This window comes from Hibiscus syriacus, unplaced genomic scaffold (assembly GCF_006381635.1).
Source record: "Hibiscus syriacus cultivar Baekdansim isolate YM2019G1 unplaced genomic scaffold, ASM638163v2 tig00014444_pilon, whole genome shotgun sequence".
In the NCBI taxonomy this organism is placed as follows: domain Eukaryota; kingdom Viridiplantae; phylum Streptophyta; class Magnoliopsida; order Malvales; family Malvaceae; genus Hibiscus; species Hibiscus syriacus.
The window spans coordinates 391,778-463,866 of record NW_024062326.1 but is presented as its reverse complement, the minus strand read 5'-3'; positions in this window follow the sequence as shown (position 1 = coordinate 463,866).

Below are 72,089 nucleotides of genomic sequence, written 5' to 3'. Positions count from 1 at the left end.
TTTATTGATGAGGCTGATGTAATCGTTTCCTTCCTCATTCTTCTCCCGTAAATCTTGAAGTATGGATTCAAGTGTTTGAGGTAGTAGTTCGTAACCTGAGCATAAAATGTAGAACTTACTAACTTTGTTTCTATAAAAAATGAAAATAATTTAAGGAAAAAAAACTACATGAGTTTCACTTACTCATGCGCATAAGTAATTGGAGCTCATCATTCTTCTTGAACCTTCCATGGTAATTCGTTGCAATGTTTCGGATAAAATACCTATGTTGGACAAAGGGTGGTTGCCACATTGGACCCAAAGACTCTATTGCTGCTTTGATCCCAGCTCCACGATCTGAAATGACAGATTTTTTCCCTTGTGATAACATGTGAACATAAGTTTTGGAGGAAAAAAATCCAAGAATCTATATCTTCTCCTTTAATAAGGGTAAAAGAAACTGGAAGAATGTTGTGATTACCATCTTGGACAACTGCCAATAGTAAAACTTGTTTGTATTTTCCATACAATAAAGTCCCATCAATCTGGACCATAGGCTTGTAGTATTTCACAGCATTAATGCACTGTGGGTAAGTCCAAAAAACCCGGTAGAATTGGCATCGATCTCGAAGAACTCGATCATTATGGTATGCATGGCAAGTTTCAAAGTCCACAATTGTCCAAGGATTCAACCTCTGCACCACCCTAAACCAACTTTGATGTTCGTTATAAGATGAATCCCATTTGCTGTGAAGTTTTTTAATCACACTCTGCTTTGCCGACCATGCTTTTATGTATGAGGCGGAATACTCATACAGGGATTGTATAGTTGAAAGCAACACAACAATAGCTATATGGGAGCTTGCTTTTACCATGGGCATGATGGCTTGGCAGATCACTTTATAGTCCAAATTGGAATGATCTTGGTTGATCCCTCCAGCACAACATGTCTGAGGACTTATGTATACAGTTAGTTTCAATCTATTGTTTTTCCTCTTCCTCTTCGATACGTGAACCATCCAATTGTATCCGTTTTCAAGTCGGACACAGTGGAAGACATACTTTTCTGGCGTAGAGCAGTCGACTCTGGACTGAACAGAATTACGGATATTATAATTTTTTATAGCCGTCATCATTTATTCTTTGCTTGAAAACTTCATGCCTAAATATAACTCACCTTTAATTATTGATGAGTTAAATCCATAGTCACTGAGATTAGGCATATCCGCAAATTCAGGCCCGTACATTGCACCATAGTCAGCTTCATACATGTGTGTTGGAGGTTCAATTTGTACCACATTTTTGGGAACTTCATCTACATCATCATCATCGAAGTTGAACTGCAGTGATTTTGGGTGAACGAATAGTATAATCTCAACACCATCAGAACCTGGCTCACGAAGCAATTCTTCTGGTGGAGATGATGGTTTCTCCATGCTCTCCACATTTAGGTCGAATAACCTACGACTTTCATGCCTTCCCCTTGAACTAAAAGGCATCTTGACATTGAGATTGAAAAAGCTTGCAGTAGAATGCCTCCCTCTGGAGCTTAAAGCCATCGTGTCAAATGGAAATTGCATAGATTGTTGCGTCGAGGGCATCTCCATATTTAGGTCAAAGAAATTGGTAGATGAATGCCTTCTCCTTGAAATGGATTCGATGTTGCCATATGGATTGTTTGTATCATCGTCAATAATGATTTTAAGAATCCCATCATTTCAACATCATCATTGTTCGATAGTTCAAATGATGTATCAGTTAACGGAAACAATGATGTTAGAAATATGTACTGAACCAATGATATTCTTCTAGTACTTCTAACATGAACCTTCCTTAAAATCTTCGTTATCAGCTCCTCAAGAGTTATGTTTCTCTTGAAGGATATTTTAACATAATGATTTGATACAAAAACAACGCCGATTTCATTTTCTTGAATTTCTCCATCATAATAAACAATAGCTGAAATTCGTATCATTCTTAGAGTTTGAAAGGGAGACAATCTTATATTTGCAAAAAAACCTAAACAAGCCTAATTAAATAAATAATATATGATATAATATATAACGCAATAAATTTTTTACACATAAACGTAAATAATTTAAATAATATAATTTTATATTATCACCGTATCGAAAAAATATTTCGACGTATGCTCCCGCTTTCCAATTTTATAACCAAAAAAATTAATTGAAAATAATTAGTACAAATTTTTTTTCAACTAATCATATATAATTATAAAAAAATATATATTAAAAAAATTACCTTACAACGAAGGATCGAACGAACTTCTGAATCAAAGACAAGATGATTGGCGGGTGATGTTTACGGGTTGAAAGGTTTGTTATGTGATTTTTCGAGTTGAGAGGATTGATGTGAATGTTTACGGGTTGAGAGCGTATTTATAGCCGAGAGAAAAGTTTAAAAGCTGAGAAATACGGAAATAATTATACAAGCCGCGGCCCATGCACCGCGCCTATCTGGCACGTATGTCAGACGACAGTAAGGTGTGGCCCATGCACCGCTCCTTACGCTAATGTGGCTTCAGCTGGCGTAATGCGTAACCCATGCACCACACCTTACCCTGTGTGGCACCACATAAGCGTAAGGCACGGTGCATGGGTCGTGTCTTACCCCACGTGGCGCTATATCAGCGTAAGGCGCGATGCATGGGCCGCGCCTTTCTGCAAAGGCTGTTAAATCTGTAATATTATCTCCAAGGGTGTTTGACACGTAAATATTTAAGGAAAAGATGATTTTTTGAGAAAATCGCCTACTTTTTCACTTTCTTTTTCCTCTTGTCTTATTTACTCACTCATTCTTCTTCCTTGAACCGGTGAGAAAAGAACCCTAACTTCATCTCTTCTTCCTCCACGATTTCATATATCAAGTAAGTGAACAACGCATCTTCTTCATCTCAAAAGCCTTAGCAAGTTCGAATCAAAAAAATTTTGAGATGACGCAGCCAAGCATCGATTTCAAACCATAAAATACCACCGAGTTTATTTTAAGCAGGGATAAATCTTCCCAACCAGCGAAGAAGCAAGCTTTGGAAAGGAATTTATGGAAGTTGTTGAGGCACAATAGTGGATAAAGTTTTTAAAGCATTCTGATCTAGTGGTTATCATGTTAGTGAAGGAGTTCTACGCCCACCTTATCGATCCTCCCCAATCCACAGTCTTCGCGAGATGAGAGAAAATTCAACTTACCACCTCGGCTATAAATCACTTCTTCATGTTAAAAACGTGGTAGATTAACATACCTTTTTGTTGCACATACTGACGATGAAACATACCAAGGAGTTCTTCAAAACTTATGCTTTTAAGATAGCAAGTGGAAAAGCTCCACCATCAGCAAGCTCACCATCAAACGGAGTTGCCTCAACCCTAAAGCCAAATTAATGAATCATTTTTTTAAAGATTATATTGATGCTCACCACGCACCACACTATTATCTCTCTCCAATGCATGTTTCTCCTTCATTCCATCATTGCAAGTCGTCCCATTAATATTGGGAAAATTATTGTTGAAGAGGTTGACACATGCCTCAAGTGAAAATCAAGCACTTTGATTGTTTTTGAGCTTGATCACTGCGTTGTGTCGCAAAAATAAAGTTTATGAAGATTCGTTTGATGAAGTAGTGCTCGGGAAGTGTAGATTAACCAAGGACAAGATTCCTTGCATAATGGGATTTAATGAAGATGCACCAAAGGAGACACTTGAATGAGGTGCCAAGACAATTACTGCATCATGACTGGCAGCAGTCGTGGAATCCACTCACAAAATAAAGGAGCGGATGGAAAACTAATAAACAAGTTGTGAATTTTCTTCACTTATATAAAGGAAAGAGACGCAATCCTATCATCATAATTAAAGGACATGCTCCTCTTCCCTTCATTGTAGTTGAGTTCCCTCCTTTTCCTGATTCCCTATTGGTCAAACTGAATAATGCTACAACATCAACAGAAAGTGCACGAGATAACAACGACACTCTAGTTGAGGATATGTCGACCTCATCGCCTATTCCAACCGAGTTTGGTACTATATATGCTTCCTCAAGAGAGATAAAAGAAAAACACCAACTGGAGAACAAATAAATCAAGATCTTGATCCTGACCAAGAGCACACAACACATGTTGAGACTGAGCTCGATGACCCAACTGATGAAATTCCCTCACCAACAAGAATGTCATACTGAAACACCACCCGACTGACTAGGAGTCATCTAAAGAGGTCAATCGGTTGTGATTGGATTCCCCCTATCAAGGAGTCCAAGGAAGATGCACCATCACCTGTCATACCAAAATTGGAGTAGCCCAGCCCCAAACTGAAAAAAGTGTCAAGTTCACGGTAAATAAATCAACACCACCAAAGTAGGACGTTACTGAGGTGCCTCCTTTTGCATTGCATTTCATGTAGTTTTTTTTAATTTAGTTTTCATGCATTGAGGACATTGTATCCTTCAAGTTTGGGAGAGATAGTGTTCATAGTTAGTCATTTGCACTTGTAGTTGTTAACAATACTTTGCTATAGCATATTTTATTCGGGGATAGTTTATTGGAATAATTTGATGATGCCCAAAGATGATAATTTTTTATGGCTAAGATCCATTGAATGTATATGATTGTTAAGATGGATAGGATTTACTCTATGACTTGGTTACTTGCGCCTAAATTGATACACGAATGTATGCTGTCTATGCTTAGAAGTGTTAGTAATTTTTTTATGAAAGAAGTCTTGAATGCCTTAGTATAAATCTATAGTAATGAGCGGTTAATGCTAATTGTTAGCATGAAAGGCTTTAATTAAACTCCTTTATTCTTAATGGAAATTTTGAATTGTGAATAAATGTTTCGGTATAACTATAGAGGGACACTTCTCTTTGTTATAGCATTGCATGGAAACCCTTTTAATAAATGGAAACAAAAGGATATGAGTAAATGAAAGTAGTCATGTGATGACTCAACTCAATAGGCTAGGGAATGGGGTGTTTGTTCCACTTCATTTTTAAGTCTAGGAAAGTAGTTGTGATAGGCTGACTCCCCTCGTAACAGTGGAAAAGTTTTAAGGAAATGGGAGTAACTTTTGCTTAAAGGTTAAATAAACACTACGGCATAATAGTGAAATCCTTTAGAATTTTTCTAACTCTAGTAAGCATAGATTGGATACAATTACACACACACATGCAAAGGATCTTGTCCTAGGGTAAAATTCTTAAACTCTCTACTTATTTAGCATGTTGAAGCCTATACTTTTGAGGGTTGAATTTTATACCATGAAACTATCTTGAATTTAACTTTGCTATAGCATTCTTAATATTAGCTATTACTCATTGCTTGAGGACAAGCAATAGCTCAAGTTTGGGTGTGTGTTAACCTCGTAAAAAGGGTATATTTCATTCCTTTTTTACTTTGGGTTATTGATAATTTAAAAGCCTATTTAGTTCCACTTAATTGTATTTATCTCATGTAGTTTCATTTGGTGGTGTGTTCTTGTTTCTTTTTATTTCTTTATGAATTTGGTGATGCTTAAAGAGAAATGTGGTTTTTTATGATATTATGTGCAGGTGAATGTAGCTGAGGGAGAATTGGAGAAATGTCGTAGCATACGACATTAGAGAAATGCTACATCATTTCTTTACAACTTTCATGGGCGCACAAAAAAATCTAAAGCTATTTTATTCTTGTTGTCAGTAGAACCCTCTTCTAGTTGTCCACGTAACCTTTGTAAAGCCAGTTGTCCAGCCTTCACATGTGAAGGGAATATTCCCTTAGGGAACACAAAGAATTAGGGCATAAAACCCTAGGAGTACCCCACTATAAATAGTTAAGGATACCCTCATTTAAGGGGAGAATTTTGGAAAGTATGAGATAAGAGAGAGGAAAGGCAGTTTCTTACAAAACTCTTTTTTCTTTCTTTTCTCTTTTTCCTTCGAGGGTTCCTCCATTAACAAGCTTTAAGGGCATATCAAGCTATCCCTTTGAGAGAAGCTAGCGAGCTAAGGGTGGTTCTCAGTAATTCACGACAGCTCACGACATTGGGAGTTTTCCTTTCTCTTTGCTTATTTTTAGCTTTATTTATTCTTGTTGGATTATAATGAAACAAATGTTGATCATGGATGATGTGTACCCCACCATAAACTAACCTTATTTGGCAGGGGTTTATTTGGATGATTATATTTTGTTGAATGAATGGTTTTAATGTTTTCCATGTTTAAATACTTGATTTGTTCATTGTTTTAAAATTCCTATATTTAAGAGCTTTCGAGAGCTATCCATTATCTATTATTGTTGCTTGATATCGAGAGAGTTAGGCTTAGATCATCGTGAATAATGAGGTTAAGTTGAGATGCAAAACCTCAACTCGTCTTAGAGATAAAGATAAAGTTTCAATGACTAAAAGGACTAGGGCTTAATTGATAGTATTTTGTTACTATTTGCATTGAGAGGTATTGTTGTAGTATTTCTACTATTAAGGCTTCTTATTAGAGATAGCCTAGAAACACTTTAGAAAACTTTGTTAAGCAATGTACTAATGGAAAATGTTAATCATTCTAGAAACAAGGCATATGATTCTATAATAGATCCAACCTTTTATCCCTATTGAAAGCTTATTGTATGAGGACTATCTTGTTGTCTTATCTTAGAACCCAATTCTCAACCCTATTTTGCTACAGCATTCTTTTTATTTACATTTCTTTTACAACACTATACACTTCTCATTTTACACATCATTCTCACCATCTGTTCATATCATTTTAAACTTTATTTTTTTATAATTTTAATGCATACATTTACTTGAACTCCCTCCAATCTCTGTGGAGACGATACCCACTCATCATTTTATTACTTGTTCGATGTGTATACTTGTATAGTTTGCATGCCATAATATAGTACACTCACACACGTAATAGTTGTATGATCTGGGGGAGCTAGTCACGTTCTTCTTTTGATCGTGAGTACACAAGTATATCATATATGAATGTCATCAAAAATTGGTTGAGATAAGGGTGAAAGACTCGATTAATCAAGCCCATAAATGCTAATGGGGATTGGTGAGTCCAAACAACATTACTAAAAATTCATAGTGTCTATATCGAGTCCTAAATTTTTTTTTCACTACATCTGTATCTTTAACTTTCAACTAATAGTATATTGATCTCATGTCAATCTTGGAGAACATGCATGCGCCCTTAAGTTGGTAAAAATGATTATCAATCCTATGAAGGGCATAACGATTATTTATGGTTAACTTGTTTAATTGTCGGGAGTCGATGCACAACCTCATCAACTTGTATTTTTTCTTAATGAATAAGATCGGTGCTCTCCACAGAGATATACTTGATCATATGAAACCCTTTTGTAGCAACTCTTGGATTTGGGTCTTCAACTCTTTTAACTCTATCAATGTCATACTGTATGGAGCAATAAACAACAGAGCGAAACCTAGTAACACTTCAATGCTAAACTTTAACTCCCGTTCGGGTGGTAGCCCTGATAACTCTGTCAAGAATACGTCAAGAAATTCTCGTATGGTATGAATATCCTCAAGTGTTAAAACTAAAATTATAGTATCAACTACATGAGTTTAGAAGGTCTCACAATCTCAATCGATTGTTCTCTTAGTTCTTGTGGATGAAGTAATCCTTGATGCACACCCTGACCTCTCGTTAGTCATAACTATTTTAGTACTATAAATCTTTCTAATTTTGAGTCATCTTGCCTTGTATTTGAAGCTAGCATTGCACTCAGATAACCAATCCATACTCAAAATCATGTCAAATTCCCGTAACGATAGCTTTATTAAGTTAGATAAGAAGGTCTAACCTTAAATCTTTACTAAGCATCAACAATGAACCTTGTCCCTTAGAACGTCTAATCTTAAACGGTTAGATACTCAGACTCCAATCTCTATGCCCTTTGCTGAGATGTTTTTCTCCTAAATCAGATAATAACATATATAAAAGTGGGTGGAGCCTAAATCTACTAAGGTAGTAGCTGAAATAGAGAATACAATAAATGTACTTGAGATCACATCTATAACATGACACTCATCCTAAGCTCTCACAACATACTGTCTCAAAGTCACTCATAGAAAAACCAACTACTGATTTAGTTGTCCCTCTATTGTAATGTTCGGATACAGTGCCACCACATCTCGATGACCTTTAACGTGGCTGAACAGATGGTGCTGACCTCTAGGTCGACACATAAGCTACACTCTGAGCCTCTAAGCAACCCTTGATGAAGTTGTCTAATGAGCTACAAATGTGACAACCCTTCGACCCATACTGAAATGTCTTAGGGTGCCTCCCTTTACAGTGCACGCAGATCAAATAAGAAAATTCCTCTTTTATCCATTGGTGCTCACCCAAAAAATTGATAACAAGGGTCTCTTAATAGGCTTAGATATATCCCCACAATCTGAACTCTACTATGACCTCTTAGGTTGGCCTGTTGGAGACCTCCATAATACCTTAGAGTTTCTAGCCTTCTTGGCTAATGTCTTCGAAGAACTTACTGGCTCTAAAGCTCTCTAGGCATGCCCTATAAATTTTCTCGTATACATAGTTCTCATGCTCTAGACCCTCTCAATCATCTTCTTCTGAAGGGTCAACTTAGAAAAGACCCTAGAAGTGTTGGTTGCTAGATGAGTGAGGATATTGAGGTGTAGGCCCTCTTAAACCTCCAAGATTAGTGTTCATCAATCACCACTAGATTATGTAAATATAGACTCAAGTAAAGAAACTCTCACTCGTACTCATACACATACTAGTTGCATTGAACCAGATGTAGAAGTTGATCCCTTAACTTATTGGTGTGAGCCTCTTTGTTGTACTTCTGTCAGAATTAAGATAAGAAATACTATCATGTTAGTCTTTCTGGCTCCAACGCCATATCTATTATCTCTCACCAGTCTATGTTATCACCCTTCAGTATAGCGGTGACACATTTAAGCTTACCTTCAAGGGTAAGGTACAATTGATGAAGTGTACGGAGGTTCTCTCTAAGCCATTGGTTTGCGATGATGTCATCCCTAGAACCAAAGAAATCTATAGTCTTATACCTACAAATATCTTTAGAGACTCCTACGATGCTACAATAGGTGGGGCTGGGTATATTGGTAGGGCAGGTGAAGCAACTGATGCCCTAGGGATAGCATGAACAATATGCTTAAGTGCTAAGTTCATTCCATAAAGAAAGTCACCTTATCAACCTCTACATCTCTTGGAATCTTATATTCCTCTTAATTTAGGACAAACTCATTATCGATAACACTAACTAAAGAGGCACAACTCTCATCTCTACCATCCTGACTACGAAAATGATTATCAAACGTATACTTTTTTTAGATTCAAAAGAAAAAAGAGGTTATTATCATTATTATAGATAATAATTACTCTTAACAATCGAATGGCATTATATACACAAACACTTACTAACTCTAACTCGATGGTCTTAAGAATGATTGACCTTAAGCTCTGATACCATTAAATGTAATACCCTATTCTGATTTGACTCAGAGATCAAAAGATTAAAGCATTACACAGGATCACCAAAGCAAATAACCTAAATTTTTTTGTCAAAACAACATTGTAGTCATCATTAAAAGAGCCATCAATTGAAAATATGAAGGAAAACATAAGTATCCAAGTTTGAAAAGTGGGAAACTCCCCATATATCTCAAAATAATATCATAGTATTTGTATAAAAAAAACATACTTAAGATATACTCTTATGCCTCGGTGAATATAGAACTCAAACCGATGATAAGCTCATCGAGAGATCTCCTAAGAACCTACACATAGAAAAAAATTATGAATGTTGATCTCACAAGCTCAAAGCCACACAAATAACTCTACTATTCTATGTTCATTTACTATATGGGCATCCTAGCAGGTATAGACATAAGAATACAAGAACACTAAATACACAAAGTATTCTCAAGCGTCATACTTGCTAAAGTAACTCTAATGTTCTCGTTGTTTCCAAAGCGTCATTCAAGGGCATAAGTTTTATGTCATTTTATTTCATAAGATTCTCAAGCTTTTGTAGTATTCATTGGGTGTTCACTTGTAAGCTTATTAAATAAGTATTGGCGGTCCTAGACTCTTCCCCGAACCCTTAGTCCCAAGATAGGCTTATTGCCCAAATTAGTATGGTAGTACATATACTAAGCCTCTTAGTAATGATATCCTCCCTTGGTACTGATACTAGATTTACACTCGATGTTCTAAGAATACCTTATAGTATCGATATCCTTAGGTGGAGTATCGATACTTCTTTATTGGGGTACCGATATCATTATAGGTACCGATACCATTTTTGGATTTGATGTTTGGAAAAATAAATTAGTATTGATACCTTTACTTAGGGTATCTTTACTTTTCTCTATATAGTATCGATACTCTCAAGTATTTATATCTAATTTGGCTATTGGAATTTGTAACACAATGATGGTATCGATACTCCACCTAAGGATATCAATACCCTATGAAAATGGTATAAATACTACCTAGCCAAGAACCTCTTGTTTTGGTTATTTGAAGAACAATATAGGTACTATTCATTCATTTCTCATACCAACACCCAGAAATACTTTGTTTTTCCAAGAAAATGACACTCAACTTCAGTCTTTGACCTCTCTAAGGACCTTAATCATTGTTAAAAGCTTATGTAAGATTAAAGGGGTCATAATAAGTTATTTTTTTGTGTTGAATAACATCTTAAAACACAATACCATGAATCCACTTCCAGGCACTATGAACCCATACAAGTTAACCGACATACATAATGAATTACAGGTGGTATACATGAGTTATAATTGTGTTACCTTAGTCCTAAGTTATTGGAAAAAACCACAAATTAATCAAGCACAAGCTTATTTTTGTCTTTACTCTTGAAGCTTTTTCTAACCTCTTTCCTAGGTAAGAATCAAGGAAATTAGTTAGTAACTATTTTAAGGACTTGAAAGGAAGTTAGGGTAGTTTTCTACAATATAAATTCTATCAAAATTGAGTTGGTTTAATAAGGGCTTCTAAACTCCCATTAAACCCCCACTTATGGCCACCATGGCCAAATTTTGACATTGTGCATTTAAATGGTAGCTATAGGGATTCTAATTAAGGATCTTACCTTCTATGTTTCGAATTAGTGATGCTGGTAGATAAAGCTAACATTTTTTAGGAAGTTACAAGGGAGAAGAAGAGTGTTTTGAGATGAATGAGAGGACAAGTTTTTGGGAAAAATGAGGGAGTGAAAAAAATTGCATGGTTACATCATCATTCTTAATGTTTTTGTCTTTCAAAATCTGAATGGTATATTTAGTTCCTTAGTCCCTCAACATTTGGTCTCAAATCAGAAATATCCTGTTTATTTCCAGTTAGACTCTCCTCAAGCCTAACTAAACTCAAACTTGAACCAAAGCTTCCTAAAAGGCTAATGGGTTAATCTAAAACCCTATTAGGTTAGCCTAAACTACTTATAATACCCCAAAGTTTGGGTTAGTAGTTTCAGGTTTACCCGATAGGTAAATGGACCCTGTGAATTTTATATTTTAAGTCTTTGGGCTGAGTTGAGCTTAATTGTGTTGGTTTAGATCCCAATTAGCCATAAAAAATAGGATTTTTGTTTAGTAAAAAGGTGAGAAGGACTAAAAGCATAAATTGCCCAATTTTAAAAGAAGAAGGCTTTATATTTCTCTCATATTCTTCTTTTCTTCATTTCTTTTTTCGTTTTCATTTTTCTTTCTTTTTCCTCTCCAACTTCCTTAAGTCAAAGGTAAGTCCCTTGAGCCATTTTATATTTCTTTTAAGCTTCAATTTAGTTCCTAATCCCTCTAGTAACATTGTTTTAGTGTTTTAAAGCTTTGGGTTATTTGGTTGTAATACAATTTTGGGGTTTTACATCTAAGACTTGGTATTGGGTGTTTTCTAGCTAAAGGAGCTTCATTTCAGGATTCTTTAACTAAGGTAGTGCAATTTTAATCCTTTTTTGTATCATGATTCCCATAAACCAAACTGCTTGTTGAAGATTTGAGTAATTGGGTATATTAGGGTTTGTATTTGATTCTTGCCATAGATGATGTTTTTGTTAAAAAACTAGTGTTTTTATAGTGCTAGATTACCCTAAATAACCTCCTTAAGCTCTATTAAACATTTGGGGACCTTCGAAGAGTTTTTAGAGTATTTTTGGGAGCTTTCTCGTAAGAAACAATGCAATCAGCAATAGAGGTTTCAAAACCCCCTGAGTTGGTTTCAAAACCCCTTGAGTTGGTTTCAAAACCCCTTGCCATAATGCAAAATTTTACAGAGGTTTCAAAACCCCCTAAGGTGGTTTTGAAAACCCTTCCCAAAATGTTCACAATGGCCTAAAATGTTTCTTGGGAGGCCCTAGACCCATAGTATAACCATAAATGGGATCAAATATACGTAAAACACTAGAATAATTGTTAAGGAATGTGTTTAAAGACAGGTTACAGTGGATGCAACCATGCTAAGTGAAATACGTTAAAATATCTTCAGTCAAACACATATATCAATAGTTGAGAACGAGGATTATTGTAAGGGGATGTAACGACTTGTAGTGCAATGAGCAAGTCAGATTCAGAAGTAGCAGAAATCATGGGCTTCGAGAATGTCAGTAAGCCTAGGAGGTGAAACCATACTTTCAATTCGAGGGGTATTTAAAGAAAGTTCAATGAGGGCGACCAGAGTATCGTTACTCAGTGTTGAACCCGAGTCAGATATCGGGCTAGTTGATAGTTCAGTTAGTGAGCAACAACCATGAAAGTCATTGTAAAACCCTAAAAATGTGTAGAGACTTCGCTAGAGATAGAGAACGATTAACATACCCTTAAGTAACAAGAGACTAGAATGGAGCAGCATATTCAATAACAGTAGTAGCATATCAGTAAGCCTTCGTGTAATGCTTTAGATAGAGAACGAATGAGATATCATCTAGAGAGAGGATGACCTGACCTTAGTGAGTCCAATTATTCTAGGGTATACCCAGGTTACCTTAGTTGGACTAGTAGGGCATTATTAGTGTGCAAGGCACTTCAGGAGTCGGTGAGGGCTCGAGCCCTGAACACTCACGAGGAGTCAGTTAGCGATATCAGTGTCGTGTGGCCTCTAGGCTTTCGGTATGCATGTATAGTTGCATTTGTCCAATTTTGAAAGTGACGATCGTCTAGTGGTATTAGATATCCAAGAACACCTAAAGCAAGTGTGCGAGGCATTTTTGCGGTTGACTAAATGGGCGCAAGGGGTGGGTTGGAAGGTGTAATGTCCTTACCCTGATACACCACAATAAGTGTGCGAGGCATTCTGATGGCTAATTTAGGCACAAGGCCTTACACTCGTGAGGGGTGGGTTAGCCGAACTTGATATCTGCAGTCGCTAGTGTCTGATGGCTTTGTGAGACCATATACTAGTCAGCATTGCATATAAATAGTACACAGTCGAGTTAGAGGGGCAATTGGTCTGAGTAGAGACTTGATAAAGGCGTGCTCATGGTGAGGCCCTTGTCCAAGGATTAAGGGAAACGTGAGACCGCTATTTTAGTGAAAAATCAGTTAAGCCTTAAGTAGGTAGCACGCTTATGATTGTGAGACTCTTAATGTTGCTCTAGATTAGTGATTATACTGTTGGGCTTTGTAAGCTCAACCTTCATATGTTTTCCGTTAGCAGGTTAGTAGCTGGAGTAGTTCTTGGAACACCGTTGCAACATGACTTCCAACATCTCCTTTAGAGTATCTTAGTGTAGCTTGAGTGGGCATATGTATTCATAGAACATTACTTACGTATTTGAGTTGTAAACCTCAAGATGTATTATTTTGCTTTCAATTATGTGCCATGGAGCTCCGTTTTATAAAATGTTTTTATATCAATTTTGTATGATTTTAATTATGATACCATTGAGTATATTTTTAAAAGAGAACAAGCAGGTTTTAAAAACTAGGGGTTGCCCTGGTAGCCCAATATGGCACTTTAGGCCCAATCGGGTGTAGGTTGTTACACTACTAACTCAGAATTCTAGGTGTTACATCATGTATGGTCCTTATATGATTTAAAGTGGTTAGTTTCAATGTTATAGGAAAATATTCAAATTACATATTTAGTTTGTGATGATAGTTATAAACTCTTATTGTAATTTTAGATATTTTCACCTTTTAGATATTTAGTTTGTGGTTATCTTTTAAAATTGGTTTTCACCTTTGATTATTATATAATTTTCCAAAACATAATATCATTCTTATTTATTATATAAAATATAAAATTTTGAGTTAGACTTAAAATGATATATGGATTTAAATCCATGCATGGTTGATATACCTAAGAAATATGCTCTTCCAAGACTTTCCCCATGTGTATCCAAATACTCACAAGTGAACTAGGGCAAGCAATTGAAAAATTATTTATTTTTTTGACATATATATATATATATATATATATATATATATATATATATATATATATATATATATATATATATATATATAAGTAAGTAGTATAAATAAAACTTCAAAGTAAATACTAGGAATGCATACGAGTCTCAAACTCGATGAGTTTGACCTGATCTAATTTTATTGGATCAATTCTTTAAAATGTTTCGAGTTTGAGGTGGGATAGGGTGGATTCTAGTTTAGGGTACAAATAGTTGAAACAAAAAAATAATGTAATTATATTTTATGTATTAAGGGGTAATTACAATATTAGCCTTATATATTGTTTTTCAATTATATCGCTATTTTATCAAATAAAATTAAGAATTATATATATATATATATGTCAAGTTGAGTCGAGTCGAGTCATGTCGAGTGCATATTTTATCTGAAAGGTGAATTGAGTTTCGAATCGAAGGAAGTCATCCTACACTCAGACCGGGTCGAATTTCATGTGGAAGTTGTATTTTTATCGAGTCATACCGGCTTGATCAATAACTCAACCCATGCCATCCCTAGCAAACAAAACTAATAAAATAAAAAATTAATATAAAAAATTAGATTTTAGTGTTCATCTTAAACATGTACATCCGTTACTGATATAGACAAACACACGTTACAGGTGAGAATTGCAATTACCCCAAACTTTGATGGTCTAATTATATTTAAAGCCAGTGATAGTTTTGAAATCATTACGATTAAATCTTTCTCAATTTTTTTGGTACAATTGTTTTTTGGACATTATTTATTTTAAATTTTGGTCTTATATTTATTTGATTTAATTATTTTAAGACTTTTTAACTTTTTAAAATTAGTGAAATTAAACTATTATTATTTTTTTATAAATTAATTACATTTTACTATCTTATTTATTTTAAAATTAAACAATTTACTTTTTTTATAGTTGAATTGTAACTTGGTCACGGACTACTAAAACGAGGGATTATCGCGATGCATATTGCATTTATGTCACGGGTTGATGTAACTCAGCATTTTCGTTTCAATACAGAAAAATCTTTTGGTTTTTAAGCGTTATATGCAAAACAACCGTGGAAGATATATTTGTCAAACCTGTCACGAGCAGTTTCCAAATCCCAATTCTCTCGAAATGTGTTGTCCAATAATGTTTTTAGCTGTTTGAAATTAAAGTGATGAAGGCCCACACCAAGTTACCTTTTCCCTATAAATATCTAAAACCAAGAAGGAAAACAAAAAAGGCTTCTTTAAGATATCTGGAATCATCTCATACGCAGTTTATTTCCTAATTGTTAATTAAAATTATTACGGCAAAATAATATGACTAGTATTCATTGGAAAATAATAAATCATATCAAGTGAAATAGATATAATAATTTATTATATCTTATTATTTATTATTCTAGAAGTAATTCTGTTTGAATTGATATAGTTTTAAATTAGGTATTATTTGCACGAACTAATCTATCTCAATGGTTAAAGAGATGATTGTTATCCTATGCAAATAGACATGTAAAATCATGTAATCGTTTAGGTTTTAGTTGAATCCTATCAGGTCGGGTAAAATCAGATACATGTCATGTCAGGTTAATTTGATGGATCAACTCGGATCAGGTCAAATCAATCTGGGTCATTTTCAAGTTGATTTAACATCAGGTCGGGTTAATTTCAGTTCGGATCGATGTCAGTTCAGGTAAAAACGGTTTAGGTCCAAGGCAATTAAATACCAGATTAATTCAGGTTCGGATGGACTTCAGTCTGATATCGTTTAGATCAGGTCACATCATTGACAGAAAAAATTTAGGTCGGATCTTATTGTATACATATTGACTTCAGGTCATATCATAAGTATATAAGTATGATGTATGTACATAAGTGTGTATATATATATATATATAAGTATATATATGTTATATATATATATATAAAAGTATATAATTAAACATGGGTGACTAAAATAAAAGATTCTTAAATTAACATTTACATTTAATAATTATGCACATTAAAGAAAGAAGGGAAAATTAAAAGCAATTAGAATGTATACATGATTAAATTACATCGAATTGAAAATTCAAGAAGAGATTTATAATTAAACTATGACTAAAATGAAAGAAATCAAAAATCAATTTACAAAGTGGAAAATGACGATTGTTAGAGGAGCACGGCCTAATTAACCCAAAATATCTTGTTGGACACTATCCTTGACCCAACTTCCCCAATTTCTCTATTCCCTCTAAATTCTCAATTTTTCAATTTCCCTCTAAATTCGCAAATAAAATCAAAATTTTCAACACAAAAAAAAATTAAAAGTTTTCTCCTAGATTCACTTTGAATAATATATATATATATATATAATCTCAAATAATTTCATCTTATATGATATTTTAAAATTTTTTGTTAAATTATATTTAAATTATTAATTAATTATTACATGAAAAATAAATTAAACTTATAAATATTTATATTAATTTTATATAATCTAATAAAATTATGTTCAATAAATAAATTGTTTAATGAAATTAATTAATGATTATAATTAAGATTTATAATATAAGGATTATAATTAATATAGAAAATAAATTTATTAATTTAATTATCATAACTAAAATTTTTTTAACTTTTAAAAGTAATCATATTAATTATCATAGTTTATTATAAATTCAAAATCTCACAACTTCATCGATTGTAACTTATAAGTCAGGTAAATATCAAGTTAGATAAATATCACATAATGTCAATAACGAGTCGTATTATTTACAGGTTAAGTCAATTACATGCTAGGTTCATATCAAGTTATGTTGATAACATGTCGGGTAATACCAATTATTTACCAGGTTAATCTCGAGTTCGGATTCATATCAGACGGATACCTGTTGGGTTTGATTATCATATTATCGGTTCAATTCGAGTTCAGGTCATTCTCAGGTCAGATGTAAGTTGGGTTCAGATCCATAATTTCTAGGTCCAACTCGGGTTCAGGTCAACACCAGTTCGGACTCGAGTCGGTTTCAAATCACCATCGCTTATGTCACAAATAGTTTTGACTCAAATTGGTTTTAGTCAGTTTTACAGGTCGAGTTAACTTTTTAAATCCCAATATGCAAACAGTGTTTGAGCGCATTTCATATTCAAATGATTTAGAAATTTGATTTAAGTGAAAGATTTTACATTTTTAGAGTCGTACTGATTATATGAGTTAGGTTGGTTCTGATACATTAACAATACTTTTTATCAGATCTATATCTTACCATATATTCAATTGAAAAAGTTCAAAAGTTGATTAAGCGTAAGAAGGATGAGTACGCAGAATGCCCAAAATTAAAACTAACACAGTTATAGGTTGACTTAATAGCATAAAATTAAAAAAAAACCTAAAATCTAAAAAAATTATCTATATATTTATTTTTTTTCCGGTTTACTATAGAAAACAAATAAAGTAAGTCAGAGCATCATTACAAAAATATGGGCTAAAGTTAGGGTTAGTGTGGTACAATATAAAATAAAAAAGGGTAAATTAAATCGTTCTTTATTGAACTACACTATCTCTTATTATGCTCAATGTACTTTCAATTTTTTTTATTTTGCTCACTGAACTTTACAGATTGAATCATTTTACTCACTCTACCATTAACTATTTAATTGCGTTATGATGTGGCATAAGAATTAAAACGACGTCATTTTGAAAAACTCAAATATACTCCAAAACGACGTCGTTTTGGTGAGTAAAATATGAGAGAGAGTAAAGTTCAATGACTCATGGTGTAATTTATCCTTTTTCATTATCTTCTTCATTTTTTCTCTCCGCCGGCCACCACATCATTTTCATTCCAACCACCGTCGACCGCCATAGATGGTAGTCGTTCGATCTTAAATTCCATGGGTCGGTTCGTCTCAACCTCTGAATCTAAATATGGTGATTGTTTCATCGAAAAATATCCCAAAACCCGTGAATTTGGGTTGAAATATTTCGGTTTTCTCACTTTCAATATCAAATTTGTGGACTTTAGAACAAGTTCTGACAAAATGAAGGTCAGATTCAGACTCAAGGTGTCGAGGTGAAGCGACACATCCCATCTTGGGACCAAATGACCACCATCTATGGCAGTCGACGATGGCCGGCGGTGGCATCCGACCACCTTATGTTTTTATTTTATTTTTTAATTCTTTTATATTAAATAATATTGAAATAACCAAATTGAAATAAATATAGGAAATGACAAAATTGATAATAAAATAGAATTAAGAATAAAATAGAATTGTAGAGCTAATTTGAAATAAAAGGAAAATAACAAAAATAAAAGAGATTGTGGATTGAATTGAAAGAGAACTAATATAGAAAACTAAATCTAAAATAAGCAAATGAAATTAAAAAAGGGAATCAAATTTAAATAAAAATAAATATTTAATTAAAATGTAAAAATAATAAAATAAAAGGAGAAATAACCAAATTAAACAACATTCAATTTCAGATTTAAAGTAAAATAAAATAAAAGGAAATAAAGACAAATTGGATAAATTAAAAAAAAAAGAGTTAGGGGATTCAATTAGGATTTAAAAAAATCGAAAGGGTTAAATTGATATAAAATAAAATAAAAAAATCTCATATAAAAGAATTTAAAATCGAAATTATAAGAATATGATCAAATAGAGTTTTTCATGAAAAATAGAGGGACCGTGACAGAAATTTTATGCTACCTGCTCTAAAACATATGAATTCTTTAAGAGCTATGGGTCGGGTCATCGAGCTATACCCAAAAACCAGAAATTTAAAGGTAGGTTTGATTTTAGAAAATATTTTTTTATTTTCATTTTTTTGTTTTTATTTTTAGAAAATAATTTTATTTTCAACTTTTTTAAATTAAAAAATATATGTTTGATTAATATAGATAAAAACTTTAATTCAAAAGTAAAATAGTAAAAATATATGTTGTATCAAATTTTTAAAAATAGAAATAAACAAATAGTTATTAAATAATTAAATTAAACTATAATTATAAAAAATTCATTACATAAATTTAACATATAAATTATGTAAATATAAAATAATAAAATTGATAAGAAATTTCATAACAAAAAATTTATTTTAGTTTATAATAAAAATATATTGTTAATGCATATTGGACATCAATTAAATTTTAAAAAAAAAACACAAAATTTTGTTATAAGTAATAGCATAAAAAAGTGTCATTAACATAAAAAATATGTTTAGTGGTAATTGAGACCCTCAAACTTTTGAGAAAAAATAATTAATATATTCATGAGTTTTTTTCTGTACCAAATATAATCCTTAAACTTAGAAAAAAATTAATTTAACCTTTAAAATAGGGGAATCAAACATTGATAGTCACAACGCTTACATGATATTTCATAAATTTACATGACAATCTACAATTTTGATGTGACAGTTTACGATACTATTATGGTATTACTCGATGAACGATGAAGTAGTAGATGAAATTAATTAATTATTAAAAAGTTTGAGGACTTATTAAATTAAAAAATTTAAAATGTATTTATATCAAAAATATAAAATATAAAAAATTATTAATATATTCACTACATTAAGTATAAAAATACTACATAATTAAATTATTAAAAAATTTAATTTAAAAATTACATTGAGTGTAAAAAAAGGTTTAGGGGTTATTTAATTTTTTTCATAAAAGCTTGAGGGTTTCAAATATCCTTAACTCAAAACAAATATTGTTAGAATGATTTAAACTTGTGTAAGTTAAGATAAAAATCTAGATATCATGTTTTTTTATTTTAAATTTTTAAAACAATTTAAATGAAAATACTAAAAACATGTTTTTTATATTTTTATATTTTCACTTATTTTTGTTTTTATTTTTCAGAATTCATTTTTTAATTTTACAACCAAATACGTTTTCTTCAATATTTTTATTTTTTAAGAAAATAAAAAAATATTTGATATTTTCTAAAACCAAACATACCCTAAATCTCCATTTTTTCATTTTGCTTAGATGTTATTGTTTAATAATACTTTATTGTTATCATCTTAATGAATTAAAAAATATACTTTTTTAAATAATTTAAAATAATTATAAGATAATATATGTTTATATTTTTTAATTATTAATAATGCACACACTTTATAAATAAAATTACTGAAACAAATCTCAAGAAAAAATAATATTTCCTTTAATAATAGACAATTTATTAACTGTGAAAGAAAATCTAATCTACATTTTTTAACTCCTCTCGTAATTAGAATCAACCTCTGTTTTGAAAATCGGACTAGACTGGTCGGTTCAATCGGTTCAACCGGAAACCGTTGCTTAGTCCGGTTCAATCTAAACCGGTTGAACCGCTATTAGTGAACCGACCAGAACCGCTATTAGTGAACCGACCAGAACCGCTGAACCGTTCGAACAGGACCGGCTGAAAACCGGAAAAAACCGGGATTTTTGTTTTTTTTTTAAAAAATTAAACCAAACAACGTCGTTTGTTAAACGAGCCAAGTCGAACTCGAGTATTGTTGAGCTCGACTCGAACTTGAAAACTTTAAAAGTAAGCTCAACTCAACTCAAACTCACAAGCTAAAAATTATCAAGTTCAACTCAAACTCGAAATATAATATTGAAACTTGAACTCAAAAAGGCTTGAACTCAAAAAAAATTAGAAGCTCGATTGAAGCCTAAAATTCGAGCTTGATTGAAGTGAAAGAATAGTTCACTCAATGCTCACCAAAAGGCTCCATGATTTTGAATGCCAAATTACCTCTATTATTTATAGAAGTTAGTTGTGATGCGCTTCTATGTTTCTTAGTAATGTGAGATTGTTTTGTTCTCATATTTTTACTCTTTAGACTTTTGGGATGCTCTTCTATGTTTCTTAGCCATGTGGGATTGTTTAAAAAAGTTAAACTAAACAATATCATTTTGTTATGATTTTTTAACCCTAAATTTATTTTTTAATTATAGTTATATAATTATATTTATTATTTAATATGTTTTACCTTAAATATTATGTTGTAGTTAATTTGAATTATTTTGTTTCACTTGATTTTATGGTTTTTAACTTATATATGTTATGATTTGCTTTGAATATGACTTGTGATATAAAAAATTATTTTTTATTAAATATTTTTGGTATTTTTATTTAATTTTTTAAATAATTATGATGTCATCCGGTTCTTCCGATCGATCAGACTGGTTCAACCAGTTGAACCAATGAACCGATAAAATAACCGATTCGCTAACCGATAATATGATCGGTTCGCTAACCGGTCTGTTGAGTTAATCGATCGACGGAATCGGCCAAGAGGGGGGTGAATTGGCAATTAAAAATTTCGTGGAAGCTTTTGCAGAAAAATTGAAAGTAATTGCACAGCGATTTACAATAGTTCGACTTTCTCAAACAAAGTCTACGTCCACTACCTTAGCTATCCACACTAAGGATTTTCCAACAAATTCACTAATTTGTTCTTTCTTTTGAGGCCAAAGAGATAACCTTACAAATCCCTCAAGAGTATACCCCAACTCTTGAGAACACTCTTTTTCCCAAAGAGAAGATTACAAATTTGCAAACTTACAAGAAAACCTCACAAGGTAAGATGTTTGCACAATTCTAGAACAAGAAAACAACACTCAAAGATAATTACAAATGAGCACAAATGGTGTTCTTGAAAGAAAAATGAATATTGAAAGGAAAATTGGCTTGATTTGCACAAACTTGGTGTTTGATGCTTTCTCTCTTGTTTCTCTATGATTTCTTATTGATCAAGGGCTTCAGAACTTGTTTAAATATACCTTGAATCTCTTCTGAACGTTGGGGATGATTAGTGAAGATCATATAGCCGTTTTAGTGTGAAAACAATTAATAAAACAGTTTGGAGCGTGGGGGGAATCGGTACCCCCTATGGGGAATCGGTTCCCTAAGTGTAAAATTCAAATATTTTGACCGTTGAACAGGGGGGAATCGGTACCCTCTATGGGGGAATCGGTTCCCTCCGAGCATTTTGGAAATCTCGGAGCCAAACCATTAAGGGGGAATCGGTACCCCCTTGGGGGGGAATCAGTTCCCTCTGAGCAATCTGGAATTTTTGGCTTTGAAATGGTTCGAAATACTTTGAAAGATTATTTTGAAATTGTTTTTAAGATTAAAACTTAATTTTACACTAAAGTAAGGATTAAAAATGATTTTTGAAATATTTTGAGTAATGTTTTGATATTCGAATAATTATATCGAATATACTTAGAAAATCATTTTGGAAAATCTTAAAATTCATTTAACTTAATTTGTTATATCGAAATATCAAAATGTTTTCAACAATCTCCCCCTTTTTGATATAACAAAACATTTTAGTAATTTTAAGATTTTGAAATCAAAGTTTTGAAATTACTCCCCCTTACTTTAACACTTCTCCCATTTATCATTTTAAAAACACACTTAAAACACACTTCTCCCCCTTTTTGTTAAATCAAAAAGATTCAAATAAACGTGAAAAATATTAAGCCAATTGATTAGGTATATGTATGCATAAGCTGCTAAGATCACAATTTAGAGAAACGTTAGCCATTAGTTCCGTAATCAATATTCATAAATAATGTGATATGGCAAAATTGGTCATATTGCTAATAATGATGTAAATGATGCAATAATAAATAAATCACACCAAACATATAAGTTCAAACCATCCATAAATCCAAACAAATTCACAATCCTCAAATTCAAACATCAAAATATTCAAAATGTTAAAACAATAAGTTTGGAAAACAAAGTAAAACATTTAATCATATATCCGGATTAGGCGGAGGAAAACGAGCTCGCATAGCGGCCATTTCGTTAGTGAGGTCATTAATACGTGCGTTGGTTGCTTCATTATTTGCACGCATTTCCCAAAGAATTTCTAATTGTTGAGCTCCCATTGTGGATAAATGGGACTCTATAGAAATAAAGCGCGAATCCATGGTCGCATATCGGTAATCAAATGTCTCCATAAAAGATTGAAAATATGGAGGCATTTGAGTCGATTGTTGTGCTTGCTCTTCGGGCTGCTCCTCGGCCTGCTCAGGTTCAGGTTCAGCTTCATCGATGTCTCGCATTAGTTGTTCAAGCTCGAGATCTTCGTCAGCTTCGGGTGGAGCTTGTGAAGAACTAGCTCCCGGAGTAGTTGAAGAAGATCGAACCCATTCCCCGGTTTCCTTATCCTTAATCCATCCCGCTCTCGTTAAGGAAAGAAGGTTAATTTATTTCTTAAGAGGAAAAACGGCATCTAGACCGACTCTAAGCCCAGCTTTGGAAAACAGATTACTCAAAATACAACCGTAAACAAGAGATGAACAGAGTTTTTTTATTAGGAACAAGATTTACGGTTTCAACAATTTCAGAAAAAATAATCTGAGGTAGGTTGATTTTAATATTGTTTTCGAAACAATGTAACCACCAAAGATCTAAGGCTCTAAGAGTAGAATAACGACCTCCAGATGGTCGAAACCACCAAGAAATCATTAGATGAAGAAAACGTTCATGAAGGTCTAGGACACTTGCACTATCCCTTCTTTTTATAACGAGATCCTAAAACTTGTTTTTCATTTGAAATCCCTTCATTATCTAATCCGAATGTATTGGCTATGTAAGCCGAGTCAATATATAAGAATTGTCCTAGAAGGTAGGACCGAATTCCTATAGTTTCGGTTTCAGTTTGGTCTTTAACACAAACGGCATTAGAATAGAAAATACGAACAAGTTGATGGTAAACGATGGGTTCAAGGTCAAAGAGTTTATCAAATTTCCACTCTTGTAAAAGAGGAAGATATTTAAAATTGATAGCTAACATAGCTTGACGAGAAGGAATACGTTCTTTCCGGATTTTGTAAGAGTCGAAATATTGATAATACCAAAAACGATGATTTCTAGGACCAGGATGATTGAAACACGAATTTTGGATAGTCAAATTAGGATCAATAGGATTAGGATTAGAAATTGGAATAGGTGGAGGATTTGGAGGTGGATTTGGTTGTCGGTGTGAACGACTAGATGAAGACCTAGCACGTTTAGGATTAGACATGGTGAAGGAAATCGGAATATATTGGATAACCTGCAATTTTAAAAACAAATGTATGCAATTCAATTAATCCCAAAACTCAATTGAGTCCTCAATATTTCAAGGTTCTCTAAATCAATCCTAATGGGCAAAGTTTTTGAAAAAACTTTTAAAATATATGGTTTTGAGAAACAATATATGTATAGTTTTCATAACAATAACATAATTTAATCAAAACACAATGATTTGAAAAACAACAATATATTTTTTTTTAATTTCGAAAATTTAAAATTTTTGAAAAAATTTTGTGTTTTTGATGAAATTAGTTGTAACATCTAGTTTCTAATCACTAAACAATCAATGCCCGATCACTATTTCAACCTAGAACTAATTAAAACTAATCCTATGTTCAAAATCAATGAAATAGAGAGTTTAGAAAAATTTACCTTGAAAGATAAAGATTGAGGGGATTTAGATGTTGTTTGCACGATTTTAATGATGATTGCAAGTTTAGGAGATGATATTTGAAGTGATTTCCGATTAAAATCAATGATTTGAGGCAAGAATGGAGATTTGAGTGTTTGAGGGAGAGAAATGATGGAATAGGTTTTGGGGTTTTAGGGTTTTGGGTGTTCTTTCCCGATTTTAACAGAACCCCAGGGGGGTATCGATTCCCCTATAGGGGGAATCGGTTCCCCTTCAAAGGGGGAATCGGTTCCCTCATGGGGGGATCGATTCCCTCTGCACCAAAATGCTAAAATCAGACTTTTAAGCACATAAAATGCTAAATTAATCTTCTCTAGTGGTATAGGCAACTCATATATTGAAAAATAATTATGTTCAAACAATTAAATTAATCTTTAAACATTATTTGAACATAAAATTAATTTTCACTAAGAATCATAAACTCCCCCTAACTAATAGCAAGAATGCAATCAAAAATTATTATTATAAGCATTTTTCAGTATTTATTAAAAGTGCTAAATTATTTTAAACACTAAGTGAAGATAGGTTAGTTAAACCTAATTCTCTTCTAAGTGTCCAAAACCTTTCCTTGTCTAAGGGTTTTGTAAAGATATCCGCTAATTGATGCAAAGTATCAACATATTCTAGAACTACATCTTCCTTAGTGACATGGTCTCTAATGAAGTGATGTCTTATTTCAATGTGCTTAGTTCTAGAGTGTTGGATGGGATTTTTAGTGAGACAAATAGCACTAGTATTGTCACACTTGATAGGAATGGTACCTACTTCAATTCCATAATCAAAAAGTTGTTGTTTCATCCATAAAACTTGTGCACAACAACTACCGGCTGAAATGTATTCCGCTTCAGTGGTAGATAATGCAACACAATTTTGTTTCTTTGAAAACCAAGAAATCAGCATATTTCCAAGGAATTGGCAAGTACCGGAGGTGCTTTTCCTATCTAATTTGCATCCTCCATAATCCGCATCAGAAAAGGCATGCAAGCTAAAGCTAGAGTCTCTAGGATACCAAAGTCCTAAACTAGGAGTGTCCTTAAGGTATCTAAAGATTCTCTTAACAGCTAGTAAATATGATTCTTTAGGACATGATTGAAACATAGCACACAAGCAAACACTAAACATAATATCCGGTCTACTTGCGGTTAGATAAAGCAAAGAGCCAATCATTGACCTATATAATTTAACATCTACACATTTACCTCCTTCATCTAAGTCAAGCTTTGTTGAAGAGCTCATTGGAGTGTCATGAGGTTTCCCATTTTCCAGTCCAAACTTCTTGAGCATATCTTTGACGTACTTAGCTTGATTAATGAAGATGCCATCTTTTCTTTGCTTGATTTGGAGTCCCAAGAAAAATGAGAGCTCCCCCATCATGCTCATCTCGAACTCACTTTGCATTAGCTTAGAAAATTCTTGGCAAAGAACATCATTAGTAGAACCAAATATTATATCATCAACATAAATTTGAACTACTAATAAATCTTTACATTTTCTCTTTAAAAACAATGCAGTGTCAACCTTTCCTTTTGAAAAACCTTTTTCAATTAAAAAATTTGACAATCTTTCATACCAAGCTCTAGGAGCTTGTTTTAAACCATAAAGAGCTTTTGTCAATTTTAAAACATGATCCGGAAAATTTGAATCTTCAAAACCTGGAGGTTGTTCCATGTACACTTCTTCCTTTATAAAACCATTTAAAAATACACTTTTAACATCCATTTGATATAATTTAAATTCATTGAAACATGCAAATGCTAATAACATTCTAATTGCTTCCATCCTAGCTACGGGAGCGTATGTTTCATCATAGTCTATGCCTTCTTCTTGAGTGTAGCCTTGAGCAACAAGTCTAGCCTTGTTCCTCACTATATTACCACTTTCATCAAGTTTATTTCTAAAAACCCATCTAGTACCTACAGTAGATTTATTACTAGGCCTTTCAACTAATGTCCATACTTTACTTCTCTCAAATTGATTTAATTCTTCTTGCATAGCCATAATCCAATGTTCATCTTTTAATGCTTCTTTGATGTTCTTAGGCTCTATGCATGAAATAAATGTAACATAATTACAGATATTTCTAAGAGAAGATCGAGTAGTTACCCCTTTTGATGGATCACCTATAATTTCATCATCCTTGACATAGTTGTACTCTCTTGGAAAAGATACTTCCCTTTCTTCAATGGTTGGATTCTCGAGGGGATCATGAGTTTCCTCATATTTTGTTTCTTCCTTTGATGATGATTCTCCAACGTCATGTCTAACGTCATTTGCTTGTACAATACCTACATCATCATTAACAGAAGAATCCTTCCTCGAAAGGGGATTATCATCGAAAACAACATGTATAGACTCTTCTACAACTAAAGTTCTTTTATTAAATACACGATAAGCTTTAGAATTTAAGGAATAACCCAGAAAAATTCCTTCATCACTTTTAGCATCAAATTTGCCAAGGTTTTCTTTACCGTTGTTTAAAACAAAACATTTACATCCAAAAGGATGAAAATAGCTAATGTTAGGCTTTTTATTTTTGAGAATTTCATATGGAGTTTTCTTTAAAATTGGCCTAATCATTACTCGATTTACAACATAACAAGCGGTATTTGTGGCTTCCGCCCAAAAATATTTTGGCAAATTATTTTCACAAAGCATGGTTCTAGCCATTTCTTCTAAAGTTCGATTTTTCCTCTCAACAACTCCATTTTGTTGAGGGGTTCTAGGTGCTGAAAAATTATGGCTAATACCATTAGAATTACAAAACTCAATAAATCCAAGATTTTCAAATTCAGTTCCATGATCACTCTTAACACTAGTTATAGAGTAACCTTTTTCATTTTTGATTATTTTTGAAAATGTGATGAAATGTTCTAATGCTTCATCTTTAGTACATAAGAATAGAACCCAAGTGTATCTAGAATAGTCATCTACCAAGACAAATGCATATTGTTTTCCTCCCAAGCTAGTAGTTCTAGTTGGCCCAAAAAGATCTAAACGGATAAGTTGTAATACTCTACTAGTTGATACATCATTAATAGATTTAAAAGAAACTCGTTTTTGTTTTCCTTTAGCACAAGCATCGCAGATTTTATCATTATCAAATTTAAGCTTAGGCAACCCTCTTACTAAGTCTCCTTGAATTAACCGTTGCAAAACACTCATACTAGCATGACCTAGTCTCCTATGCCATAACCAACTATCATGCTCATCCTTAGCAACTAGGCATAAATTAGTCATATCAATAGAATCTAAATGCACCATGTAAATGTTTCCTATTCTATGACCAACAAGCATAATCCGATTAGATGCAATGTCAATGACTTTACAACCATTAATTTCAAATAAGACATTGAATCCTTTATCGCATAATTGACTAATACTCAATAGATTATGCTTTAATCCATTCACATATAAAATATTCTTAATTTGTATGGAAGAGGTATTACCTATTGTACCAATACCTTCAATGTGACCTTTTGAATTGTCTCCAAAAGTCACTTCTCCTCCATTTTTGGCTTTAAGCTCAATGAACCGGCTTTTGTCTCCGGTCATATGTCTTGAGCATCCACTATCAAGGTACCATGAATTTGAATTTGTTTCCCGTGCCTTGTAGCAATGCTCCTTTCCCTACAAACATAGATTAATTTTTGATTTTTGGCTTCAATCTGGAATTTTTGGCTTTGAAATGGTTCGAAATACTTTGAAAGATTATTTTGAAATTGTTTTTAAGATTAAAACTTAATTTTACACTTAAGTAAGGATTAAAAATGATTTTTGAAATATTTTGAGTAATGTTTTGATATTCGAATAATTATATCGAATATACTTAAAAAATCATTTTAGAAAATCTTAAAATTTATTTAACTTAATTTGTTATATCGAAATATCAAAATGTTTTCAACACGGTCCGATTCTAAAAACCATGAAATCAACAATAACAATTTTCCGTGTTCTTTTCTCTCTTTTCTATGAATCCACCCAAATTTTCTAGTTTCTAAGGGCCCTACCTAACTTTATCGTTATATTAAAAAAAACCCTGAACCATGAAAATTGAAATAAACAAATAAAATAATTTTCTATTTTCTTTATAGTTTGTTTATTATTTTTCTTTTATTTTTTCACCCTCTCTCTGATCATTCTTCTTAAAAGAACATAATAAATTCTCACTCTTTCTCGCTCAATCTTTTATTTTCTTCTACAGAAGAAAAATGCTTAATATAAAAATAAGTAATTAAAGAATATATCAAAAATTATTTTAGTATTTAAAGAATTTTTCGTTAAAAATAGGTATATTAAGTTTTTTCTGTTATATTTTTAGGTGCCTACAGTTAAAAAAATCTTTAAGTGACATGTGTCACGACCATATTTTTTTATAAAAAATAAAATATTATTTAAATAAATATATATATATTAAAAAAATCTGGACGTGATACGTGTCCATTAACATTTTTTTAACGATGGATACCTAAAAGTGTAATAGAAAAAACTTTAAACACTTATTTTTAATGAAAAATTTATTAGGCACCAAAATATTTTTTGAGATATTTTTAAGTACTTATTTTTATATTAAGCTGAAGAAAAATGGAGAGCCAAACAACTGTAAACAAAAAAACCTGAAAGATTGAAAAAAATAAATTTGAATAAAAATATAAAAAGTATTTAAAAATATAAATTTGGAAATTTTAGAGAAAAACCATTTATCTCAATTGTCCCCTCTAGTTTATCAATGGTTCCAATCCTATCTCGCTCCGCAGATGAAATTTATTAAGAAGTTGCTGGATGACTACAAAAGAAGAAAATCTTTTATATTTGATGAGGAAGTATGGCCATTTGATTGTGAATTTTAAATATTATTTGTTTTGTTTTTATTTATTTTAAATTATAATTTTAAAAATATTTTTATATTTTAAAAAATAAATTATAAATTATTTATATTTTAAAAGTTTTCTGGGGTTTTTTATATATTTTTAGAATTATTATGTGAAGACATTAAAAATATTAATAAATTAAATAAGATATTTCCTATTAATTTGATGTATTATATTATTGTTTATGATGATTAATGTTGTGATATCATTATGCAACTAAATCAATAATTTATTGATTGCTTTATAATTTTTAAAGTTTAATAATTTAAAAATAATTTAATATTTTTTAATAAGAATAAACTACAAGATTAGTCATTTTTGTTTTGATTTTATATATTTTTCCTTACTAAAGATAAACTGGCTTTAAATTTTTAATAGATTGTTGATGTGGCATATTGAATATATAAAATTAAAAAAGGTAAGTTATACAAATGATCACTAATATTTAGTTAAGTTTTTTGCTTCCCCACAAAAGTTTGAAAAATAATAAATTTTAATTTATCCAAAACAAGTTTGAGTTTTTTATAAACCCAAAATAGTTTAGGGATAAAGTTTTAATTTACCTATTTCTTTAATATGCTTTTCTTCTAACCTCACTTGCCCGTTAATATTCTCCGTCAGTACTGAGAGAAATCGCTTAAGATTTTAAGACTGGTTTGAGGTTTCAAAGCAGAGCTTTCGTTGTACTTCAATCCTAGCCCCCATGGACTGATTGGTAGGATTTTCTCACAGCAAGCCTTAAAATCCTGGCCCTTCTGGACTGCAACCCATCAATGTCTCTTCTACCTCTAATCTACCTGCACGAGCCAACATATCCACCATACAAGAATAATGCTTTAAATGTTTTTAAATCCTAAAATTTAAATGTTTAAATGTTTCCATTTTGTTTGTTTTGGTATTTGCGGGAACTAACTCATCATTTGGTAGGGTGAATGAATGCCCATTCTCTTGATGCAAGGAAAATATAAGAATCTGGTAGAGTGAAAGGAACTTATGTTCCGGTGAAAGATGAGAATCTACAACACCCAAACAGTTAGATGCGATAGAGAAGATGAGCAGTTTTTACGTGCCCATTTCTCGTCTATATTTCTCTGTAACTTAGTAGATTCCGTTTCTGGTCAAGTCGGGTATAACTTGTTGTTATCCGAGGAAGAAGATGTGGTTGATGAGGATTGTAACCGAATGGGTGAAGTAATGGCTAAAAAGAGTGGAAAAATTCCATTGCCTATTGAGGTTTGTGCTTTGGAAGCTTTGAGGGAATTTACAAAGAGTTTTAAAAAGGGGAAATCTGGCATCTTGGATGGTGATCTGGCTGGGTTGACTGTGATATCGATTGAAAATGAGATTCATGAGTTTGCTAACGATGGAAATGAGAAAAAATCGGGGTAAAGTTGAAGGAAGCGGAAGCTATCTTGGAGAAATGGTTCTGGAGGGGCATTTGTTTTGTCGGTGACGGAAAAGATTAACGGGCAAGTGAGGTTGGAAGAAAAGCATAATAAAGAAATGGATAAATTAAACTTTATCCCTAAACTATTTTGGGTTTATGAAAAACTCAAACTTGTTTTGGATAAATTAAAATTTGTTACTTTTAAAACTTTAGTGGAAAAAATGAAAACTTAACCAAATATTAGTGACTATTTGTGTAGATTACATTTTTTTAATTTTATATATTGACTGTGCTATGTCACCAATCTGTTAAAAGTCTAACAACAATTACTCTTAGTGACCAAATCTTAATTAAATAAAAATGAAAGTGCATAAATATTATGTTTTTTTTTTAAATTTAGTGAGAAAAATTATACAAAATCAAAACGAAAAGGACTAATGTTGTGGTTTACCCTTTTAATAATTATTTGTATAATTTATTTTAATATTATTTAAAAATTAAAATAAAAGATTTGTATTATATGAAAAAGGCATGGCCTGGCTAAAGCCAACGGCTTGAGTTGGTAAGTAAAATAAAATGGAACAGTAGGATTCTCACGTGTTGAATGACAAGTAGGCACGAGATAGATTGTTTGGAACGGTTCATTTCCCTTCTGTTTGTTGCTGCCAATTGTTACGCTTACCTTACTATTACTCAAAGATTTCCTTTCTTTCCGGGCTTAATACCAAAATAAGTGCTTAAACTATATCTTAATTCTCGAATAGGAGCTTAAACTATTTTTTTGACTCATTTAGGTGTATAATGTTACAAACGTTACCATCTTAAGTGCCAGGTAGTCAACGACGTTAATTTCCCCTATTAATTGACACGTGTCACAATCTAGTGCATTTAAAAATTATTAAAAATAAAAAAATAAAATTATATATATATATTTTTAAAGAAAAACATAAATATTTTGAAATAACCCAAAAACTTTAAAAAACTCAATTTCAACCCCTAAACCCACACGGATTGTCACCCTTTGCCGTCGAAAAAGCTCCACCTGACCTTATCTCCCCCGACGACCAAAACCCCTATGAAATCGTGACTGATCAACAACCGATCGATAGGGAATAAACGCTTTATATGCCACAAACCCTAGGATGAAAATCGTGATCCCATGCGATCTCGATGGCTAATCGACGACAACTACGACGACATATGACTAAGAGGATGGTTGGGACTACGTCGGTGGCGGTGGTTATGGTCAGAAAGGGCGGCGACGACGGATTAAGGATTGGATTTGGGGATTTTTGGTATTTTGGGGCTTTTTTTATAATTCAAGAAAAATTAGGGTTTTTTTTTATAAATACAATAATATATTTTTTAAAATTAAATTTCAAATCACCAAATTGTAACATGTGTCACTTAATGGGAAAATAAATGCCGTTAACATCCTAAACACCTAAAATTATAACGTTTGACACCTGTATGGGTCAAAAAATAGTTTAGGAACCTATTCGAGAATTAATGTATAGTTTGAACACTTATTTTGTTATTAAGCCTTCTTTTTAATAGAACCTGCTAGACGCTAGTATTACTAAAAAGTGAATTTATCCAAAATTATAATAAGGGTTACTACTATCATTGTAAACTATAAGTTTGTAGTAGGAGACCAGGTGTTCCTCGAGGTTTTCCCCTGGAAGAAAGTACTTCGCCGTGGGCACAAAGAAAAGTTGATTTCACGCTTTATAGGGTCTTATGAGGTGCTAGAGAGAGTTGGATCAGTAGCGTACCGCTTAACCTTACGCCTAGAGTTTTGGCATATTCATAATGTATTCCATGTATCCATACTCAGGAGATACCATTTTGATCCTTCCCACGTCATACCCCTAGAGCATATTGAAGTTAGCCCAGACAGGACTTATGCAGAAGAACCAATCAGAATATTAGCAAAGGACGTGAAAGAGTTAAGGAACAAAAGGATTCCTCTAGTAAATGTGCTATGGAGGAACCATGGCGTTGAGTAGGCAATTTGGGAAACCGAGGAGGATATGCAACTTCAATATCCTCATCTCTTTTATCTAGGTAAATTTTGAGGACGAAATTTCTATTTAGGAGGGGAAGTTGGATGACCAAAGGGGAAGTTTACCCATTTTTGTTATGAAAGGCTGAATCCTTGTGATCTTACGTATAACTCTCTTTTTTCCTCATATATCTCTTTCCTCAACACTTTTGTCTTCTCCTTACTCTCCCAAAAACCTCTATTTTCACAGTGATAACTTCTCAAAGGTAAGAACTTTATCACCTAGTTTGTTTCAGTGAAGGAAAGAATTGAAATCAACGTCTTTAGAGCTCCCTTTTAAGACCACAATACCAAGTTTTGGCCATGGTTATAATACCCCAAATATCAGGTTAGTGACTTTATTGAAAAGATTTGAAAATTTAAAATTTATTTGAATAAGTGGTAAAAGATAAGGAAATGATTTGGAATAGTGTTTAAAATAAATTGTAACAATAGATAAATTAAGAGGGTACTTTTTTCTTTTAAGAGGGAAAATGAATTTAAAATATATCTCTTATTAGGGATTGTAAAGGGGAAAAGAGGAAAGTAAACTCTTTATATTCTTCTTCTTCTTCACTCACGTGGGTAGTGTTCTCCTCTATAGCATAAGGTAAACTTCCACTGGTTAGTTCTTCCTTTAAATTTTGGGTTGCACTTGTAACACTAAGTGATATGTAAGCTTAAGAAAAGATTAAAGAAGATAAAACTAAGTGGTGGATGTTTTATATTAGATTTAAGGAAATGGGTTTTTGAATGACATGTTGATATATGAGTTTTTATTGAGGTTTATTAGTTGAATTGACTTGTCAAAGGATTTAATAAGAGATTAGAAGTATGACATATGATAAAAAAATGTTTAGAAAAATGATATGATTCTTGAGTTGAAGTGTTCTATGAAGATTCTAAATGTTATAAGAGGTTAAATGAAGGAATAAAAGGGGTTAAGTAAATAAAAGTTTAATAGTATTGTTGGAGGTAAAAATAAGAGATTAAAGGGGAAAATTTAGTAAAAATCGGGTTGAAAAATGGTAAATCTAGGTAAGGGTATATCGGTACTGATAGAACAATACCGATATTATAGGTGTAAATAGGTAGAAATGTGACGAACAATATCGGTACTGATGAAAGTGGCATCGATACTGATGGGGTATCGATACTAACAAAGGGAAGTATCGATACCATGGATCTAGAATGTCAAAATGGTATCGATACAGAAAGGGGGTACCAATACTATAGTATAGTAGTATCGATACTGAGAGAAAGGTATCGATAGCATGCCAACAAAGAATATAGAAATGGTATCGATACTGAAAGGGATATTAGTACTATAGTATAGAAGTATCGATACCAGGGTAGTAGTACTGATACTATTGAGCTTCGAACTACAAGATAGTTTAAAATAGTTATAGAAATTGAAATAATGGTACTTTTGAATATTATTAATGTATAATGTTAAGGAGTATACTAACATTGGTATGTTATGTGTACGTAATGGATGCTTATGTAGATCGTAATCAAGCTCCTGAATCTAGCAAGAAAAAAGGGAAGGATAAAGTTGTTGATTAGCCAGACATCTCTACACCTTATTAGCGGGGATTATCAGGTAAGTACATTTATTGTAATTATTTGAGAATAAAATTTGCAATGATTCAAATTATAACGTTTTAAGTTAATGTATTTTTATAGTATTTAATATGTTATCATTATATGTATGGAAAGGATATTATGAATAAGTTTCTGAGTATGAACTGCTCTAAAATGAATTCATAACTAAAAGGCATAAAAGGATACCATAACTAAAATGCATGAAATGATGCATTAAGGCATGAAAGGATGCCATAACTAAAATTCATGAAATGATGCATTAAGGTATGAAAGGATGCCATAACAAAAATGCATGAAAGGATGCCATAACTAAATTGAATGAAATGATGCATTAAGGCATGAAATGATGCATTAAGGCATGAAAGGATGCCATAACTAAAATGCATGAAAGGATGCGTTAAGGTATGAAAGGATGCATTGAGGCATGAAAGGATGCATTAAGGCATGAAAGGATGCCATAACTAAAATGCATGAAAGGATGCATTAAGGCATTAAAGGATGCCATAACTAAAATGCATGAAAGGATGCATTAAGGCATAAAAGGATGCCATAACTAAAATGCATGAAAGGATACATTAAGGCATGAAAGGATCCATAACTAAAATACATGAAAAGATGCATTAAGGCATGAAAAGCCGCCATAACTAAAATCCATGAAAGGATGCATTAAGTCATGAAAGGACCCCATAATTAAAAAGCATGAAAGGATGCATTAATGCATGAGAGGATGCCATAACTAAAATTTATGAATAATTACTAAAGAAAAAAATCATACAAGAAAGAAAGGTATGTTGGACATACTAAGGATGTTTATGATAATAATATGAAAGAAATTTGGTTCAATAATAAGGACTCGTCTAATCCTTATGGATGATAACACATGAGTTTGAAATCAAATTACCATGATATGCTTAAGTATCCATTATTATTTCCTTACAATATTATGCCTCACTAAATACCTATTTAATGTGTGTTGATTTCACGTGTAGGTAAAGACAAAGTTTAGCTGATAGGGAGTGTAGCCGTAGCAGCGGTGATCATCAATTAAGGTTGACTTATCAGTGACAATATGACAATCCCTTGTATTTTGGAAAATGTATTTGGAATGTAACTAAAGTACTGAGGATTCTCTGAAGTTTTAATTAAGTAAAACTTTGTAACATATTAAAATCAATGTTTTGTTGTATATTATAAAGGTTATGTTTTAAGAAATCGAAAAACAAAATTTTATGGGTTTTCAAATGAGGAACTATTTTATAAAGTGATGTGACATTTGTAATTAGTGTACTGAAAGGTATACAGGAGATGGGTGTTACATTTATTGGTATTGAGATACAGGTTTAGCCGATTCTCGGCCAAAACTAGTTTTATTTTTAAAATAGAAAAATGATTACATGCCATAAAGATTATAAATGTTATTGGTATGGTGTCATTAGAGTAAAATTGATGACACTCCTTACTAATTGTAATGTTATTATTATTATGTATGTCATAATAGATGTCAGAATCTTCAAATTCAGGAAGAGTTGGGGAACACGAGATGCAAGAAGGAACTTGTAGTGAAAGTTATGAGGCTAATAGTGCACAACCTCTCCCCTCTGAAAATGCTAGTGCACTTGTATATCCAGGGATTCCAATGCCTGAGTTTGGAACTTTCATGTAAGTCTTTGATGTCATATTGACTCAATTTCAACCTCCCTCTACTCCTCTAGCACCGATAATGTTGATCCCAATAGAGCTGAAGAGCTTGGGAGCTCCAGAGTTTCAGGGAGAAGAGAGGGAGGGTCCTATGAAGGCCGACTTATGGTTAAATAATGTTATTATAATGCTCAAAAGTCTGCAGTGTTCGGATCTGGAAAAGTTGGGTGGAGCTGTATCTTTACTTAGAGGATCAACTCGGGTATGATGGTCAAATACTATAATATATTCACCACCGGAGCAAGTGACCTGACAATTCTTCCTCGAAGAATTCAAGAACAAGTATGTGGGTGAACATTTCAGACATGCAATCCTGTTAAAGTTCCTTAATCTGAAGCAAGGTGATTGAGATGTACATGAGTTCGAGGTTGAGTACAACAAGTTGAGCCATTTTTCTACTGAAGTTGTTCCAAATGATAAAGCAAGAAGTGTTTGGTTTAGTGAGGGTTTGAGGCCAAAGTTGAAAGAGATAATGATGGATTTGAACTTGCCGAGTTTACAAGAAGTCATAAATTGAGCCAAAGCTATTGAAATAGCTCAGGAAGACACTTTAGCTGTAGAGTAGAGTTTTAGACGGGGAAAAGAGTGGGAATGCCTTCCACTCCTCATCATGTTAAAAGAGGCAAGGGCTCGAGTTCTAGATATACTAATCGAGATAGTTCTGCAGCAACTTCACAGAAAAATAAACAATCTCAGTCTTTTACTGCTAGCTCGGGCAGGGCATAAGGGGAAAGAATTCCATGTCAAACATGTGGTAAATTGCACAATGGAGTATGCAAACTTATCAGTGGAGCTTGTTTCCAATGTGGTGAGACTGGTCACTTTGCTCGAAACTGTCCTAAGAAATCTGTGGACAATTCGAAGCAATTTGAAAGATCGGTGCCAACCTCAAATAGAAGTAGAAAAAAGGGTAGATCCAGGGGAAAATCAGATTCAATGCAGAGATAAGAGACTCAAGGAGTCGCTATAATTTACAAAATTAAGACTAATGAGGATCGAGATGACCATAAAATCATAACAAGTATTTTCCATCTTTTTGAGGAGCCTGTATTTGTTTTAATTCATCCTAGTTCTGCACATTCATACATCATTACAAAATTGGTTATAGTTAGATAAATTTCTTTAGAACCTATTGTTAGTGAGATGATAGCAGTAAACCCTATAGGTCACAGTGCGAGAGTAACTCAAGTATGTAGAAAATGCCCTATAAAGATCCAGGGGATAATATTCCTGACAAACTTGATGGAGTTACCCTTTAATGAATTTGAAATCATTTTAGGGATGGATTGGCTATCTTCACATTATGGATGGGTTGATTGTCATAATAAACACTTGTTTCTAAAAGATACAGAAGGTTCAGATATCGTAGTGATCGGTAAAAAAATGAAATCAACATCAAATGTGATATCAACTATGAATACAAGGAAAATGATGTCAAATGGATGTATAGATTTTCTAGCCAATGTGATAGATACTCGAATACCAGAAGTTAGAGTAAATGATATTCCCACGGTTAGAGAATTTTTGGATGTTTTTCCTAAGGAGTTATCGGGATTACCCCCATATTATGAGGTAGAATTTAGGATTGAGGTTTACCCGGGTACCAAACCTGTTTCTATGGCTCCATATAGGATTGCTCTGACTAAATTGAGAGAATTAAAAGTCCAACTACAAGAGTTACTCGATAAGGTATTTGTAAGACCCAGTGTTTCTCCTTGGGGAACACCTGTGCTGTTTGTGAAAAAGAATGACGAGTCTATGTGATTATGTATTGATTATCATCTGTTAAATAAAGTAACCATAAAGAAAAAGTATCCTCTTCTGAGGATTGAAGATCTATTTGATCAATTGAAAGAAGAAGCAGTGTTTTCTAAGATAGATCTAAGGTCGGGGTACCATCAGCTAAAGATCTAAGAGGATGATATTTCAAAGATAACTTTTCAGACTCGGTATGGGCACTATGATTTTGTAGTGATGCCTTATGGTTTGACTAACGCACCTGCAACATTCATGGACTTGATGAATCGAGTGTTTCAACCTTACTTGGATGAATTCGTGGTGGTATTTATAGATGATATTTTGGTATATTCCAAGTCTAGAGAGGAACATGATGCTCATATTCGAGTAGTTCTTCAAACACTTCACGAGAAGAAGTTGTATGCCAAATTGTCAAAGTGTGAATTTTGGTTAGTCGAATTTGATTTCCTTGGTGACATATTCTCCACAGAAGGCATAAGAGTAGATCCAAGCTATATTGGACTGGCAACCCCCAAAGAATATTTCTGAAGTTTAGAGTTTCTTGGGACTTGTCGATTATTATAGACGGTTTGTGAAATACTTCTTAATGTTAGCGTTTCCGCTAACTAAGTTGTTATAAAAGGATATGCCATTTGTATGGACGAAGAAATTTCAAGAAATTTTTTAAAGGCTCAATAGAATAGTAACAGAGGCCCCTGTGCTAGTACAACCTGAGTCAGGTAAAGAATATGTTGTTTTCAGTGATGCATCCCATAATAGACTAGGGTGTGTGCTGATGCAAGAGGGAAAATTTATGGCTTATGCCTCGAGACAGTTGAAGAATCATGAGAAAAATTATCCGACGGACGATTTAGAATCGGTAGCAGTGGTGTTTGCTTTGAAAATCTGGCGTCATTATTTGTATGGTGAGCGGTTCCATATTTATACGGATCACAAGAGTCTAAAGTAATTATTAACTAAGAAAGAACTGAACTTCAGGCAAAGAAGATGGATCGAGCTTTTAATGGATTATGATCTAAATATCGATTATCATCTCAGAAAGGCGAATGAGGTAGCCGATGCACTGAGCCGAAAGATTTTTGACTCTCTACAGGCTTTGGATGCACATATGTCATTAAAGGAAGATAGTGCCTTTATTGTTGAGCTTAAGATAAAGCCGATGTTTTTGGATCGGGTAAAAGAGCTACAAGGTCAAGATGAGAAATGCTTGGCAAGAATGACAGAAGTAGAAAGGAATGAGACCAAAGACTTAGAATTAATAGTTGATGGATGTTTATATTATCAGGGAAGACTTTGTATTTTCGATAATGATGAATTGAAGAAAGATATTCTTTATCTGGTAATTATAGATAGATTGACCAAGACAGCTCATTTTATTCCAATTGGAGTAGATTACTCGATGTATAAGTTTGCAGAGTTATATATAAGGGAGATAGTTAGACTGCATGGAGTGCCTATTTCAATAGTATCTGATTGAGACCTAAGGTATACTTCAAGATTCTGGAAGTTGTTGCATGAAGCATTGGGTACTCGATTAAACTTCAGCACAACTTTTCATCCCCAGACATATGGGCTATCAGAGCGATCTATCCAGATACATGAGGATATGCTAAGGGAATGTGTGATTGAGTTTAAAGGATCATAGGAAAGGTATTTTCCTTTAGCAGAATTTGCGTATGATAATTTTTACCAATTGAGTATTAAAATAGCCACATATGAAGCTTTGTATGGGAGAAAGTGTTTAACACAATATATTAGTTTGAACTAAAAGACCGAGACCTAGTTGGGCCGGAGTTGATTAAAGAAATGGAGGAGAAAGTAAAGATTATTCAGGGCAATCTAAAGATAGCCTCCGATCGACATAAATCTTATGCTGATTTGAAAAGAAAAGAAATCAAATTTCAAGTGGGAGATAAAGTATTTCTGAAGGTGTCACATTGGAAGAAAGTTTTGAGATTTGGACGCAAAGGAAAGCTGAGTCTGAGATTTATTGGACCTAATGAGATTTTGAAAAGGGTTGGATCAGTAGCATATTAATTAGTTTTACCTCTGGATATGAAACTACAAGATAGTTTGAAATTGTTATAGAAATTTAAATAATGGTACTTTTGAATATTATTAATGTATAATGTTAAGGAGTATACTAACATTGGTATGTTATGTGTACGTAATGGATGCTAGTGTAGATCGTAATCAAGCTCTTGAATCTAGCAAGAAAAAGGAGAAGGATAAAGTTGCTAATTAGCCAGACATCTCTACACCTTATTAGCGGGGATTATCATGTGAGTACATTTATTGTAATTATTTGAGATGAATAAAATTTACAATGATTCAAATTAGAACTTTTTAAGTTAATGTATTTTATAGTAATTAATATGTTATCATTATATGTATGGAAATGATATTATGAATAAGTTTCTGAGTATGAACTGCTCTAAAACAAATTCATAATTAAAAGGCATGAAAGGACGCATTAAGGCATGGAAGGAAGCCATAACTAAAATGCATGAAAAGATGCATTAAAAAAAATGAAAGGATGCCATAACTAAAATGCATGAAAGGATGCATTAAGGCCTGAAAGGATACCATGACTACAATTCATGAAAGGATGCCATAACTAAAATGCATGAAATGATGCATTAAGACATGAAAGGATGCCATAACTAAAATACATGAAAGGATGCATTAAGGCCTGAATGGATGCCATAACTAAAATGCATGAAATGATGCATTAAGGCATGAAATGATGCCAAAACTAAAATGCATAAAAAGATGTATTAAGGCATGAAAGGATGCCATAAATAAAATGCATGAAAAGATGCATTAAGGCATGAAATGATGCCATAACTAAAATGCATGAGAGGATGCATTAAGGCCTGAAAGGATGCCATAACTAAAATGAATGAAAGGATGCATTAAGGGATGAAAGGATGCCATAGCTAAAATGCATGAAATGATGCATTAAGGAATGAAAGGATGCCATAACTAAAATGCATGAAAAGATGCATTAAGGCATGAAAGGATGCCATAACTAAAATGCATTAAAGGATGCGTTAAGGCCTGAAAGGATGCCATAACTAAAATAAGAATAATTACTAAAGAAAAATAATGTACAAGAAAGAAAGGTCTGTTGGACATACTAAGGATGTTTATGATAATCATATGAAAGAAGTTTGGTTCAATAATAAGGACTTGTCTAATCCTTATAGATGATACGTATGAGTTTGAAATCAAATTACCATGATATGATTAAGTATACATTATTGTTTCCTTACAATATTATGTCTCACTAAATACCTATTTAACGTGTGTTGATTTCACGCATCGGTAAAGGTAAAGATTAGCTGAGTAGGGAGTGTAGCCGTAGCAGTGGTGATCATCAATTAAGGTTGACTCATCAGTGACAATAGGAAAATCCCTTATATTTTGGAAAACTTATTTGGCATGTAATTAAAGTACTAAGAATGCTCTGAAGTTTTAATTAAGTAGAACTTTGTAACATATTAAAATCAATGTTTTGTTGTATATTAAAAAGGTTATGTTTTAAAAAATTGAAAAACAAAATTTTATGGGTTTTCAAATAAAGAACGGTCTTATAAAGTGATATGACATCTGTACTTCTTGTACTGAAAGGTATACATGAGATGGGTATTACAATGGTTTTCAAATATGGGTTTTATGGGGGTTTAAGAAACTTAGATATTTTGATCCATTTTTAGGGAGTTCAATCCTTAGAAATCATTCTTAAACTCTTTCTAACCTTTTAAGCAAGTCATTAATACTTTCTTTGATCATTGTCCAGTGAGAGAAGTTGGAGAAAGCTCCAAGAACAAGGGGGAGGAAAAGCATGTCTAGGGTTAAGCCTTGGACACTTCCAACAACATATAAATCAAAAGTAACTCATTTTTAGCTCTACTCTACCACATGTAAATCATTAGATAAATTTTGGTAGGTTGCATGAGTTATGAAGTATGTCCATGGTAGTTACATTTTTTGATGTTTTCAACATGTTAAAGACCTTTTATAACCCCTCTTAAATCTCATAAGACTTTAATAACAGTTGGGAACCTCAGTAGGGTCTTTAGGGTATAAGGTTAGCATTTATTGTGCCCAAAACAGGGCATTTTTGGATACATGTAGCGATACTGAAAAATATCGAGAATTTAGACTAGTAGTATCGATACTTGTTCATTGGGTATGAATACTACGGGTTGGGTATCGATACTCTTAGTAGGAGTACCAATACAGGGATCACTTAGCAAATTCTAGTAGCCATTTTTGGTATCGGTACTAATGGTAGTATTGATATCGGGGGTAGAGTATCGATTCTCCTAGTATGGGTATCGATACTAAGGTATTTTTTAAAATATCGAAGAAAATTTTGGTACCGATACTCGAGATATTATCGATACCCTAGTATAGAAGTATCAGTATTCGAATTAGGAGTATCGATACTACCCTCCCATTTTCAGTTCATAATAGCTAGTTAGTATTGATGCCTAGGGGACGATATCGATACTCAGATGTCAGAACCGATACTAAAGGGCTTAGTATCGATACCCACGAATAGTTTTGGATAAGAAATCCATTGGGTTAAGGGATAAGCTCGAGGCTCCCAATAATATCAGATTACCATTGTAACATCCATAACCCGTATATGTATATCAATACGAGTTATAGATGTCACATCAGAAATTCAAAATATTTCCTTAATTGACCTTAGTAAAATTTTGTTTCATTCAAACATCACCAGTTTTATAACTTGAACAATCATTATAAAATAATTATTCAAAGAAAAATCGTAATATGATATTGTTGGTTACCAATTCAAAATTAGTTTCAAGTAATGATAGACACTTATGTTTTGTTTCATAAAATAAATAAGACTGTCTAACATGTTTGATTTAAAACACAAGTTAATTTTTTAAATTTTAGTTTAATATGATAATATTTATTCATACTATTAAATATATTTAATACTATCTATATTAAGAAATTACAGATATTTCATTCTCGTATACATGTCAGCGAATACTTTTAGAACACAGTAGGATGTCATCAATATTACCTGTAAACATTTCCTTGGTGATTGATGCCAAGCTCAGCTGCTTACTCCTTTTTCCTACGCATGAAAATTATCACACACTAAGTATACACTTGGTACCATAAATTAACATGATATAACCGGATATAAAGTTTCTTACCAATATACTTCCCATTTATCCCATAAGCTTGTAAGCTTATTTTCTTGTTTATCATTTATTAACCAATAAACCATAGCCCAATTTAAACCCTGAGGACCCTGGGTATTCAAGTCAAATATATGAAACGTAGTGCTAAAACTGCACTAACCTTATGCTCTAGTCCTAATCCAGATATGACACATAAGCTCATGCCCACCACCTACACTAGGTTTACACTATAGTGCTGATCCAGATATAACACATAAGGTTGTTCCCACCACCTGCAGCTAGTGTCCTTACACACTAGTGCTAATATAAACATGCAAATTCTATACTCTATGACATGCCAACCATACCATGTCAATCAATGACTTACTTGGGCATACAGTCTATTTTTTATTCCATCCATGGCTATGTTTATTAATATAATTTTAACATTGGGCAGTTCATACCCGAAGTAACATTTGTAAAAAAACATCATATGTATTCATGATAAAAATCATATATATAATAAACAGTAATCAATGCATTTTATATTCAACCTTTGACATATTTAGAATATGTCAATTATACGATAAATGACATAAATATCATGCCAATACGAACAAGGTAGACTCATCACGAGTCTTCCTAATGATGTATAAAAATCCATGTATAATGTCAAACATGCATTGCACTCACTTTGAAATTTTATATACAAATCAAAATATAAGCCTCACTAAGCTTTAACTTGATTCTTTGGTTCTAATTCAGTTAAATCCAAAAATTTGTCATAATTTCATATTCTGGAAGTTTGTATTACATTTAAAGAAATATTATTCTGTATTAATCTACACGCTAAAAAAATATTCCACATATACCAATGGAAACTAGTCTCAAATAAGAATATATCCATATAAGGCACTCATTCTAGTTCAATTTGTAATATGTATGGTGAATTTTCAAAGTTGATCGACAAAATCTATTTTGAGCAGAATCTGTTGCCCTGTTTTCTGACCTATCATCTATTAAAAATTCATATCTTTTTGTATACACCTCAAAATTAGTTAAAGTACTATGGCAGAATCATAAGTTGAAAAGGCCACTTCTAAAAGAGAGGATGATATGAGAATATAGTTTCCATACCTCTTCGTTCTAGGTATTTATTTAAATTTAGGGATGAATTTTCTTAAGGGAGGGAGAATTATAATACCCCAAATACCAGGCTAGGGACTTTATTGAAAAGATTTGAAAATTTAAAATTTATTTGAATAGGTGGTAAAAGATGAGGAAATGATTTGGAATAGTGTTTAAACTAAATTATAACAATAGTAAAATTAAGAGGGCATTTTGGTCTTTTAAGAGGAAAAGTTAAAATATATCCCTTATTAGGGATTGTAAAGGGGGAAAAGACGAAAGTAAACTCATTGTATTCTTCTTCTTCTTCACTCATGTAGGTAGGGCTCTCCTCTTTAGCATAAGGTAAACTTCCATTGGTTAGTTCGTCCTTTAAATTTTGGGTTGCTCTTGTAACACTAAGTGATATGTAAACTTAAGGAAAGATTAAAGAAGATTAAAACTAAGTGGTGGATGTTTTATATGAGATTTAAGGAAATGGGTTTTTGAATGATATGTTGATATATGAGTTTTTATAGAGGTTTATTAGTAGAATTGACTTGTTAAAGGATTGAATAAGAGACTAGAAGCATGAGATATGAATAAAAACATGTTTAGACAAATGATATGATTCTTGAGTTGAAGTGTTCTATTAAGATTCTAAAAGTTATAAGAGGTTAAATGAAGGAATAAAAGGGGGTTAAGTAAAGAAAAGTTTAATAGTATTGTTGGAGGTAAAAGTAAGAGATTAGAGGGGAAAATTTAGTAAAAATCAGGCTGAAAAATGCTAAATCTGGGTAAGGGTATCGGTACTAATAGAACAATACCGATACTATAGGTGTAAATAGGTAGAAATACGACGAACAATATCGGTACCGATTCAAGTGGTATCGATATTGATGGGGTATCGATACTAACAAAGAGAAGTATTGATACCATGGATCCATAATGTCAAAATGGTATCAATACTGAGAGATAGGTATTGATACCATGTCAACACAGAAAATAGAAATGATATCGATACTGAAAGGGGGTATCGATACCATAGTATAGAAGTATCGATACCAGGGTAGTAGTACAAATACTATTAAATTTGGAATTACAAGATAGTTTGAAATTGTTATAGAAATTGAAATAATGGTACTTTTTAATATTATTAAACTATAATGTTAAGGAGTATACTAACATTGGTATGTTATGTGTACGAAATGGATGCTTGTGTAGATCGTAATCAAGCTCCTGAATCTAGCAAGAAAAAGGGGAAGGATAAAGTTGCTGATTTGCCAGACATCTCTACACCTTATTGGCGGGGATTATCAGGTGAGTACATTTATTGTGATTATTTGAGATTAATAAAATTTGCAAAGATTCAAATTAGAATGTTTTAAGTTAATGTATGTTTATAGTAATTAATATGTTATCATTATATGTATTGAAAGGATATTATGAATAAGTTTCTGAGTATGAACTGCTCTAAAACGAATTCATAACTAAAAGGCATTAAAGGATGCCATAACTAAAATGCATGAAAGGATGCATTAAGGCATGAAAGGATGCCAAAACTAAAATGCATGAAAAAATGCATTAAAGAATGATAGGATGGCATAACTAAAATGCATGAAAGGATGCATTAAGGCATGAAATGATGCATTAAGGCATGAAAGGATGCATTAAGGCATGAAAGGATGCATTAAGGAAAACACATGAAAGGATGCATTAAGTCATGAAAGGATGTCATAACTAAAATGCATGAAAGGATGGATTAAGGCATGAAAGGATGACATAACTAAAATGCGTGAAAGGATGCATTAAGGCATGAAAGGATGTCATAACTAAAATGCATGAAAGGATGCATTAAGGCATGAAAGAATGTCATAAATAAAATGCATGAAAGGATGTATTAAGGCATTAAAGGATGCCATAACTAAAATGCATGAAAGACGCATTAAGGCCTGAAAGGATGCATTAATGTCTAAAAGGATGCCATAACTACAATTTACAAATAATTACTAAAGAAAAAAACGCACAAGAAAGAAAGGTATGATGGACATACTAAGGATGTTTATGATAATAATATGAAAGAAGTTTGGTTCAATAATAAGGACTTGTCTGATCCTTATGGATGATACACTTGAGTTTGAAATCAAATTACCATGATATGCTTAAGTATACATTATTGTTTCCTTACAATATTATGTCTTACGAAATAACTATTTAATGTGTGTTGGTTTCACGCGTAGGTAAAGGTAAAGATTAGCTGATTAGGGAGTGCAGCCGTAGCAACGGTGATCATTAATTAAGGTTAACTTATCAGTGACAATAGGACAATCCCTTGTATTTTGGAAAATTTATTTGGCATATTATTAAAGTATTAAGAATGCTCTGAAGTTTTAATTAAGTAGAACTTTGTAACAGATTAAAATCAATGTTTTGTTGTATATTAAAAATATTATGTTTTATGAAATTGAAAAATAAAATTTTATGGGTTTTCAAATGAGGAAATGTTTTATAAAGTGATGTGACATCTGTACCTTGTGTGCTGAAAGGTATACGGAAGATGTTATTATATTTATTGGTATCAGAGCTATAGGTTTAGCCGATTCTCAGCCTAATTTGATTTTATTTTTAAAATAGAAAAAGGATTACATGCCATAAAGATTGTCAATGTTACTGGTATGGTATTATTAGAGTAAAATTAATTACACTCCTTACTAATTGTAATGTTATTATTATTATGTATGTCATAATAGATGTCGGAATCTTTGAATTAACGAAGAGCTGGGGGATAAGAGATGAAAGAAAGAACTGGTAGTTATAGTTATGAGGCTAATAGTTCACAGCCTCTCCCTTCTGAAAAATGCTAATGCACCTGCACATTCAGGGATTCTGGTGCCTGAGTTTAGAACTTTCATGCAAGCCCTTGACACTATATTGACTCGATTTCAACCTCCCCTTGCTCCTCCAGCACCTATAATGTTGATCCCAAAAGAGATGGAGAGCTTGGCAGCTCTAGAGTTTCGAGGAGAAGAGATGGAAGGTCCTATGGAGGCCGACTTATGGCTAAATGATGTATAATAATGCTCAAAAGTCTACAATGTTCGAATCTGAAAATATTGGGTGGAGCTGTATCTTTACATAGAGGATCAGCTCGGGTATGATGGTCAAATACTATAATGTATGCACCACCAGAACAAGTGACATGGCAATTCTTCCTGGAAGAATTCAAGAACAAGTAAGTGGGTGAACAATTCAGATGTGCAATGCTGTTAAAGTTCCTTAATTTGAAGCAAGGTAATCGAGCCGTACATGAGTTTGAGGATGAGTACAACAAGTTGAGCCGTTTTGCTACTGAAGTCGTTCCAAATGATAAATCAATAAATGATTGGTTTATTGAGGGTTTGAGGCCAAAGTTGAAAGAGATGATGTTATCATTGAACTTACCGAGTTTACAAGAAGTCAAAAACCGAGCCACAACTATTGAAAGAGCTTAGAAGGAGACTTTAGCTGTGGACCATAGTTTTCAGATGGGGAAAAGAGTGGGAATGCCTTCCACTCCCATCATGTTAAAAGAAGCAAGGGCTCGAGTTCCAGATATACTGATTGAGATAGTTCTGCAGCAGCTTCACAGAAAAATATACAATCTCAGTCTTTTGCTGCTAGCTCAGGCAGGGCATATGGGGAAAGAATTTCATGTCAAACATGTGGTAAATTTCACAGTAGAGCATGCAGACTTCTTAGTGGAGCTTGTTTCCAATGTGGCGACACTGGTCACTTTGCTCAAAACTGTCCTAAAAAATCTGGGGACAATTCGATACAATCTGAAAGATTGGTGGCAGACTCAAATAGAAGCTGAGGAATGGGTAAATCCAAGGACAATCAGATTCAATGCAGAGACAAGAGACTCAGAGAGTCTCTAGAATTTACAATATTAAGACTAATGAGGATCGAGATGACCCTGAAATCATAACATGTATTTTTCATCTTTTTGAGGAGCCTGCATTTGTTTTAATTGATCATGGTTCTACACACTCATACATTATTACAAAATTGGTTAGAGCTAGAGGAATTTATTTAGAACCAATTGTTAGTGAGATGATAACAGTAAACCCTATGGGTCACAGTGAGAGAGTAACTCGAGTATATAGAAAATTCCCTATAAAGATCTAAGGGATAATATTCCCGACAAACTTGATGGAGTTACCCTTCGATGAATTTGAAATCATTTTAGGCATGGATTGGCTATCTTCACATTATGGATGGGTTAATTTTTGTAAGAAACCATTGTTTCTAAAAGATTCAGAAGGTTTAGAAATCTTAGTGATCGGTGAAAAAGCGAAATCACCAGCAAATGTGATATCAGCTATGACAGTAAGAAAAATGATGTCAAATAGATGTATAGATTTTCTAGGCAATGTGATAGATACTCAAATACCAGAGGTTAGAGTAAATTATATTCCCACGGTTAGAGAATTTTTGGACATTTTTCTCGAGGAGTTACCGGGATTACCCCCAGATTGTAAGGTAGAATTCAAGATTGAGGTTTACCTGGGTACCAAACCTATTTCTATGGCTCCATATAGGATGGCTCCGACTGAATTGAGAGAATTAAAAGCCCAACTGCAAGAGTTACTCGATAAGAGATTTGCAAGACCCAGTGTTTCCCCTTGGGGAGTCCCTATACTGTTTGTGAAAAAGAAGGACGAGTCTATGCGATTATGTATCGATTATCATTAGTTAAATACAGTAACCATAAAGAACAAGTATCCTCTTCCAAGGATTGATGATCTGTTTGATCAATTGAAAGGAGCAGCGGTGTTTTCTAAGATAGATCTAAGGTCGAGGTACCATCATCTAAAGATCTAAGAGGATGATATTTCAAAGACAACGTTTCGGACTTCGTATGGGCACTATGAATTTGTAGTTATGACTTTTGGTTTGACTAATGCACCTGCAACATTCATGGACTTGATGAACCGAGTGTTTCAACCTTAATTTGATCAATTTGTGGTGGTATTTATAGATGATATTTTGGTATATTCCAAGTCTAGAGAGGAACATGATGCTCATCTTTGAGTAGTTCTTCAAACACTTTGTGAGAATAAGTTGTATACCAAATTGTCAAAGTGTGAATTTTGGTTAGCCGAAGTTGCTTTCCTTGGTCACATAGTCTCTACAGTAGGCATAAGAGTAGATCCAAGCTATAGTGGACTGGCAACCCCCAAAGAATATTTTTGAAGTTTAGAGTTTCTTGGGACTTGCCGATTATTATAGACGGTTTGTGAAGGACTTCTCAATGTTAACATTGTCGCTAACTAAGTTGTTATGAAAGGATATGCCAGTTGTTTAGGCAGAGAAATGTCAAGAAAGTTTTGAAAGGCTCAAGAGAATAGTAATAGAGGCCCCTGTGCTAGTACAACCTGAGTCAGGTAAAGAACATGTTGTTTTCAGTGATGCATCCCATAATGGAATAGGGTGTGTACTGATGCAAGAGGGAAAATTTGTGGTATATGCCTCGAGAGAGTTGAAGAATCATGAGAAAAATTATCCGACGCATGATTTAGAGTTGGCAACAGTGGTGTTTGCATTGAAAATCTGGTGTCATTATCTATATGGTGAACAGTTCCATATTTATATGTATCACAAGAGTCTAAAGTACTTGTTAACTCATAAAGAATTGAACTTCAATAAAAAAATAGATTATCAATTATGACCTAGTTATCGATTATCATCCTGGAAAGGGGAATGAGGTAGCAAATGAACTGATCCAGAAGATATTTGCCTCTCTACGGGCTTTGGATGCACATATGCCATTAAAGGAAGATAATGCCTTGATTACTGAGCTTAAGTTAAAGCTGATGTTTTTAGATCGAGTAAAAGAGTTGCAAGGTCAAGATGAGAAATGCTTGGCGAGAATGGAACAAGTAGAAAGGAATGAGTCCAAAGACTTCGAATTAAGAGTCGATGGATGTTTATATTATCGGGGAAGACTTTTTATTCCCGATAATGATGAATTGAAGAAAGATATTCTTTATGAGGCATATTATAGCCCTTTGACGGTGCATTCAAGCAGGAATAAGTTATATCAAGATTTAAAAAGTCGTTATTGGTGGCTTGGTATGAAAAGAGATGTATCAGAATTTGTGGCAAAATGTTTAACATGTCAGCAAGTGAAAGCTGAGCATCAAGTACCCTATGGATTGCTTCAACCGATATCCATTCCTGAGTGGAAGTGGGAGTGAGTTACCATGGATTTTGTTCAGGGCTAACTGTATCACCCGGTAAAAAGGAATCCATATGGGTAATTGTAGATAAATTGACCAAGACAACTCATTTTATTCTAGTTCGAGTAGATTACTCGATGGATAAGTTTGTGGAGTTATATATAAAGGACATAGTCAAACTGCATGGAGTTCCTATTTCAATAGTGTCCGATCAAGACCCAAGGTTTACTTCAAGATTTTAGAAGTCGTTACATGAGGAATTGGGTACTCAATTGAACTTCAACACAACTTTTTATTCGTAGACAGATGGGCAGCCATAGCGAGCTATCAAGATATTTGAGGATATGCTAAGGGCATGTGTGATTGAGTTTAAAGGATCATGGGAAAGGTATTTGCCTTTAGCAAAATTTTTGTATAATAATAGTTACCAATTGAGTATTAAAATGGCCCCATATGAAGCTTTGTATGGGAGAAAGTATCGAACACCATTAAATTGGTTTGAACTAAAAGACCGAGACCTAGTTGGGCCAGAGTTGATTAAAGAAATGGAGGAGAAAGTAAAGATTATTCAGGGCAATCTAAAGATAGCCTTCGATCGGCAGAAATCTTATGTTGATTTGAAAAGAAAAGAAATCGAATTTCAAGTAGGAGATAAAGTATTTCTGAAGGTGTCACCTTGGAAGAAAGTTTTGAGATTTGGGCGCAAAGGAAAGCTGAGTCTAAGATTTATTGGACCTTATGAGATTTTGAAAAGGCTCGGACCAGTAACATATCAATTAGCTTTGCCTCCAGATATGGATAACATCCACAATGGTTTTCACGTATCGATGCTCATAAGATACCGATTAGATCCGTCCCACATTATAACAGCAGATAAGATAGAGATCTGATCAGATTTAACTTAGGAAGAGGAACCAGTGTGGATCCTGGCTAGAGAAATCAAGAAATTGCGTAACAAGAAGATTCCTTTAGTTAAAGTACTCTGGCATAATCATAAGGTTGAAGAGGCTACTTGGGAAAGAGTGGAGGATATGAGAATACAATTTCCATACCTCTTTGTTCCAAATATTTATTTAAATTCAGGGACAAATTTTCTTAAGGGAGAGAGAATCACAATACCACAAATATAAGGTCAGAGACTTTATTTAAAAGATTTGAAAAATTAAAATTTATTTGAATATGTGGTAAAAGATGAAGAAATGATTTGGAATAGTATTTAGACTAAATTGTAACAATAGATAAATTAAAAGGGCACTTTGGACTTTTAAGAGGGAAAATGAATTTAAAATATATCCCTTATTAGGGATTGTAAAGAGGGAAAGAGAAAAGTAAACTCTTTCTATTCTTCTTCTTCTTCTTCTTCACTCACGTGGGTAGTGCTCTCCTCTTTAGCATAAGGTAAACTTTCATTGGTTAGTTCTTCCTTTAAATTTTGGTTGCTCTTGTAACACTAAGTGATATGTAAGCTTAAGGAAAGATTAAAGAAGATTAAAACTAATTGGTGGATGTTTTATATGAGATTTAAGGAAATGGGTTTTTGAATGATATGTTGATATATGAGTTTTAATTGAGGTTTATTAGTAGAATTGATTTGTTAAAGGATTGAATAAGAGATTAGAAGCATGAGATATGATTAAAAAAATATTTATAAAAATGATATGATTATTGAGTTGAAGTGTTCTATGAAGATTCTAAATGTTATAAGAGGTTAAATGAAGGAATAAAAGGGGTTAAGTAAAGAAAAGTTTAATAGTATTGTTGGAGGTAAAATTAAGAGATTAGAGTGGAAAATTTAGTAAAAATCGGACTAAAAAATGGTAAATTTGGGTAAGGGTATATCGGTACTGATAGAACAATACCGATACTATAGGTGTAAATAGGTAGAAATATGAGGAACAGTATCGGTACCAATGCAAGTGGTATCGATACTGATGGAATATCAATACTAACAAAGGGAAGTATCGATACCATAGATCCATAATGTCAAAATGGTATCGATATTGAAAGGGGTACATACTATAATATAGTAGTATCGATACTGAGAGAAAGATATCAATACCATGCTAACACAAAATATAGAAATGGTATCGATATTAAAAGGGGATATTGATACCATAGTATAGAAGTATCGATACCAGGGTAGTAGTTCCGATACTATTGAGTTTGGAACTACAAGATAGTTTGAAATTGTTATAGAAATTGAAATAATGTTATTTTTGAATATTATTAAAGCATAATGTTAAGGAGTATATTAACATTGGTATGCTATGTATACGTAATGAATGCTTGTGTAGATCATAATCAAGCTCCTGAATCTAGCAAGAAAAATGGGAAGGATAAAGTTGCTGATTAGCCAGACATCTCTATACCTTATTAGCGGGGATACTCAGGTGAGTACATTTATTGTAATTATTTGAGATGAATAAAATTTGCAATAATTCAAATTAGAACGTTTTAAGTTAATGTATGTTTATAGTAATTGATATGTTATCATTATATGTATGGAAAGGATATTATGAATACGTTTCTGAGTATGAACTGCTCTAAAACGAATTCATAACTAAAAGGCATGAAAGAGTGCATTAAGGCTTGAAATGACGCCATAACTAAAATGCATGAAAAAAATGCATTAAGGCATAAAAAGAATGCCATAACTAAAATGCATGAAAGGATGCCATAACTAAAATGCATGAAATGATGCATTAAGGCATGACAGGATGCCATAACTAAAATGCATGAAAAGATGCATTAAGGCCTGAAAGGATGCCATAACTAAAATGCATGAAAGGATGCATTAAGGCATGAAAGGATACCATAACTAAAATGCATGAAAAGATGCATTAAGGCATGAAAGGATACCATAACTAAAATGCATGAAAGGATGTATTAAGGCATGAAAGGATGCCATAACTAAAATGCATGAAAGGATGCATTAAGGCATGAAAGGATGCCATATCTAAAATGCATGAAAGGATGGCATAACTAAATGAAAGGATGTATTAAGGCATGAAAGGATGCCATAACTAAAATGCATGAAAGGATGTCATAACTAAAATGCATGAAATGATGCATTAAGGCATGAAAGGATGCCATAACTAAAATGCATTAAAGGATGCATTAAGGCCTGAAAGGATGCCGTAACTAAAATTTACGAATAGTTACTAAAGAAAAAATGTACAAGAAATAAATGTATGTTTGACATACTAAGAAAGTTTATGATAATAATATGAAAGAAGTTTGGTTCAATAATAAGGACTTTTCTAATCCTTATAGATGATACACATGAGTTTGAAATCAAATTACCATGATATACTTAAGTATACAATATTGTTTCTTTAAACTATTATGTCTCACTAAATACATATTTAACGTGTGTTGATTTTACGCGTAGGTAAAGGCAAAGATTAGCTGAATAGGGAGTGTAGTCGTAGAAGTGGTGATCATCAATTAAGGTTGACTCATCAATGACAATAGGACATCCCTTATATTTTGGAAAACTTATTTGGCATGTAATTAAAGTACTAAGAATGCTCAGAAGTTTTAATTAAATAGAACTTTGTAACATATTAAAATCAATGTTTTGTTGCATATTAAAAATGTTATGTTTTACGAAATTGAAAAACAAAATTTTATGGGTTTTCAAATAAGGAACTGTTTTATAAAGTGATGTGACATTTGTACCTCGTGTACTGAAAGGTATACGAGAGATGAGTGTTACAATGGTTTTCAAATATGGGTTTTATGGGGGATTAAGAAACTTAGATATTCTGATCAATTTTTAGGGAGTTCAATCCTTATAAATCATTCTTAAACTCTTTCTAACCTTTTAAGCAAGTCATTAATACGTTCTTTGATCATTTTCCAGTGAGAAAAGTTAGAGAAAGCTCTAAGAACAAGGGGAAGGAAAAGCTTGTCTAGGGTTAAGCCTTGGACACTTCCAACAACATATAAATCAAAGGTAACTCATTTCTAGCTCTACTCTACCACATGTAAATCATTAGATAAATTTTGGTAGGTTGCATGAGTTATGAAGTATGTCAATGGTAGTTACATTTTTTTGATTTTTTCAACATGTTAAAGACCTTTTACGACCCCTCTTAAACCTCATAAGACTTTAATAACAGTTGGGAACCTCAGTAGGGTCTTTGGGGTATAAATGTAGCATTTTTCGTGCCCAAAACAGGGCATTTCTGGACACAAGTATCGACACTGAAAGATACCGATAATTTAGACTAGTAGTATCGATACTTGTTCATTGGAGATCAATACTAGGGGTTAGGTATCGATACTCTTAGTAAGCGTATCAATACTGGGATCACTTAGCAAATTCTAGTAGCCATTTTTGGTACTAGTACTAATGGTAGTATTGATATCGGGGGTAGAGTATCGATTCTTCGAGTATAGGTATCGATACTAAGGTATTTTTCAAAATATCAAAGCAAATTTTGGTACCGATACTCAGGATATTATCGATACCCTAGTATAGAAGTACCAATATTCGAATTAGGAGTATTAATACTACCCTCCCATTTTCAGTTCATAATAGCCAATTAGTATTGATGCCTAGGGGACGATATCGATACTCAGAGGTCAGAACCAATTTCACATCCTAACTTCAATTTCAACATTCAAACATTATTTTTCAGCATATTAAATCAAATATTGAAAAATTACAAACCAATCCAAAACATTTCTAAAATTACCAATTTAGTCCCCTAACTTTTCAAAAAGTACATAATGGTCCCTAAAATTTTCTAAGGCTTCTAGAATACTTCCAACATCATTTCCAGACCCTACATAATTTTTTATAATTTTTCTTATCCTCTATAGTCAAGGCCGAATGCTTTGTATGATCAAGATTAGAGTTTTCATGATTTTACATGATTTTGATTCGATTCAAGAATGAAATCAACTACGATTCAATCTTATAAAATATCTAGAATAAAAAACCTAACTTAAATTCAACAAAATACATCTTTGTCCCAGTATTAGGGTTAGGCCGAAACTTCATATGTTCATATGATCATGTACAAGTGATTTTAATCATTAATCATGATTGGAAATGATTCAACAACCTCAATAACATCTAAATCATTCATCAATTCCATAAACCATAATGTGAACATAAACCCTAGAATTTGGGATCTTTGAACAAAATTCAAATTAGCAAGCAATAATTGTACCAAATGATAGCTTTTTTCGAATAGAACAATTTTCTATTTCACGGCATGATCTGAAATCCAAAGGAATTTGCTCAAAAATGAAAAATAAAAATTCTCTTACCTTGTTCATGGGGAGCACGAAATATTGGCTGAAAATGGCTAAGCTTTCATGAAATTTCTAATGAATTTAATGTTAATTTACCTTATATTAAGTTTAAACGAAATAAAATTTCATTTAATGTAAAATGTCCATTTTACCATTAATGAAACTTGATATTTACCATAATATCATGCCACATAACCCTTATCATCTTCCAAAGTCAAAGATGAACAAAATATTTTTCCCTTTTCGAATTTAGCCTAGCAACTTTCCAAAAGTTGCAATCTTGCCACTTTGATCCAACGATCCAAATTAAACATATAAATAAATCTTTAAACCCAATGAACCACATTATTTTCCATCATTTTAAAATGTGGAAAATAATATTTCTAAACTTAATTTATCATCCTTCAAAATTTCCCAAAACTTTTATTCGATCCGATTTACCGAATTTTTACCGTACTTTAACGCTTTCTAGTTTTTAACACAATTTCCAGATTAAGAATTTGATTTCATTAAAACCTCACTCTCAATATTAAACTATCCATTTATGGAATAAAAATTCTTTTTGGGAAAATTCTCATTAAGGTCCTTAAACTTTTATAATTTTATTCTTTGTCCATAAAACTTTCAAAATTTACATTTTGGTCACTAACTAAACTTTTGGGGGTATTACAATTCTTCCCCCTTAAAAAAAATTCCAAAGTTGTTTTTTCACTCTTTGATTTCTTTGTCAAAATTTAATAAGTATTGGTTATTTTTCATAAGTCAAATCTGGTCGAATCTCTATTTCCTCTAGGGTGATAATATGCGAAAGATCTAATTAATACTTCCTAAGCATCGACACATGAATAATAATATGGATCTTGTCCATTTTTGGAGGCAATTCTAGTTGATAAGTCATTGATCCAACTTTTTTCTTTATATAATCTTATAAGGTCCAATAAATCTCAAACTCGACTTTCCTTTGTGTCTGAACCTCAATAGTTTTTTTCCAAGGTGATAATTTAAGAAATACTTCTGTATCACCTTCATGATATTCAATCTCTTTTCTTTTCAAGTCTGTGCAAGACTTGTCGATCAGTAACTATCTTGAGATTATCTTAAATGATCTTTTCCCATTATAAGGTCCACTGTAACTCGTTCATATTCCCATTAAGGGATAGAATTTAGTTACAATAATTCAGAAGACACTTGATGGTTTACTTTAACTCACTGACATGTCAGCCATTTGGAAACAAGCTCGATGATAACTCTTTTCATACCTGTATATAAACTCATTCCTCGATAATATAAACATTCATCAGACTTAATCTTAAAGTCTTTAGTTTCACCTTTTTCTGCATGTTCTATCTTTGACAATCATGACAAATTTCATATTTTCTCTGATGATCCTTTATTCGATCTAGCAACATAGGCTTTAATTTAAGTATACAATCAAAACCCCATGTTTCTTTAAAGACAATCACATATTCAAAACTGTCAAAATATAAACGTCTTTCAACTTTATCGCATCAACCACCACATTAGCCTTTCCTGTTTGTACTTGATAAGCATGTCATTATTCGTTAAGAAATTGAATCCATTTCCTTTCTTTTGACTCATTCGAGTCAACACATACTTTTGACTTTTAAGATCCATATAGATATAGCGTCACTCACCATGTAGATAGTGGTGTTATATCAATAAAGTAAACACAAATATTGCCAACTCCAGATCGTGAGTCAGATAATTTCTTTCATGATTCTCTAGTTGTTTTGAAGCATAAACCAAAACTTTTCCTATTGTACGAACACACATCCCAAACCATTATGAGACGCATTACTATAATTCACATAATAATTTCCAGATTCTAATTATATTGACCTTGGAACTTATGTTAGTATTCTTTTTTAACATCTCAAAGTTTTCTTGGCACTTAACAATCTAAAAGAATAACATGTCTTTCCTCAATATCTTGGTCAGAGGGAATATATTCATCGAAAAGTTCTTTATGAAACTTCGATGGTAACCAACAAATCTCAAGAAACTTTGAAATTTGAAAACATTCTTTGGAATTTATAATTTGACTATATCTCGTGCTTCCTTGATATATTTATTCTTATCCCCTTAGCTGAGTCCACATGGCCAAGAAATACAATCTTAGACAACCAAGATTTATACTTGGTCAACTTAGCATGCAATTTTCTTCCTGAATAGTTGGAAGAGCTATACAAAAACATACATCATGTTCTTCACTGGTCTTACAACATATCACAATAATGTCAATGAACACTACCACTCATTAATCCAAGTATAACTGAAATACATGGTTTATCCAATCCATAAGTGTCACAGGAACATTCGTTAAACCAAATGACAGTATCGCAAACTCGTAATATTCGTATCGAATTCTGAAAACTGTCTTAGGAATATTTTCTTCCTCATCTTTAACTAATAATACCCCGATATGAGATCCGACTTAAGATAAACCAATGCACCTTTTTAACTGATCAAAAGATTACAAATCCTTAGAAGATGATACTTGTTCTTCTTTGTTACCGGACGATAATCCATGCATAATTGCATAGACTCTTCTTTTTTTCACAATAATACTGGTGCATCCCATATTACATTCTTAGTCTTGTAAATCCCCTATCTTAACAATTCTACTAACTATGCCTTTAATTCTCCAAGCTCAATTGAAGCCATTCGATACGAGCTATAGAAAAAATTGCAATACCGAGAAGCATCTCTATTTTATTTTCTATATCTAAATCTAGAGGTAATCTAGGTAACTTATGAAAATACACATTTGGATACCCTTGAATAGTTGGAATATCTTCCAACTTAACTAAGAAAGTTTGAGTATCCACCTCCTTTATTAAGAAGGTTTGACAACCTAGTAGCAATAACTTCATAGTAGTTGATGCAAAAATACATTAGAAAACAAATTTGCTTTCTTTCCCTACCACAAATATCTCAAAACTTTTCAAGTTCTATAAAATTCAAACTCTCTAAGCGGTACTTCATTGCAACATGGTAGGGGTAATTCTATGAAGTATATTATAAATCAAAAGTTTGAATCCTTACTAGACAGTTACTGTCTACAAATACGATTCACCCTCACACTCTAGCAAAAAAGGTTAATCTCACATGTATTACTTAGGATCAATTGTAGCAGAATGTTTCATTCTTTCATCAATACTCTATTTATGCATAAACGAGGGTTTTCTTAATCCAACATTGACACTTCCTATTGTGCTAATTCATCATCTCATTAGACTAAACGATAGAATTGTGTCTAACAACATTATTATCACTATTAGCTTATTTTTGAAACTCCTGCTCGATCACGTTCTTCAAATCCTCGAATACACACATCTTTTTCATACACTATATTTTCACCTTTATAAGTAAGGGATGGCATCAATCGAACCTTATAATCACTAAATCAGTAACAATTACATCCTAGTGGCATATATACACTTTTTAACTCAAAACAAACTCGATTTAGTTTTAGAATCGGCTAGAACTGTAGCTATTATACAAATAAATGTAACACCCATAACTCTTATACGCAAATCAATACAAGTTGCAGATGTCACATAAGAAATTCAAAAATTTCTTTAATTGAACTTAGTAAAATTTTGTTTCATTCAAACATCACCAGTTTTATAACTTGAATAATTTTTATAAAATAATTATTCAAAGAAAAATTGTAATATAATATTGTTGGTTACCAAATCAAAACTAGTTTCAAGCAGTGATAGATAATTTTGTTCTGTTTCATAAAATAAATAAAACTGTCTAACATGTTTGATTTAAAAGCCAAGTTAATTTTTTTAATCATAGTTTATTATGATAATATTTATTCATATTATTAAATATATTTAATACTAATTATATTAAAAAATTACAGACATTTCATTCTCGTATACATGTCAGCGAAGACTTTTAGAACACAATAATATGTCATCATTGTTACCTGTAAACATTTCCTTGGTGATTGATGCCAAGCTCAACTCCTTACTCCTTTTCTTATGCGAGAAAATCCTCACACGCTAAGTATACCTTAGTAAGCCAATCATATAAATATAAATATAAATATAAATATAATATAAATATAAATATAAATATAATATATAAATATAAATATAAATAAATATAAATATAAATATAAATATAAATATAAATATAAAATAAATATAAATATAAATATAAATATAAATATAAATATAAATATAAATATAAATATAAATATAAATAATATAATATAATATAAATATAATAAATATAAATATAAATATAAATATAATATAAATATAAATATAAATATAATATAAATATAAATATAATATAATATAATATAAATAAATATAAATATAAATATAAATATAAATATAAATAAATATAATATAAATATAAATATAAATAAAATAAATATAAATATAATATAAATAAATATAAATATAAATATAAATATAATATAAATATAAATATAAATATAAATATAAATATAAAATATAAATATAAATAAATATAAATATAAATATAAATATAAATATAAATATAAATATAAATATAAATATAAATATAATATAAATATAAATATAAATATAAATATAAAATAAATATAAATATAAATATAAATATAAATATAATATAAATATAAATATAAATATAAATATAAATATAAATATAATATAAATATAAATATAAATATAAAATATAAATATAAATATAAATATAAATATAAATATAAATAAATATAATATAAATATAAATATAAATATAAATATAAATATAAATATAAATATAAAATAAATATAAATATAAATAAATATAAATATAAATATAAATATAAATATAAATATATAAATAAAATAAATATAAATATAAATATAAATATAAATATAAATATAAATATAAATATAAATATAAATATAATATAAATATAAATATAAATATAATATAAATATAAATATAAATATAATATAAATATAAATATAAATAAATATAAATATAAATATAAATATAAATATAAATATAAATATAAATATAAATATAAATATAAATATAAATATAAATATAAATATAAATATAAATATAAATATAAATATAAATATATAAATATAAATATAAATATAAATAAATATAAATATAAATATAAATATAATATAAATATAATATAAATATAAATATAAATATAAATATAAATATAAATATAAATAAATATAAATATAAATATAAATATAAATATAAAATAATATAAATATAAATATAAATATAAATATAAATATAAATATAAATATAAATATAAATATAAATATAAATATAAATATAATATAATATAAATATAAATATAAATATAAATATAAATATAATATAAATATAATATAAATATAAATATAAATATAAATATAAATATAAATATAAATATAAATATAAATAAATAAAATATAAATATAAATAAAAATATAAATATAAATATAAATATAAATATAATATAAATATAAATATAAATATAAATATAAATATAATATAATATAAATATAAATATAAATATAAATATAATATAAATATAAATATAAATATAAATATAAATATAAATATAAATATAAAAATATAAATATAAATATAAAATAATATAAATATAAATATAATATAAATATAAATATAAATATAATATAAATATAAATATAAATATAAATATAAATATAAATATAAATATAAATATAAATATAAATATAAATATAAATATAAATATAAATATAAATATAAAATAAATATAAATAAAATAAATATAAAATAAATATAAATATAAATATAAATATAAATATAAATAAATATAAATATAATAAATATAAATATAAATAAATATAAATATAAATATAAATATAAATATATAAATATAAATATAAATATAAATATAAATAAATATAAATATAAATATAAATAAATATAATAATATAAATATAAATATAAATATAAATATAATAAATATAATATAAATATAATATAAATATAAATATAAATATAATATATAAATATAATATAAATATAAATAAATAAATATAAATATAAATATAAATATAAATATAAATATAAATATAATATAAATATAAATATAAATATAAATATAAATATAAATATAAATATAAATATAAATATAAATATAAATATAAATATAAATATAAATATAAATATAATATAAATATAAATATAAATATAAATATAAATATAAATATAAATATAAATATAAATAAATAAATATAAATATAATATAAATATAAATATAAATATAAATATAATATAAATATAAATATAAATATAAATATAAATATATAAATATAAATATAAATATAAATATAAATATAAATATAAATATAAATATAAATATAAATATAAATATAAATATAAATATAAATATAAATATAAATATAAATATAAATATAAATATAAATATAAATATAAATATAAATATAAATATAAATATAAATATAAATATAAATATAAATATAAAATAAATATAAATATAAATATAAAATATAAATAAATATAAATATAAATATAAATATAAATATAAATATAAATATAAATATAAATATAAATATAAATATAAATATAAATATAAATATAAATATAAATATAAATATAAATATAAATATAAATATAATATAAATATAAATATAAAAGAGTAATAATATTCAATGCAATCTGATCACTTTACCTGCCTTCAAACCATGTTATCATAAATTAACATGATATAACTGAATATAAAGTTTTTTACCAATATACTTGCCATTTATCCCATAAGCTCGTAAGCTTATTTTCCGGTTTACCATTTATTAAGCAATAAACCATAGCCCAATTTAAACCCTGAGGACCCTGGGTATTCGAGTCAAACATATACCCTGTAGTGCTAAACTTGCACTAAGTTTACACTCTAGTGCTAATCCGGATTTGACACATAAGGTCGTGCCCGCCACCTACACTAGGTTTACACTCTAGTGTTATCAAGATATGTAACACCCATAACCCGTATACGCGAACCAATACGAGTTATATATGTCACATTATAAATTCAAAACATTTGTTTAATTGAACTGAGTAATGTTTTTTCAAAACTAGAGGTAATCCAGGTAACTTCTACAACTATACATTTGGATACCCTCGAACAGTTAAATAACTTCCAACTTAACTAAGAAAGTTTGAATTTCCACCTCCTTTACTATGAAGGTTTAGCAACCTAGTACCAATAACTCATAATAGTTACTGCCAAAATTCCAGTAGGGAACATGTTTACTCTCTTTCTCGACCACTAATATATGAAAACTTTTCAACTTCTTTAAAATTAATCGCTTTAAGCGATAATTCATCATGACATGCTAGGGGAAATCAATCAATTTGAAAAATTACCTTTGAAAGGCAATTATAGAAAGTCTATTAAACCTCAACACTTTGAATCCTTACTAGACAATTACTGTTTACAAATACTTCTCACCATCGTCTTCAAGTCTAAAGGGTTGAGCGCACACGCAACACTTATGATCAATTGTAGTATAATGTTTCATTCTTTCTTCAATACTCTACTTATGCATAAACGAGGGTTTTCCTTAATCCAACATGGCACTTCATATTATGCCAAAGCATCAACTTATTCAGACTAAACATGAGGATGATGGATAAAAACATTACTATCACCATTAACTTATTTTTGAACCTCCTGCTAGACAACGTTCTTCAAACCCTCAAATACATATTTTTTTCATACACTATATTTAATCGCCTCATAAGTAAGGGGTGGCATCAATCGAACCTTATAATCACCAAATCAGTAACAATGACATCCTAGTGTCATGTATACACTTTTCAACACAAAACAAGCTCGGTTTAGTCCTAGAATCGGCTAAACATGTAGCTCTGATACTAATAAATGTAACCATATATTAACATGATATAACCGGATATCAAGTTTCTTACCAATATACTTGCCATTTATCCCATAAGGTCGTAAGCTTATTTGCATGTTTACCATTTATTAACCATTAAACCATAGCCCAAAGTATAACTGTATAAGGACCCCGGCATAGGAGTCAAATTTTGCACAATAGTGCTGAGGTCGAGCTTTGCTCACCTAATAATTCACCGTAGTGTTGAGGTCGGGCTTTACCCACCTTGTACACCGTAGTGTTTTGTACTGTGTGTCTTCGTAAGACACTTTGAGGCCTGCACTATGTGCTTTCTCTAGATGCTCTAGTGCTACCTAATATACATTCGCTAGACTCTATGGCCTGCCATTAATACCACTGACACTCAATAACATACTTGGGCATATAGTCTACTTTTATTTGATCCATCCATGACAAAGTATATCAATATTATTTGATATTGGGCAGTTTATACCCGAAATATCATTCATAATAAATATCATATATGTTCATGATAATATCATATATAACGATCAATGATCAATGCATTTTATAGTTAACCTTTGACATATTTAGAATATGTCAAATATATTATAAATGACATAAATATTATGTCAACATAAACAAGGTAGACTTATTGCAAGTCATACCCAATGATGTATAAAACATCCATGTATAATGTTGTGCATGCATTGCACTCATTTTGACATTATGAAAAAGTCAAAATATAAGCCTCACTAAGCTTTAACTTGATCATTTGCTTCTAATTTTGTTAAATCCCAAAATTTGGCATAATTTCATATCCTGACAGTTACAGTACCTTTAAGGAAATAATAATTTGTATTCATCTACACCATTAAAAATTATTCCATTTATACCACTGGAAACTAGACTCAAATCCGAATCTATCCATATAAATAACTTCTTGTTCAATTTGTACAATTTATGGTGAATTTTTCAAAGTTGACCGAGAGAATCTGTTTTGAGCAGAATCTGCTGCCCCATTGTTTGACCTATCCTCGGTTAAAAATTCATATCTTTTTGTGTACACCTCAAAATCAATTTTTGTTTGTTCTAAACAAAACTAGACTAGTATATTAGTCCAACAGTATAAAAATCATCCTCTAGTCATTCTTTTATAATTTATGGTGATTTTCTAAACTTACTATCCAAAACATAAATTCTAATCAGGTTTCACCAATTTGCATTTTCAACTTGTTCACTAATTCTATTAACTCACCAAATGAACATATATACATTCATCACAAGTAACATAACGTTTTAGGAGTCACTCCTTAAAATAGTAACTCCATCACTGGCTCATTGCAAACCAATTTTTTTTGATAACATAAGTACAAATTAAATTTGCACTCACATGGTGTCCTTAACTTGCAAACTTCCCCTAGGATTTCACATTCCATCCTTAAGCTTTTCCTTAGCTTTGATATTGCTTGATCTTTATTTCAAGCACTCAATCTAAATGGACATCCTTACCAAACATACACAAATTCAAACCAAATGTTAGAATCTTACTAACATAGGCATACTTTGGAAAATCAATTCTTAATAAAACTATCCGATGCTTATTCAATACAATTTCCATGTCACAACATAAATGTTAACCTTAATACTTCTAATTGACCACTACAGTTCCATTTAATCCAAATTCACATAGCATTTTCACTTGAGCTCCCAAACACTCCATATTTGTGATTTAAACCTCAACTTTTACAAGCTGACCCAAATAATCAAATTTCACATCCTAACTTCAATTTCAACACTCAAACATTAATTTCCAGCATATCACATAAACTATTAAACAATTACACAACACTCCATAACTTTTCCAAAATTTCAATTAGGTCCCCTAACTTTCCAAAAATTATAAAATGGTCCCAAAATTTTTATAAGGGTTGTAGAATATTTCCTACATCATTTCCAGACCTTACATAAATTTTGCAAAATTTTCCTCATCCTTTAAGACCAAGGCTGAATGGTTCATAGTTCAAAAACCAGGTTTTTCATGATTTTGCTCGATTTTGATTCGATTCAAGCATGAAATCAACTTCAATCCAACCTTAAATCATCTCTACAATCAAATCCCTAATCAAATTTCATTAAAACACAAAGTTCCATAACTCAATAATTTGGCTGAATTTTAAAGAACAATTTCTAGAAAGATTGAACATGTTTTAATCATCAAACAATCTTGAAAATGAATCTACAACCTCAAAAACATCAAGATTCATAATCAAATTCATGAACCCAAATATGAACACAAACCCTAGGATTTTGGATCTTTTAAATCAAACAAGTTTAGCAAGCATAAATGGTACAAAAAGATAGTGTTTCTTGTGTAGAATAATTTTCTATTTCACGGCATAATCCAAAATCCAAAGGAAATGGCTCAAAAATGGAAAAAAAATTATTACCTTTGGGAAGAGCTCACGTCCATGCTGGTGAAAATGAAGAAATATCCTTGATAATTCTCCATCTTTCTTTATAAATTAATGAATTAAAATTCATTAAATGTTAAATTACCAAATTACCCTTAATGAAACTTCATAATTATCATCAAACTAAGACACCTCAACCTTATCATCTTTCAAACCAAGACATCTCAACCTTATCATCTTCCTTGAGTCAAAGATGAACAAATAAAATCTTACTTTACCGATTTGCCCTTGCCTTTTTTTCCAAAAATTACAATCTTGCCACTTTAACCAACAATCCAAATTTAACATGAAAATCCTCAAATCCAATGCTCCATATTATTTTCCATCATTTTTAAAATGTGGAATTAATATTTTTAAGCCTAATTTATTATCCTTCAAATTTTATTCCAAAATTTCTATTTGATTCGATTTACCGAATTTTTTGCTGGACTTTATCTCTTTATATCTTTTAATACCAAATCCGTAGAAAAATATGATTCCCAAAGAAACATAATTCTTGGGGGTAAACTACTAATTTACAAGGCCGGATTACTCAACTTTTTAAAATTTTATTTTAGTCCTTACACTTTTCCAAAGTTTATACTTTGGCCATTTAACTTTTAAAATTTACAATTTGGTCACTAACCAAATCCATTTATGGAATAAAAATTCATTTTGGGAAATTACCATTTAGGTTCTTAAACTTTTCCCAATTTTCTACTTTATTCATCAAACTTTCAAAATTTACATTTTGGTCACAAACCAAAATTTTGGGGTATTACAATATATGACACATAAGGTTGTGCCCACCACCTGCACCTAGTGTCCTTACACACTAGTGCTAATATAAACTACAGCTGCTATACTCTATGGCATGCAAACTATAACTTGTCCCCCAATGACTTACATGGACATATAGTCTATTTTATTATTCTATCCATGGCAATGTCTATTAATATAATTTTAACATTGGGCAGTTTACATCTGAAGTAACATTCATTAAAAAACATCATATATATTCATGATAAAAATCTATATACAATAACCAGTTATCGATGAATTTTATTTTCAGCCTTCGACATATTTAGAATATGCCAATCATATGATAAATAACATAAATATCATGGCAATACGAACAAGGTAGACTCATCACGAGTCTTCCTAATGATGTATAAAACATCCATGTATAATGTCATGCATGCCTTACACTCACTTTGAAACTTTACATACAAATCAAAATATAAGCCTCACTAAGCTTTAACTTGATCATTTGATTCTAATTCGGTTAAATCCCAAATTTCTTGTAATTTCATATTATGGATTTTTGTACTATCTTTAAAGAAATTTTATTCTGTATTAATATACACACTCAAAAAGTATTCCATTTATACCAATGGAAACTAGACTCAAATATGAATATATCCATATAAGGAACTCATTCTAGTTCAATTTGTAAATTTTATGATGAATTTTCAAAGTTGATCGACAAAATCTGTTTTAATCAGAATTTACTGCCCCGTTTTCTGATCTATCCTTGGTGAAAATTCATATATTTTTTATACACCTCGTAATTAGTTTCCGTTTGTTCTAAAAAAACTAGACTGGTATAATAATCCGACGGTAGAAAAATCATCCTCTAATCATTTTTGTAGAATTTATAGTGATTTTCTAAACTTACTGTCCAGAACATAAATTCTAAGAAGATTTCAACAATTTGCATTTTCAACTTGTTCACTAATTCTATTAGCTTACCAAATGCACATTTATGCATGTATAACAAATCACATAACATTTTAGGAGTCAATCCTTATCATAGTAACTCCTTCATTGGCTCATTGTAAGCTAATGTTTGTTCGATAACATAAGTACAAATTAAATTTGCACTCACCTGGTGTTCTTAGCTTGCAACCTTCCTTAGAATTTCCCATTTCATCCTTAAGCTTCTCCTTAGGTTTAATAATATCTGATCTTGATTTCAAGCACTCAATCTAAATGAACATCATTACCAAACATATACAAATTCAAACCAAATGTTAGAATCTTACTAACATAGGCATACTTTGGAAAATAAATTCCTAACAAACTCTCTGATGCTTATTCGATATAATTTTCGTGTCACAACTAGGGATGGCATGGGTCGGTTTTAGCCAATCCGAGCAAAAAATATATATCCTCCACCCGACCCGGACCAGACCCGAATTTTTTAGATAAAATCCGAAGACCCAAAACGAAATAATAAAAATATATTTTTTTATTCAATCAAAACAGTGATTTAATTAGAAAAAATAATATATAACGGGTTATTATTGTAATTATTCCTAAATATATAAGGTAAAATTATATTTTTTCAGGTAGCGTTGGGTCGGATCAGGTATTTTTCACCATAAACCTTAACCCTACCCGATCCGAACATCACCTTTGAAAAAATCGACCCGACCCGAACCTAAAATTTTTTAAAAAATCATCCCGATCGGGTCTGGTCGGGTCGAAACCAATCGGGTTCAGGTCCCATGCCCATCCCTAACATAAATGTTGACCTTAATAGTTATAATTGACCACTCAAGTCCTTTTTATCCCAACTTCACATAACATTTTCACTTAAGCTCCCAATATTTCCATATTTGTGATTTAAACCTCAACTTTTACAAGGTTTCCAAAATAATCCAATTTCACATCCTAACTTCAATTTCAAAGCTAAAACATTAATTTCCAGCATTGTACATCAAATATTAAACAATTACACAATAATCCATAACTTTTCCAAAATTACCAATTTGGTCCCACAACTTTTCAAAAAGTACATAATGATCCCCAAATTTTTCTAAGGCTTGTAGAATACTTCCTACATCATTTCCAGCCCCTACATAATTTTCCATAATTTTTCTCATCCTCTATAGTCAAGGCTGAATTCTTTGTATGTTCAAGATTAGAGTTTTCATGATTTCACTCGATTTTGATTCGATTCATGCATGGAATCAACTTCGATTCAACCTTATAAAATCTCTAAAATAAAAACCCGAACTTAATATCATCAAAACACATTTCTTCCAATATTAGGGTTAGGCCAAAACTTTATATGTTCATATGATCATGTACAAGTGAGTTTAATCATCAATCATGCTTGGAAATGATTCTACAACCTCATTAACATCAAAATCATTCATTAATTCCATAAACCCTAATGTGAACATAAATCCTAGAATTTGGTATCTTTGAACACAAATCAAATTAGCAATCAATAATAGTACCAAATGATAACGTTTTTTAAATAAAACAATTTTCTATTTCACGGCATGATCCAAAATCCAAAGGAATTTGTTCAAAAATGAAAAATAAAAATTCTCATACCTTGTTCATGGGGAGAACGAAATATTGGCTGAAAATGTCTAAGTTTTCACGAATTTCATATTAATTTACCTTATATTAAGCTTAAATGAATTAAAATTCATTTAATGTAAAATGTCCATTTTACCTTTAATGAAACTTGATATTTTCCATAATACCAAGACACATAACTCTTATCATCTTCCAAAGTCAAAGATGAACAAAATATTTTACCCTTTTCGAATTTTACCAATAAACTTTCCAAAAATCGCAATCTTGCCACTTTGATCTAAAGATCCAAATTAAACATGGAAATAAATCTTCAATTCCAATAATCCATAATATTTTCAATCATTTTAAAATTTGGAAATAATATTTATTAGCTTAATTTATCATCCTTTAAAATTTCCCAAAATTTTTATTCGATCCGATTTACTAAATTTTTACCGAACTTTAACACTTTCAAATTTTTAACACAATTTCCAGATCAAGAATATGATTTCAATAAAACCCCACTCTTAAGATTAAACTATACAATTATGGAATAAAAATTATTTTGAGAAAATAACCACTAAGGTCCCTAAACCTTCCCCAATTTTATACTCTGGCCACTAAATTTTCAAAATTTACATTTTGGTCACTAACCAAAATTTTGGGGGTATTACAATTCTTCCCCCTTAAAAAATTCATCCTCGAATTTTCAATACGTACCTGATGTAAATAGACAAGGTTGTTGCTTTTTCACTCTTTGATTTCTTTATTAAACTTTAATAAGTATTGGTTCTTTTTCATAAGTCAAATCTTATCAAATCTCTATTTCCTCTAGGGTGATATTATGAGAAGGATCTGATTAATACTTCATATGATTCGACACATGAAAAACATTATGGATCTTGTCCATTTTTGAAGGCAATTTTAGTTGAAAGTCACTGATCCAACTTTCTCTTTTCTTTATATAATCTGATAAGGTCCAATAAATATCATACTCAACTTTCCTTTGTGTCTGAACCTCAATACTTTTTTCCAAGGTGATAATTTAAGAAATACTTCTTTATCACCTTCATGTTATTCAATCTCTTTTCTTTCAAGTCTGTGCAAGACATGTCGATCAGTAACTACCTTGAGATTATCTTAAATGATTTTTTCCCATTACAAGGTCCATTGTAACTCATTTCTATTCCCATTAAGGGATATAATTTAGTTACAATAATTCAGAAGGCACTTGATGGTTTACTTTAACTCACTACATGTCAGCCATTTAGAAACAAGCTCGATGATAACTCTTTTCATACCTGTTTATAAACGCATTCCTCGATAATATAAACATTCATCAGACTTAACCTTAAAGTCTTAGTTTCACCTTTTTCTGCTTGTTATATCTTTGACAATCACGCCAATTTTCATCTTTTCTCTAATGATCCTTTAATCGATCTAGCAACATAGGATTTAATTTAATTCTACAATCAAAACCCATTTTTCTTTAAAGACAATCACATATTCAAAACTCTCAGAATATAAATGTCTTTCGATTTTATCATATCAGCCACCACATTAACCTTTCATGTTTGCAGTTGATAAGCACATCATCATTCCTTAAGGAATTTAATCCATTTTCTTTCTTTTGAATTCTTCGAGTCAACACAAACTTTTAACTTTTAAGATCCGTATAGATATAGCATCACTCACATGCAGATAGTGGTGTTATATCAATAAAGTAAACACAACTATTGCCAACTCGAGATCGTAATTTAGATAATTTCTTTCATGATTCTCTAGTTGCTTTGAAGCAAAACTTTACCTCTTGTACGAACACGCATCCCAAACCATTATGAGACACATTACTATAATTCACATAATCTTTTCCAAATTCTAATTATTATGACCTTGGAACTTATGTCAGTATTCTTTTTTAACATATCAAAGTTTTCTTGGCACTTAACAGTCCAAATGAATAACATGTCTTTCCCCGATAGCTTGGTCAGAATATAATCATCGAAATGTTCTTTATGAACCTTCGATAGTAACCAACAAATCCCAAGAAACTTTGAAATTCGAAAACATTCTTTGGAATTTATCATTGGACTATATCTTGTGCTTCCTTGATATATATATATTCTTATCCCCTTAGTTGAGTCCACATGGCCAAGAAATACAACCTTAGTCAACCAAGATTTACACTTGGTCAACTTAGCCTGCAAATTTTCTCCCAAATAGTTAGAAGAGCTATACAAAAATAAACATCGTGTTCTTCCCTGGTCTTACAACATATCACAATAACATCAATGAACACTACCACCCATTAATCCAAGTATAACTGAAATACATGGTTTATCCAATACATAAGTTTCGTAAGAACATTAGTTAAACCAAATAACAGTATCGCAAACTCGTAGTGTTTGTATCGA